The following is a 72,089-nucleotide window of genomic DNA, read 5'->3' as shown; positions in this document are numbered from 1 at the left end:
TTCTTCCAAAGCAGACACTTGAGACAGTTGTGTGTAGTGAAATTTTATTAAACAATCAGACTGAGAGTAAGAACTGATAACTTAGGGCAGAAAAATTACATCTTCATGTTCTTCAAAAATATTTCTGCCAAGCCTTCTTCAGGGAATTTTTCACTGGTCATACTTAAGTCTACTGCTTTCTTATCTCTTGCAAAATACAAGAAGGAGGCCACATTCAACTCAAAATTCTCCTCAGTCTTTTATGCAGAAAAGTCACAATTTCTTTTGTTCTAATCCCTCTCCTCCCTCTGTGAAGCAGAGAGTTCAAAATCAGGCCCATCCTTTCAAGAGTGTTTCTAAACATTTACCATATGGAGTAGAATTCTAGAGTAGTGAGTTTGGATTAACTCTTTCCCAGGTAAGCTACAGTGTGGAATGGAAGAAACACTGAACCCTTGCTCAGGAAGCCCTGACCCCTAGTCAGGAGGCCCAAGTTTGAATCCTGGCTCAGGTGTTTCCTAGTTTTTTGACTTTGAGCAAAATAACTTACTCTCTCTGGGTTCTTCTCTTCCTCTGAAACATACATCTAATGAATCTCTTTCAGGGTTCATATTAGGGCAAGTAACAGATTGAATATGGAAGTATGATTGGGATTCAGAAATGACTGATGTATGCCAGATAGCTTGGGTGACAGAAAATTAATATTTAACATCCTGAGCCTTGCACTCAGAAACTTACACTTCAATTGAAGAGAATAGGAGATGAAGATTGTATATGAGGAACCAAGAAGCCAGAGGAGGGGGAGATTGCTACGGACCGGGAAGTGGAGGGCAGGCTTCCTGGGGAGATGGGCTAGGGTCAAGATGAGCGTTGAAGGGCATGATGAGGGAACAGTAAGACCATTTCAAGTAAGGAGGAAGATGGGAAGGTGGGGACAAATTTCCATACATCAGAAGGTAAACTCAAGGCCTATGTAGGGTTCCTGAAAATAGATATTCAAGGAATTTCCTGAGCATCTAAGGAAACCTCCTGTACACAGAACATTTTGCACTCAATTTCAGGAGGCTCATCAACTCTCAGACTCTAGGAAAAATCTTTTGTCTTCAAAGATTTATTCTATTTGCAGTCTTGAATCTCATTTTTCCCTCTTTGGAGTGAAAACTTTTCAATCTTAAGATGTCTATATTGATTTTTCCTGGAGTCTTTCTATGCATAGCAACTATTGGAGTTTTAGGTAGCCCAAGATATAAGATCCTTGCTTCTTGCTCAAATTCAAAACAAATTAAAATAGCCAGGACATGGAAGCAACCTAGATGTCCATCAGCAGATGAATGGATAAGAAAGCTGTGGTACATATACACAATGGAGTATTACTCAGCCATTAAAAAGAATACATTTGAATCAGTTCTAATGAGGTGGATGAAACTGGAGCCTATTATACAGAGTGAAGTAAGCCAGAAGGAAAAACATAAATACAGTATACTAATGCATATATATGGAATTTAGAAAGATGGTAACAATAACCCGGTGTACGAGACAGCAAAAGAGACACTGATGTATAGAACAGTCTTATGGACTCTGTGGGAGAGGGAGAGGGTGGGAAGATTTGGGAGAATGACATTGAAACATGTAAAATATCATGTAAGAAACGAGTTGCCAGTCCAGGTTCGATGCACAATACTGGATGCTTGGGGCTAGTGCACTGGGACGACCCAGAGGGATGGTATGGGGAGGGAGGAGGGAGGAGGGTTCAGGATGGGGAACACATGTATACCTGTGGTGGATTCATTTCGATATTTGGCAAAACTAATACAATTATGTAAAGTTTAAAAATAAAATAAAATTAAAAAAATAAATAAAACCACAAAAAAAAAAAGAAAAAAAAAATTAAAAGAGGGAGAAAAAGGAGCCACATAGACAAAAATAAAAATGTTATCTTAATTTGTGTAAAAAATTATTTCAGGTAATATGGCTTAGAAATGTGATAACAATAAGCTTTCTGGCCTCAAGTTAGATCTTGGACTCATACACTGGTGAGAAATATTGAGAATACAGAGCAAGATGTGCTTAATCAGGATCACAACCATGCACTGTGCAAGAGAATGAGAGGGTAGATTCCATTTGCTTAGGATTTTTGATAAATTATCTCTACCAAATCTAGGCACATGTGCCAATCACCGACTCTCCTTAACCAACGAACTTACTTGGCTTCACTAAGGAGGAATAAGGCCTAGAGCAAGAGAAACAGACCATTTGGTGGAAATTCCTCCTATTAGAAAGGAAACTGGAGAACAAAAGCGTACAACCATTTTCCTGCTTTTAACCATTCAGTCATTCAATGTATACGCAGTGAGCTCATAACATTTTTCCAATTACTGTTCTAGACTCCAGGGATAAAATGGTGAAGAAGAGACATGGGCTCTGCCCTTCTGGAGATTTGCCTCTGGAGAAAGCTACGAGATGAGACAGATACTAAACAACTAATTCTGCCAAAAGTACATATAATTCACTGTAATGTGAGAGCCATGATTGAAGGGTATGTGGTGCTGTCAGGGTGTCTAACAGGTGGCTATCAGGGTAAGTCAGCAAGGACTTTCCCAGGAACACTTTAACAGGATGTTCTAGCTCTTTGCTTTTACTCCTCTTCTCCCTTATGTCATCACTTGGAATGGATCTATGGTCCTAGCATATGCTTTGGCACATCTGCAAGACACAACCTCTGAGACTGGCTCCAACTCAAAATAAATGACCATCTTAAATCGCAAAGACCATATCTGTCATGACCACCCTTCAGTGGGTAACTCTTCTCAGATGAGATGAGTGGTTTTCTTCAGTTCACCTCCCACACTTGGTTTCCCAGCAACTGTGTAGCACAGAGGTGGTGGAATTCTGGAGACAGCCAAGTTTTTTCTTGTCCTGAGTACAACTTCTTGGGTCACAGGAAAACTCAGACTATAAACACATGGAAGTAAAAATGAATTGATACTAAAAAATAACATTTTAATGAATAAAATGCATTCAGTTCAGTTCAGTTCAGTCGCTCAGTCATGTCCGACTCTTTGCGACCCCATGAATCGCAGCACACCAGGCCTCCCTGTCCATCACCAACTCCCGGAGTCCACTCAGACTCACATCCATCGAGTCAGTGATGCCATCCAGGCATCTCATCCTCTGTCGTACCCTTCTCCTCCTGCCCCCAATCCCTCCAAGCATCAGAGTCTTTTCCAATGAGTCAACTCTTTGCATCAGGTGGCCAAAGTACTGGAGTTTCAGCTTTAGCATCATTCCTTCCAAAGAAACCCCAGGGCAGATCTCCTTCAGAATGGTCTGGCTGGATCTCCTTGCAGTCCAAGGAACTCTCGAGAGTCTTCTCCAACACCACAGTTCAAAAGCATCAATTCTTCGGTGCTCAGCCTTCTTCACAGTCCAACTCTCACATCCATACATGACCACTGGAAAAACCATAGCCTTGACTAGACGGACCTTTGTTGGCAATGTCTTTGCTTTTGAATAAGCTATCTAGGTTGGTCATAACCTTCCTTCCAAGGAGTAAGCGTCTTTTAATTTCATGGCTGCAGTCACCATCTGCAGTGATTTTGGAGCCCAAAAAAATAAAGTCTGCCACTGTTTCCACTGTTTCCCCATCTATTTCCCATGAAGTGATGGGACCGGATGCCATAATCTTCGTTTTCTGAATGTTGAGCTTTAAGCCAACTCTTTCACTCTCCTCTTTCACTTTCATCAAGAGGCTTTTTAGTTTCTCTTCTCTTTCTGCCATAAGGGTGGTATCATCTGCATATCTGAGGTTATTGATATTTCTCTCAGCAATCTTGATTCCAGTTTGGGCTTCTTCCAGTCCAGTGTTTCTCATGATGTACTCTGCATATAAGTTAAATAAGCAGGGTGACAATATACAGCCTCGACGCCCTCCTTTTCCTATTTGGAACCAGTCTGTTGTTCCATGTCCAGTTCTAAATGTATTCAAATGAGCACAATAAACAGTTGCTGGCTAATGTGATTCTAAAGAACAATTCAACACCAAAAAGTTAGATAAAAATAATTTTATGCCAGAATATTAACAAAATATAGACTTGTGATTCAATAAATGATATAGATATGAGACAGAGAGTATGCATGGACGTGTCAGTTTACTTATGAAACCAGAACAGAGGTTAATTTTGAAAAAAGACGCTTCCAAGAAAATACAAAAGAGAGCCAGCCCAAAGCTTCCCCATGTCAACTCTGGACGCCAAAGTCAAAGGCAAACAGAAAACCAAAAACAAAGGAGTCACTTGATGTGGGCTTGACAGCGCTGACCATCCTGTGTCACCGAGTCTAGGCCAATGAAACAAATACAAAGGCAGTGGGCAGGCTGGATGGATGGGGAGTCTGGAGAGCCCTTTATGATGCAGGGGAGGCTCTTAGGATGTCACGGGGGAGGTGACATCATTCTACAAGAAAAATTCAAGAAGAAAGAGAATCCATGGAAGGGCCTGAGATTCAAGATGAGCAAAAGAAAGCTGGTCAAGCTTGGTATTAAATAGTCAATATTCAGATACAGTGTTCCTGTGTAGTTTCATTTGACAGTGTTTGTTTATATCAGTGCTCCTTTCAGAAACCCTCAGGCCCATTCCCACATTCCTGTAAGTGGGAATAATAATAACATCTGTAACAATAATAATAATAATAATAATCTGTAACAATAATAACAGTAATAATCTAAGTTCTGGAGCTTAACAGATACCATCTGATAAGATTCTGGGACTAGACACTCCACCTTGTCAAACAAGAAGAGTGCAGATGGAAACAGAACTTGGGATGCAATGTAAAAGAAGATTCAGAAAAATGGAATTTCTTGAAAGCATTCCATTAGCCACAATTGTAAGCAAAGCAACATGAACACCACTTTTCTGTTTGTATCTAAATAGGGAAACTATGGACCAAATCCATATATAGGAGGTGGTAGAGGAGATGACAGTGGGCAGGGAGTAGAAATGAAATCTATTGGTCAAAACACAAAGAATAAGTTGAAAAATGATTTTTTGCTTCTAGGTCAATGAGTTATAGAATTTTGAATCACATACTTTTTGCCACTAATTTTTAAAGTCTTTAAAATCTCCAGTCTTATTTCTTACTGCCCCAATGTCTCACCTAAATATCCTGTGTAAATTCTTTATGTGTATTTGATAAGTACTTACTTCTGGGGCAAGTAAAGAGAATGTGGTTTACAGCATCTCAATACTACCAGGTCAGTCATTATTCAGAAGCAACAACTGGGCTATATTCTTCTCTTGAGACATAAGGGGTTTTGAAAACACAGTAACATTCAATGACCAAACAGCAGGGATGTTTTATAACTAGGGAATAAAAATATTTATCACTTCCCTCTAAGAGACCCAGGAGCTGTCTATATTGCCATATATTGTTAGTATTATGACTTGAAACTCTTCACTGACTCAAAGTTCCAAAGAACTCCGGGATATATATCATAGAAACAAAAACTACTTAAGTTCCATTTGGCTCCTGCAGTTCAGAAGGCAAAGTAATGAACTTATACGTGCAGACTTTGGTAAGCCCATAAAATTTAAGATTGTTCCAAAATTTCTAAAAGAAATGCAATACATTTTAGTATTTGACATTTGCATTTTGTTTCAGGGAGAAAAAGGAATGGACACAGAACATTAATTTTCTCCAGTTCATATTAAACCATCTAAGTATATACTCTCAGACACCCTTCAATTTATTGCACCAAATTTGCATTTAAACCAAGACAATTTTCCTTGAAATGCCTTTGTTCAAGTTTATTTTGATATTAAAAGCTGTTCTTAAATGCTGACAGATCAGATCAGGTCAGTCGCTCAGTCGTGTCCGACTCTTTGCAACCCCATGAATCGCAGCACACCAGGCCTCCCTGTACATCACCAACTCCCGGAGTTCACTCAGACTCACGTCCATTGAGTCAGTGATGCCATCCAGGCATCTCATCCTCTGTCATACCCTTCTCCTCCTGCACCCAATCCCTCCAAGCATCAGAGTCTTTTGCAATGAGTCAACTCTTCTCATGAGGTGGCCAAAGTACTGGAGTTTCAGCTTTAGCAGCATTCCTTCAAAGAAATCCCAGGGCGGATCTCCTTCAGAATGGACTGGTTGGATCTCCTTGCAGTCCAAGGGACTCTCAAGAGTCTTCTCCAACACCACAGTTCAAAAGCATCAATTTTTCGGCACTCAGCCTTCTTCACAGTCCAACTCTCACATCCACACATGACCACAGGAAAAACCATAGCCTTGACTAGACGAACCTTTGTTGGCAAAGTAATATCTCTGCTTTTCAATATGCTATCTAGGTTGGTCATAACTTTCCTTCCAAGGAGTAAGCGTCTTTTAATTTCATGGCTGCAGTCACCATCTGTAGTGATTTTGGAGCCCAGAAAAATAAAGTCTGACACTGTTTCCCCTGTTTCCCCATCTATTTCCCATGAAGTGGTGGGACCGGATGCCATGGTCTTTGTTTTCTGAATGTTGAGCTTTAAGCCAACTTTTTCACTCTCCACTTTCACTTTCATCAAGAGGCTTTTGAGTTCCTCTTCGCTTTCTGCCATAAGGGTGGTGTCATCTGACAAGGACATGGTAAAACTAGCACTTTTGCACACAGCTGGCAGAGGTTCAGATCTGGCACACCCTTTTTCTTGTCATGAGACTGTTAGGTTTGTCTTCCTAATCTTTTAAGTTTAGGAACTTCTCTTGACTTGGATAGCCTCTAGTTTGGGAATTACATATGCATTGTTCCTCCAAATCATGTAAGATAAATCCTCAAAATGTCATTTTAAGACCCACTGTTACACTAGAAGAAAGAAGACTGGGGACCAGATAAAAGCAAACATGAAACATCCAGGTAAAGAGAGATGGTCACAGAGGAAAACAAGCAAGGAAAGTGAAGAAAACAAAACTCAAAAACATTAAAAGCCATAACAAACTCGTAAACAAATGGAAGAAACCTAACGGTATGAAGCCGCCACAATCACCAAATTGAAACTGGATTTACTCCAGGTGACATTAAGTTTGTGGGATAGTCCCCAAGTAATAGGCCTCCCCAGTGGCTCAGTGGTAAAGAATCCACCTGCCAATGCAGGAAACGTGGGGTCTATCTCTGGGTTGGGAATATTCCCTGGAGAAGGAAATGGCAACCCACTCCAGGATTCTTGCCTTGGAAAATCCCATGGACAGAGGAGCCTGGTGGGGCTACGATCCATGGGGTCCCAACTAGAGCTGGACTTTCTATCAGAGTTGCACATGACTTAGCAACTAAACAACAGCACCAGCCCCCAAGTATTAAGATGCATGGATCTAATGCGTCTGGATACAATTAGTGCATCTGAACGCACCAATGTGTTTGTTATCAAAAGTTTGTCCTTCTCTCTAGAAAGGAGAGGAAGAGAGGAGTGAGACAGGAGATGTGGAGGAAGAGCAAGAAAGAAGGAGGAGAGAGAAAAGTCAGGGGAAAATATAGCACAGCCACAACCGTGTTTACCTTGAAAGCAGGTAGTCGTGTCCGACACTAACCCGGTTGAATGCTTTTACACCTTTCCAAAGAGACGAGCCCAGGTGCCCTATTTTCATCGCCACTCCTGCCGCCCCCATCCCCATCCTCCCTAACACTGATGGTCGGGTGACAATAGCTGCTCTGACCTTGCTACCAGGCGGATGGTGCATGGCGCATGAGGAGTTGGCACTGGAGGGGCAGAGCTGGTGCAGTCCCCATCTGGGTAGGGGGAGCAGGAAGGTGGCCCCCAGCGGGCAGAGGTGCGGGGTAGGGGCACTTTCTGGAATATAAATGTCTGAGATTTATAATTGTAACAGCAAGCATATGTTCTGAAATTATTGCTACCGCATGTTATTATTTCATTGCATACACAGGACTTTGCATTCAAGGGGAAACATTCCTCCAAGAAGCTCATGGCATTCTATAAAATCTAATTCCAATCAGCCACTATAGTAGGTACAATAAATCATTGTTAAAAAAGAGTATTACCAGTGGGCAGGTAGAAATTTGTTTAAAACTCTGGCAAAAGCTGCATACTTCTCTTTCCTTTATTTCTCCAAGGCCCCCTTTAAAATATAACTATTAGGAAAAACATTTCTTCAGGAATCTGTGTGAGTTTTTTTAAAGAGGAAAGAGAGGTCCTGTTTGCACACCCAGCCCATTTCCATCCTCTTCATCCGGCTCTGTGCTCAGCAGGCCAACCTCTATGGATGCATCTGTACAACCCCTGGCCTCTGGCTTCCTGTTGGGCTCAGCCATGGGGCAGGGTCACCAGCAGGCTGTCAGAGGTGAGAACAGAGAGAGGTGGGTCTTTATTTCCCTCCTCCATCCCTGCTGGCCACAGTTCGAGTGGGGCTGCCCTCAGCTCCTGTCAGGTGGTTCCATGAGTGGTTTTCGCTCTTGCTGTTACAGTAGCCTGTCTCTCACACTGTCAGATGAAGGTGGTAATGGCTTCCCACTGTCACCAGCCCCTCAGCGTCACCATCCATTAGTAGCATCCTTAACGCTGCCCACATGTGTGTGTACTCAGTCATGTCCAGCTCTTTGCAAGCCCCCAGAGTGTAGCCTGCCATTCTCCTCTGTCCACAGGATTCCCCAGGCAAGAATACAGGAGCGAGTTGCCATTTCCTTCTCCAAGGGATCTTCCCATCCCAGGGATTGAACTCGCGTCTCCTACATTGGCAGGTGGATTCTTTAGGCCCCCTGGGAAGCCTTAACACTGCCTACTCTTCTATAAATAGACCCTGGAGGAACTGAGAGCTGATTCATCCCATATCACTGGAGACAATGAGGGGATCACCTAAGCAGAGAGTGCTAAGTGCTCAGTCGCTTTAGTTGTGTCCAACTCTTTGTAACACTATGGGCCATAGCCCTCCAGGCTCCTCTGTCCATGGGATTCTCCAGGCAAGAATACTGGAATGGTTTGCCATGGGGGTGCATCTTATTGACCCAAGGATCAAATCAGTGTCTCTTGCATCTCCTGCATTTGTAGGTGGATTCTTTACCACTAGTGCCACCTGGGAAGCCCCAGAAGACAGAAGAGAGGGTAAAACAAGTGCAGTGAGCTTCTCTTGGCTACAAAACAAATATTGATAATAATTCCTTAGAGATGAGAAAAAATAAACTTGAATTCAACTCAACTTTATACAGTTCACTTAGAGATGAAATGTCAGACATTCATAATTAGTAAAATAATTTCAATGTTCAACAAATCTAGCTATAATGTGATCTGTAGAATTCTGAGAGAGCCTTTCTCAAGCAGTGTGATTGGTCTTAATGGCTCCCTTTTTAGAACCCAGGGAAGCTGTCTTGTTATATATGAAAATATCTGATGCCAAGTGAATCTGGTCAAGCATCTATTTATTTAGTAGGTGCCCAAGTGGGAAGAGACAATGCCCAGCCCACTTGGCAGAAAGAAGTCAGGGATACAGAATTGATCTCTGAATACGAACAGTTTCAGGAAAAGGAAAGTGAATAGCACAGGGAATTGAAAAAATGTAAAGCAGGAGGTAGCCATGAATAACTTATTGCCAAATTCCTTCACTCACGGTTTTTCCTCAGACAGAGAAACTATGATCTGATTCACTCCTACAAGGCCAGTACTGGAATCCGGGTCTCTGAATTCCCAGAATGCTCCTGTCCAGAGGATAAGTAGCCAGGATCACATCTACTTCTCTGGTGGTCCAGTGGTTAAGACTCTGTGCTTTCAGTGCCGGAGGCATGGGTTTAACCCCTGGTCAGGGAACTAAGATCCCACTAGCATTGCAGCCATAAATAAAATTTTTTAATTTTTTTTAATTAAAAGAAATCTGGATAGTTGGCAGATTTTGGGGCTCTTGCAATTATAGAGAGTCCTGAGACACGGGAGGATGTCCACGTTTCTTCAGTTTACACTGCTGTGTGGGCCCATAATTAACATCTCTTGAGAGAGAAACAAGAGGTATACTTTTTTTTTTTCCACCAGGAAAAATCACAGGTTGAATGCAAAGTCATTGACAGATCTTCCTTTGCACATGGAAAAATACCATTGTCTAGGCTGAAACCTGGCCCCTTCTGGAGGTTACTTAGTTGAGTAACTTGCTTGTAAGCAGTTTGGCTAGTGGACAAGATGACATTTAATGGAAGGTGTTTTTGTTTCATGGAAACAAGTTCCAAAATAGCCTTCCACAGAAGGGAAGAGATTCTCACTGGAATATTTACAAATCAATTTCCCCACAATCACTCCACTGGACCTCCCTTGCCATCTGTGGCACCTCCATGCAGACTCCCTTGTCCCTGAGACTGAGAAAAGAAGGCATTTGCTCCATGCTTTCTGTCTGCATGCTGCAACAGCAGGAGACAACAGATGGATTAAGCTCTTCATGTTGGACATAATGGACTCAAACCAATAACATGGATGATGGAAATTCTTGGGTTTCCACAAATGGGAAGTGCCATCTTAGAGGGAGATACAGCTCTTCATACTTGACAACTAAGCAGAAAATCTAATGTTTGTAAATACCACTGGGTGTGCTGCCAACAATTGGGTGCATGAGCCAGGTGCCTATCCAGACCACAAGTGTGGGTAAGAGTAGTGGGAGGACAGGTCATACCTGAAGACTCTAAAATCAAATATCCATCAAAGGGAAGGAAATCCAAAAGACAGGGCATGTATGTATATGTATAACTGATTTGCCTTTCTGTACAGGAGAAACTAACACAAGGTTGTAAAGCAACTCTACTCTAATAAAAATTAATAAAAATAAAATATCCAGGTAGACCCTTAGGACTGGATAAAGGTTAGAGATTTGACTGAAGACTGAGGCCATGTAGCAGAGGAACAAGTTCAGAGGTGGATCCAAAATGCAGAAATAAGCCCAGAGGAAGAAAGGAAGATGGATTTTTAATGTAGGTCACAAAAATCCCAGATTAACAATCCAAGATGTATTCTGTCTCCCTAAGGGATCATGGCCAGGGATGACTGAAAGCATGAGAGGGTTATGGGTAACTTTATAGAATGATGGCAGCAAATGGAAGAAAATCAGTCATGGGAAAGCTTTAGACTTTGTTCTTTCTGAGAAGGAAAGAGGGACACTAGTCCCCCTCTACTTTACACTTCCTTTGGATCCTCTGTGGGTCTAAGACTGTTTAGACATGCCATTTACCTAATCCATAGATTAGGGCACCAAAACCAGTGAGGCAAAGTGATTCACTTAGGGCTAGCTAAGGAATGGCTCCTCTTGAACCTGAGTCAAAATCTCCTAATAGCAATGAGGCAAAAAGTGCACCAGATAAGAAGTTTAAAAAAAAAAAAAATTGATCCTGATTCTATTGCTTTGGTTAACCCCTTCATCCCCCTAATTTCTCCAGCTATAAAATGGAGTGAATCATGACTACTTCACGAGATTGCTGTATGAGTTAAACCATTTAAAATAATGTACATATAAGCTATACATACATTATACATGTTATACAACATGTTATACAAATATAATATGTGATTAGGTCTACCTCATTGCTGCGTCTTTCAGAAAACTTTAAGGACAAAACTAAGTGGTTTCATCCCATCATAAAAACATTCAGATAGCAGATTGTACAATGAATTCCCACACATGGCATCCATTTCAAATCAATTTCTTTTCTTCCACTCAAAAGAAAACTACATCAACCAATAAAAACATATTGACCACTTGTTATGTGTAGCCCCACCACGTGCTGCACAAACTCAGGCATCTGACCAAAGTCATAAATTATTTCCTTCTTTTTATGAACAACCAGAATATGGCTACTATAGAAAACTGAATGACATCAAAGCAGCATTTAATCTCAACATAACTTTGACCCTAAAAGTCTCTGAACAGTTCTTAGAGTCCTGGGAATCAGCCTTTTCAGACATTCCCAGGCTTAGATTAGTGATTCCCATGAATTTTCATCAGACAGATCTATGACATGACCCCGATATACTGCAGAGGGTATCTATGAAGTTGCTGAAGTCTTAAACAAGGGGTCTTAGTACTTCATACATATAAAGCTTAACAGGTTTATTTTTTATATTTTCTTCAAGCCATATCATCACCACCATCACCATTAACCACAGGCACTGTACTGAGATGTGCTTTCTTTTATATGGGGAATGTACACATTTCTAGTTATCAGGGAGCAGAAAAGCAGAGAGTGGCTCTGGTACATATACCAATTTGTCTAGCAAAAGGACTTTGTTACCAGCTTAAGGATCCAAAGGCTGGCATGTCCAAATCCTCCAACCTCTCCTCATGGCTTAGTATAACTGAGTAATCTTAACAACAGTCACTTTAAAAGAAAATGTGAAGGGTCAGAGCAATAACTGGATACCATGTACAGAAGAGGAAAAACAGAAATGATACTAGCTGCCTGTTTTCTTGTTTTCCTCTCCTGGGTAGTAGGTTGGAGAACCCATTGAGGCCTGAGTAATTTTTCCCCTGATGTGTTGAACATGGAGGTGATGTTTATGACACCTGAGCTGTGAATTGATGGCTGCTGTGCACCCCTCCCCCATATTTTAGGCTGCTGATTCCCCACATTGAGGTCTTCCCTGGTGGCTCAGACAGTATAAAATCTGCCTGCAGTGCAAGAGACCTGGGTTCGATCCCTGGGTAGGGAAGATCCCTGGAGGAGGAAATAGCAACCCACTCCTGTATTCCTGCCTGGAAAATCACGTGGACAGAGGAGCCTGGCCGGCTACAGTCCACAGGGTCACAAAGAGTCAGACGCAAATGAGCAACTAACACTTTCTTTCCCCACGTGGAGTCATGAGGGGCCCACTGATGCCCACCATTGTCACATAAATAAGAGGAACCCTGACTCCTCTCTCATCTTGTTCCTGCCCCCTACCCTCTGCTCCTTCTTCCTTGTCTCTCACTAGATTATTTTCTTTTGTGTCTTAGTCAAAAGAGTAGTATTTAATCAGTACTGGCTCAACTGCTTTTTCATGCCTCAGGAGACAGTTTGCTTCTAGTCATACTACAGAGGAAAACATTCCTCTGGTCGGATTTAGGAACCGCTGTAAAACTATCTCTAATTTATTGTGCATTTTAAACCAAAACAGACCTGGAGTCAAACCCTAAGCATAAGCTGCATAACTTTTAATTATCTTCCAAGGGAATGTAATCCTAACAACAGTCTGTAGAGCTTTTCCCTACCCCAACTGGCAAGTGTTTTCCTTCTTCCTAACAATCCCCATCCTGTGAGATAATAGCAAATGGAATTTTATAAAACCCTCTAAGCAGAAGAAAAAATGTCAGTCATCACTCCTGCCCTAGCCAAAAGCAAAACCAAACCAAAAAAAAAAAAAAATCATTGAATTAATGCCAAATTCTTAGCCCTTTGTTGTAGGCTTATGTACACCAGAGCATGACAGCAAATGCCTAAGCCTTACAGAGAGGAAGTGCTCAGGCCATGACAAAGAGGGAGTAGACCTGGGCTGGAAGGAGGGCTTTCTCAGCTACCGCTCTGATAGGCATTTCTCAACTGGAAATAAAGCCAGAGGCCACACAGCTGCTGCAGTGCCTCAGACTACCCTTGGCAAGGATGCTCACCCAAGGGGAGAGGCTAAAATCAAGACCAGGAGCTGTTCACCTAAAGCCCAGAAAAATGATGTCTTCTTAAATGCACATCCATTTGGAAAACCTTGTGTCCATAGGGCCACTAGGCTGTTCTCATTTAGGACCAGACAGTACATCCCCTGCCAAGATGAGAGGCTCTCCTTATGCATGTCCCTACTCAGTTCAGCCACCTCCTCTGAACTGTCCTTCCTGTAGGAGGAGAAGAGAAGGAAGGAGAAGGAGAGGGGGGCTTCAGGAAGCGGGAGGCAGAGGGGGGTTGGGAGGGGATGAGAGGGAAGGATAGAGTGGGAAGCATTTTTGTTTCAAATTAATAGGAACCGGGTCCAAATGCCTGCAGCCCCCATGGCTGGTTTCCCGGAACGTCTCATCTTGACCTTTGGCAAACCAAATGTCAATGTTGAATCTGTCTCCAGCCAGAAGCCAAAAGGAGTGCAGCTGCTCTGCCTGGCCATGTCCAAGCCCAGCAGACCAGCTCCCTGCTCCTTACCCGACTGCCTCTGCCCCAGCCCCACACACATGCACAGTCCTGCTGCTTTCATGGCTGCTGAGCCAATGGGAAACTCAGCTAGGCTCGTGAGAAAGTTCTATCAAGAGGGGCAGGAAAAGTCCTCTGATGGGTGCAGTACTCTGCCCTGTCTACAGGAGGCATTTGTAAGCCTTTACTGGCCTGTCTTTCAGGGAGTGATATAAAATGTGAATCTGGTTGTTTGGTCCATAAACAAGTAGGAGAATCAGAAACTGGAGGTCTCTGGGAAACAAAATAGAGGGACTGTGAGAGTAGGTCAGAGATCTGGGAGGAGAGGGGAGTGTGATCAGGTCTCTGACATGGGGTGGTCCTAAGTGATGCTAGGGAATGTGTGGTGGAGAAAAAGAGGGAGATACAGCCACCAAGTGGAGGAGGTAGAAGACCCATAAGGCCAAAGTACAGGTTGTCACTCATATGGGTCGTGAAGTCACTGAAGATGTTGAGAGGGTTCGAAATGGAGAGAAAGCTATGACACAGATGTTAGACCTAAAAAAGCTGTGTCTCCCCACAGTGAGGGAACAGTGGTCTCCAAGTGGGTGCAAGAGGGATTTAGAGATTTCCAGTACCCCTTCTCCAAAGCCTTCCATTCTCAGGTCCTGTGTCCAGGAACCACACACAGGCTTCACACCATACATTCCACAGAGCACTTTTCCTCTGCAATTGGACTCCCCAGTTCTCAACTCTTCCTTAGGCAGAGGTTATAGACAGCAGCTTCTTTTCCCCCTTCAGAAGCTGTCACCATCTACTGCAGCCTTTGAAATTCTGCTTCCCCAAACACAGCTATGGAAGATTGTGTTCTCACACCATGCCAGGCCAACACAGACGTGTTCTTATGCAATTCAAGAATCATGTTGAAACCCTGTATCCCAAGCACTCATGGAGCAAAATGGGAGAAGCGTGGGAACAAGGGAATGTGCTGTGAGGGGCTGCTCTACCCTAAAATAGTCAGATAAATAGTTGGCAACAATGAGAGATGTCAAAAGGGGGGCTATGGGAATGAGAGTGGGAGCCCGCATCAGTGACCACTCGAAAGCAGGCCAAGATCCTTCACTTTGTCACAGGAATAAACAGAGCTCATTTTTGGAGGCCAACAATTTGACTGAAATTTGGCAAATCCTGCCTAAAACGTCATCCCTTTTCAACTAAACTGATAACACTGGGATAAAATATAATGCTGGGAAAATGTACTCAAAGTTTCTGGACCATTTTAGTCCTAGGGCCTCCCTTCCCCCATCTTTGCTATCTCTTTAATGTATAGATTCTCACTTAACTTGGCCTGAATGGTTTACGGCAGCTCCTGGCTTTTATAGACGGAACTAATACCCAGAGGGTAACCATGTTAATGGGCTTCCCCAGTGCCTCAGTGGTAAAGAAACCACCTGCTAATGCAGAAAACGTGTGTTCCATCCCTGGGTTGAGAAGATCCCCTGGAGAAGGAAATGGCAACTCACTCCAATATTCTTGCCTGGAAAATCCCATGGATAGAGGGGACTTGCAGGCTATAGTCTATAGGGTTGCAAAACATTTAGACACAACTTAATGTCTAAATAGCACTACTTAGAGGGGAAGTGATTTTCTCAAGATCACAGAGCATATGACTAGTTGAATCTGAACTAGAACCTTGATCTCCAGGGCACTAATTCATTCCTCTTTTTACTATGATGTGATTTCACTGGAAGGGAATAAAGGATTCAATTCTGCCCAAGTGGATTTTCTCCCAAGTAATTTAACAGCAATAATGTTTTCTGTTACTACTAGACATAAATACTGTTCAGATAGCTCTTTTAGTTTATTATCTTTTCCCTGTAAACTTATTCATGCTATTACATTCCAGAGCACATGCTGATATAGCAAAATGCTTTGGTACAAACTGGACTGTATTTTTATTCTGACATGTTTTGTAGAGGGCAGTTTACATACTTACCACAGCCAAATGGTCTCCATTTTCTGGGACAGACTTATCTCCAGTATTCAAACACCAGGTCCCTGTGTTTTATATCTATTTCCATGTAACTATTTTCTGACCATAGTAATGACTTGTCAACACAATAGCTAAGTGGGTTTAAATTTATATCTTCACAAAGCTTTTCAAGCTAACCAAATCACAAATCAGGAAAGTGATCTTTTGCTAGACAATGAGTTCGAATTTCTGATTTGGGGGAAAGACCAATATAACATGATTTTGTTTTCTCCTCCACCTACAACTTAAATGTAAGTCTTCCCTTTAGAAATTAATAACTGTGCTCCAAAAATCTGATAAAGAGGAAAATGCTGTGAAGATGGAAGTTGCCAAAGAAATAGTGGTAGTAGTGTGTAGTTTAGCTTCTGAAATCATTTAGTGTATGTTCTCTCATCACAATTAGAAAATTTAGGTGTAAATCAATAACAAAATATAGACAAAACACGTAAATTTTTGAAACTAAGTGATATACTTCTAATAATCCATGAGTCAAAAAATAAATCAGAAAAAGATTATAAAACTATTTTGAATTATATGATAATAAAGACCACAAAATAAAAAAAAAACTTTTGGAAATTTAAAAATTTATTGCCTGAATTATATATATTAAAAAGGACACAAAAGTAAAAATCAATGATGTAAGTATCCCTCTCCAAAAGTTAGAAAAAGGACAAAAAACTAAATCTAAAGATAACAGAAAAGAAAAATAATACAGATAATAGCAGAATTAATAAAATATAAAACAAAAGAATAATAGAACAAAGCTAAAAGTGTTTTCTAAAAGACTATTGAAAAATAGACAAACTCTTGGGAAGACTGGTCAAGAAAAAGAGAAGACACAAATTACTGATATGGGAATGAAAAAGGGCGAAGGTGGAGGTGGTCTTGGCTTCTACCAGACAAAATATGTGGCTTTAGAGGGTGAATTTGAGGCTGGTTCATACAATGTTCCAATGAATTCATGACTGCACCCCTCTAGGGAGGGCCCTGGGAGCTTGGCAATCCCTAAAAATCCCAGAAATCATGAAACACCTTTGAGGTCATGTTGCTCACCCTTTCAGAGGGGAGAGCTGAGCCCACGAGAGGAAAAGGAACTTAGCGAGACTCCTAAGCCCATCGCTGATACTGCAGTACAGTTGTCTTCTTCTCTTGACCTATTTTCCATTTGGAATGAGCTGAAGTCATTATGTAGTTGAAGAAAAATACAGCAATGTATTCAGCTTACATCTGTGGTTAAAAGAAACAGACTATTTGATGTTTTATGTTTCAATTTTCTCTGCACTAAAAATGCTCATAACTGCAGAGGACCTCTACATTGCTATATATGCACATGATGTATAGATTTACAGTCTGTAAGGAAAATATCAAGATTCCCTGTTGAAAAAAAAAAAAAAACAGAAATTATAACAGCATACTCCCAACTTTGTTGGCCAACCAAGCAGAAATTGAGAGATTTGTTAATACTCTTTTCTAATTTCTTAATCCAAAGCACTGGGAATACATGTATGAAAGCTTGTGCCATTCCACGTCCTGTTCTCACAGCATTCATAGTGTTTTCCAGCGACATGAAATTATGTAAGCAAATTTTCACTCTGATGCTCCTGCACCTGGAAGTTTTCCATGCTAGCCCCAGTCCTGGTGAAACTTAGCACAGGCATACATTGCAAATATAGCAGGTTCAGTTCCAGACCACTGCAATAAAGCAAATATTGAGATAGTGAGTCACATGAATATTTTGGTTTCCTGGCTCATAAAAAGTTATGTTGATACTATACAGTCATCTATTAAGTGTGCATTAGTGTCTGGAAAAATGATGTACATAACTTATGTACTATGTACATACCTTAACTAAAAAAGCATTTCAATGCTACAGATTGCTAACCATCATCTGAGCCTTCAGCAAGTTGTAATTTTTGACAAGAGTAACATCACATATCACTGATCACAGGTCACCATCACAAAGATAATAATAGTAAAAAAGCTTGAAATATTATGAGAATTACCAAAATGAGCATAGAGACACAACGTGAGCAATGGCTACTGGAAAGATGGTGCCCAAAGACTTGTCTGATGGCAGGGTTGCTGAAACCTTCAATTTGTCAAAAAAAGAAAGAAAGAAAAAGAAAAAATGCAATATCTGCAAAGTGCAATAGAACAAAACCCAAGAAAATAAGTTCTGGGGCTTCCCTGATGGCTCAGTGGTAAAGAATCCACCTGTCAATGCAGGAGACACAGGTCTGATTCCTAGTCTGGGAAAAGCCCACATGCCTCAGAGCAACTAAGCCCACAACTACTAAGCCTGTGCCCTAGAGACCAGGAGCCACAACTACTGAAGCCTCACGCCTTAGAGCCCATGCTCTGCAACAAGAAAAGCCCAAGAACTGCAACTAGAGAGTAGCCCCTGCTCAATGAAACTAGAGAAACGCTCACACAGCAACAAACACCCAGCACAGCCAGAAATAAATAAATAAAATGTATAGTTTTTTTTTAAGTGAGGTCTGCCTGTAGGCTGTTGCTGACAGAGTGAAGAGAGGGAGCCAGGTTTCATTCTACTTCTAAGTCAGCAGAGGGTTTCTTGACCTCAGCACTGTTGACGAGATGATAGACCAGATAAGTTTTTGCTCCAAAGCCTGTCCTTGCGGAGGATATTCAGCAGCATCTCTGACCTCTACCCACTAACTGCCAGTAAGTCTCCATCCCCAGTGTGACAACCAAAAATGTCTCCAGACATTTCCAACACCCCTTGGGGTGGAAAACCACCCTGGGTTGAGATCCCCAGTCTACATATAAGCATGTAATTAAGGTTTGACTTTCATTCATAAAGTACCCAGTAACAATGACAGATACAGTGATGAAATAAACATTAAGAGATACATTTGTTAGCTTACCAGGTGACATTAGTGGTAAAGAACCCACCTGCCAGTGCAGGAGACTTAAGAGACATGGGTTCACTGGGTCTGGAAGACAGTACATGGCAATCCATTCCAGTATTCTTGCCTGGAGAATCTCATGGACAGAGAAGCCTTGCGGGCAACAGTCCATAGAGTCTCAAAGAGTCCGACACGACTGAAGTGAGTTAGCATTTCCACACCGTGGCTTAGTGTCTACTGTGTAAAAAGCCCTGTGTGAGGAACTTTATACACATCATCTCATTTTACCCCCATGACACCCTGAGAGGTCATAGATCAGTCAACACTCTGAGTTGCTAAAAGAGTGCATTCTAGGAGGTTTAAACCAGGAAATTTAATATTAGGTATTAAATTTAGGTAGCTCACTGAATCACCAGGCATGTCAGAAGTTAAGCTGGAGCTTGGCAGCTAGAACCACACCCAAGCCATACTTCAGGAATTCTCCAGCAGTGATTCCACACAGACTCCCTGGGCACAGACACATCAGTTCAGTTCAGTCGCTCAGTCATGTCCAACCCTTTGCAACCCCATGGACTGCAGCACGCTAGGCTTCCCTGTCCATCACCAACTCCCAGTCACTAGCACATAACACACCACAATTCACATACCCCTGATATGGGGGTAGGACAAAAACAATGCAGCCTCAAAGAGCCAAAGCCACTGCCACCACAATCCAGAAAATTACTTTCTCCTGTTGCCCTTTTTTACACGAGTGCACTTTGAATTCAGCATCTCTCACCCACCGTTTGATTGATCTATAGCACATGCTTGCCCCAGACCTGCAAAGGAAGCTGAGATAACGAGTTTCTTAGAGAATTGGAGACATTCCCCAGATATGGGAAATATGATCAAAAGTACCTGAGTGGGATTTCCCTGGCAGTCCAGTGAGAGAAAAAAAAAGCACCTAAGTGACCACACTACAGGTAGATGCCCATTTTACAGATGAGGAAACAGACTTAGAGAGTTTACCTAACCTGCTTAAAGTCCCTGTTATGGAAATTCAAGTACAAGTTCTATTCTTTATGCAATATTCTTCTCTGTACAATATCAGTAGCCCAAGAAAATGTGTATCTCCTTACTTCTTCTACCCCTGGCCTTGAATACAACTTCCTAGGAAGGTCCCAGACTAAGATGCTGTGAGATTTTGCTCAATCTAGGTTTTTGACAGCAGTGGCAGAACCATCACTAGTTAGTACCTTCCTAAGCGTCCCACAGGGACTGTGACACAGTATGTAAACTGTGGTACAGGTGCTGGTTCCCAGACAGATAAGGATGGGCTCCATAGACTTCCTTAGCCTTTGGCCTTCAGAGAAGTCCTCTCTTCTGTTATATGGATGGAAAAGATGCCAGTGTGGCTGCCCGACTGCAGTAGGCAACCTCTGCCTCCTCCTAGTATTTGTTTCAGGAAGTGTGGGCTCAACCTAGTGACTCACTTCTAAAGAATCAATGCCGCAAGGTAAAGGGATGTCACTCCCAAGATTAGGGTACAAAAAAACTGTGATTTCTTTCTTGATCATACTTTCTCTCCCCTTCTCTCCTTGGCTCTCTCACTCTGTCTTACTCTGGGGGGATCCAGCTGCTGTATTATCAGTGAGCTTCTGGAGAAGCCCACATAGGAAAGAACCTCCAGCCAACAGCCAGCATTGCACTGAGGCCCTCTCTTCCTCCCCCTCCTCTTCCTCTGAGGTCTGTGGCACCCACAGGTTTCTACCTGACTGTTCTCTGATTCATGTGCTAGATTGGAAGCTCCTTGAGGACGTGTCTAAATGTGTACCCCTCATGTCTCCCCACAAGTACTTGGCACAATATTGGGTACATGGAACCTTAGAAAATACCTTTTGAGCAAATGAATGTCATTGGGTCTTACAACAAATACTCTTGCATGCATGCATACTAAGTTGCTTCAGTCGTATCCAACTCTTGGCAACCCAAAGGACTCTAACCCCCCAGGCTTCTCTGTCTATAGGATTCTCCAGTCAAGAACACTGGAGTGGGTTGCCATATTCTCCTCCAGGGGATCTTCCCTACCCAGGGACTGAATCCACATCTCTTATCTCTCTTGCATGGCAGGCAGGTTCTTTACCACTAGCACCATCTAGGAAGTCTTCAACAAATACTCTTGGTCAAATTCAAATTCTTTCTCTCTTTCTCCCTTCTGTCCTTCCTTCTCTTGCTTTCTTTCTATCTTTCTGAAAGCATTTACTCAGTGAATACATGCACTTATTCTACAGAGAATCAGGAATAGAAAGATGAATTAATTAGACATAGTTTCTGCTTCCCCATTGCATTAATTTTCAATGGTGTTGCAACAAATTGCTACCAACTTAGTAGCTTAAAGTGAAAGTCACTCAGTCATGTCAGACTCTTTGGGACCCCATGAACTCTACAGTCCATGGAAGTGAAGCTTGTGGCTCAGCTGGTAAAGAATTCGCCTGCAATGCAGGAGACCTGGGTTGGGAAGATCACCTGGAGAAGGGAAAGGCTACTCACTCCAGTATTCTGGCCTGGAGAATTCCACAGACTGTATTGTCCATGGGGTTGCAAAGATACGGACACAATTGAACGTCTTTCACTTGTCACATAGTAGCTTAAGCCATACAAAGTGACTTTATAATTTCTGTAGTTCAGAATTCTGAGATGGTGTTAATGGGCTAAAATCAAGGGTTTGACAGGGAAACTTTCTAGAAGTTTCCTTGCCTTTTCCAGCTTCTAAAGGCTGCCTGCATTCCTTGGCTTCCTCATCTAAGCCAGAAATTGTAGGTTGACTCCTTCTCACACTGCCATCTCTCTGATTCTCTGAAATCTGAAGAGGTTCCTCAATTTTAATGTGATTAGATTAGGTACATCCAGATAATCCAGGATACTCTTCCTCTCTCTGGCTCTTTAAGCCTTAAGGATGTTTGCAGTCCCTTTTGCCGTGTAGAGAAACATATTCACAGGTTCCAGGGATTATGGCATGACCATCTTCAGGAGACATTGCTCTGCCTTCCACACCTTTTCCTTGTCTCTCACTCCACCAGTCAACCAGCTCGTGAGTGGGAGTCCCCTATGCTTGATCATTCTGCCATGTGACCAGCAGGTGATGTGCTGGGATCTACCAAAGGGCTTGACATTGAGGGGAGGCAGAAGAAAAATAATTTAGCTTAAAACAAAAGCCATGAAGGAGGCAGAGTTGAAGTTGGCTCTCCTTCTAATGCAAGCTGGAATTTCTCTGATTCCTCCAGGGCTGCTGGATTTTGTTTTGTCTGTCTTGGTAAGAGTGGAGATTTGATACCTCCTCTGTGGCACTAGTCATCCCTGCCACAATCACTCTTTTATTACATTACATTTTCATATCTTTTGTCAGGCGGTTTGAATGTTCTGTAGGAATCTACTTAAAGATAAACCCCTGAGCTTCAATCTGAGGCAGAATCTTGTAGATGAGTGCCCAGAGCATCCCCCAAACTGGACCCATGCTGGACGACCCTGGGGAGGTCTGTGGAGTGCAATGCTTCTGCTGCAGGCCAGCATGGTTCTAGCCCACCCCACCCCAACTGGCACCACTGCTGTTCAGTACCCGGAGCCCTCCTGAGCCTCAAAGGGACTGCCAAGCTTCATTTCTTGCCTCCTGCTCTAGTAGTGTGTCAGCTCCCCCAGAAAAAAAGGGAAAAGGCACTTCTCATATGTGCTAAGAAAAAAAAAAGTAAGATTCCAGAAACTATTTTCAACCTTCCTGCACCCTAGAAAAGTTACCTTCACTTCACTAATTCTTCTCATTTTAATTTTAGCCCACTTACTCACATTTGGTCTCTTTCCATTGTACCTGAACTCATGCCTCTTCTTTCTAGACAAAGTATCTGAAAATCTTTATTCCAGAGTCAATGTTAGTTGTCCGTGGTACTCTCCTCCCTCCCACTGCACTCCCACCCCAAGTTCTACTCCACGTTGTCTTGCTGCTGCTGCTGCTGCTAAGTCACTTCAGTTTTGTCTGACTCTGGGTTGCCATTTCCTTTCCCAATGCATGAAAGTGAAAAGTGAAAGTGTGTCCGATTCTTCGCGATCCCATGGACTGGAGCCTACCAGGCTCCTCTGTCCATGGGATTTTCCAGGCAAGAGTACTGGAGTGGGGTGCCATTGCCACATTGTCTTAGGTACTCATTAGACCTCATTGTCTTTTTAATTAAAATTTAGTATATTGGTGAAGATCTGTAGGATTTAGAATCTCAGAATGCCAGAATCTGAAAGCTTCTTTGATGACATCTTTTTTTAATCCCTTCAAGGGATTACACAAGGGAATCCCACAAGGGCTTTCCTTGTGGCTCAGCTGGTAAAGAATCCTCCTGCAATGTGGGAGACCTGGGTTCGATCCCTGGGTTGGGAAGATCCAGTATTCCACTATTAACTTCCCTGGTGGCTCAGGCTGTAAAGCATCTGCCTACAATGTGGGAGACCAGGGTTTGATCCCTGGGTTGGGAAGATCCTCTGGAGAAGGAAATGGCAACTCCCTCCAGTACTCTTGCCTGGAAAATCCCATGAACGGAGAAGCATGGTAGGCTACAGTCCATGGGGTCACAAAGAGTCAGACTGACTGACTTCACTTTCACTTGAAGAATGCTCCAGGCATTTTATCCTGGTAGTTGCCCAGTTTCAAAGATCTGATCTTTTCAAGTTCACTAGGACTACAGCATCTACACTTACGCCACCCCAAACTGCTCATATGTTACAAAATGTTCCTAATTTCTAGACATCCCAGGAATTAACCCCATATCAGGCTTCTAAGTACACAGACTTCCTGCACATGCTTAGACCATTTTGATTCAACCAGTAAAGAAAAAGCAACCTAGAGGGCCTTGTGTTAGGCTAACCTCCCCTCTGTTAATCTCTCTCTCTCATATTCAATCGAAAGCTATTTTGATGCAGCCGAAAGAGCCAGACGTTCATATTCACAGTTTGGGTCTCACCTCTGCCACCCACTAGCGATATGATTTAGCACAGCTTCCCATCTTGTAAGATGAGGTTAGAAATACTCATCTCACACCGTTAACTGAGATGGTTAAAGTAAATCATGGGTAGAAAGAGCAACTACAGCACAGTTGCACAGTGAGCATCCTCTAAATGACAGTTATTATCAATAATGATGGCTTTGCTTATGTGGTGCTGGGGATAATGGCAAATGAAGGGGCCTGACCACTCAGTGCTCAGTACATCTAGTAGGGGATGTGACAGGGCCTCCAAAAGAATATCAAGGACTCTAGATATCATTTTCCAAAAGCCTAAAAGAATTTGAAGCGAGGCATAACCTAGAAAAAAAAGCATGATAAGGAGCACAGATCTCTGTGTTCACCACTCTGCCCCACCAACAAATAGGAGATGCCCTCCTAGTCCAAACAGTGGGGTAGACATGAAAGTTGGAGAATACGGTGGAAAAAAGGGCAGGGAAGTCAATGAGGTCCAGAGAAGGTGAGACCAGAAGGGACCAAATGGGCAGGAACAAAGATCATGGAAGCCATGTGAAATGAGGGGCAAGAGTCATCTGAGTGAAAGCCATCTTACTCAAGATAAGCAGACTCGTGTGAGCTGCTTGGTGCAACGGAGACATCCTGGACACTTGAAGACATCCTGGACACTGCCAGCAGTGGCAGCAGATGCCCTAAATATTCCCAGTTAATGTTTCCAAAGATTTCTTGACCCATAAAATGTTTTCATGGGGACAAAGAGAAATGCATAGCAGCATCTCCTACATATACACAGAGCTGTGCAGCTGGTGGGCCGGGCTGTGGATGTCCTAAGGAGATTCAATTGTAAGAAAAATCATATCTCAGTTGTGATAGCTTTTTCCACTCCACAACTGGCCAGAAAAAAACTAGGATTAGCCAAATTTATAACTGAAAAATTGAAAAATGAAATTAAAAAGATTTTATTTTCTCAAACCCCAGTCTGCCTGAGTCTTACCTATGAGCTTAGAAAAGGAATGTAACCTCCATGGGTCTTAATTTTTGCATGTGAAAATGGAGAGTTTGGAATAAGTGACCCCCCTCTATCTCTCAGATAATAATGCTAATAATAGTCATAATCATTACATTTCTTGGGTCTCTTTGTATTATCTTAAGGTCTTCCTACAGCCACATTTCCACATTAAAAAATGAAGGATACACAGTGTTATATTTGAAATGGATAACCAACAAGGTCTTACGGTATACATAAGTATCTGCTCAATATGATGTGGCAGACCAAAGAGAAGGAGTTTGGGGGAGAATGGATACATGTATGTCTGAGTCTGTTTGGTGTTCACCTGAAACTATCACAACACTATTTGTTAATTAGCTATACCCCAATACAAAAATAAAAAGTAAAAAAAAAAAAAAACAGAAGGATCAAGTAAGGTAAGAAACTAGCCCAAGGTCATTCAGCTGGAAAATGGCAGAACTAGAACTTGAAAGAGATCTGCCCATCTGATTGCAAAGCTCCTGGTCTTCTCCACTCCAATGGCCCCTGGGATCCTGTGTTCTTTCACACCCAGGAAGGGGCTGACACAGAGGGAAGCTAGCCCCCTCCCAGAGGGAGTGTGGTACCCTCAGGGCATATGCCCCTGTGCTTTCAGTTCAGTTCAGTAGCTCAGTCATGTCCGACTCTTTGCAACTCCATGGACTGCAGCACACCAGGCTTCCCTGTCCATCACCAACACCCAGAGCTTACTCAGACTCATGTCCATTGAGTCAGTGAGGCCAGCCAACCATCTCATCCTCTGTCATCCCCTTCTCCTCCTGCCTTCAATCTTTCCCAGCATCAGGGTCTTTTCCAATGAGTCAGTTCTTCGCATTAGGTGGGCAAAGTATTGGAGCTTCAGCGTCAGTCCTTCCAATGAATATTCAGGACTGATTTACTCTCACTCAAGATAAGTAGTCTCCTCTGAGCTACTTGATGCAATCAAGACACCCCAGGCACCTGAGGAGTCATCAGCAGTGGTAAGAGAGACTTGTGACATCCAGGGCTTGTGGCTTCCTAGTTTGAATCAAGGCAGAATGATTCTTTAGGTGTCCCTGTCAGACCTCTCTTTTGCATCCAGATTATAGTTTTAAACAAGACTGCCAAGCTATGGCTTGTGAAGACCTCTCATAGAACAAGTGTTAGGGGTCCAAAATCGAGTGAATGGTTCCAGTGCTTGCTCTCCTACCCTACCAACCACCCAATGCCAAGAGGAGGCTCTTGTACTCTGATACTTGGTGCCAGACTGGAGCCTTCCTGTTAAGGCTCTGAAGTCCATGTACTGAACAACTTGGGCTTTCCTGTCAATAAACCTCAGATACTCTCTTGATGGTGACTTTCATTAGGAATGACTGAGACAATGAAGCTTTGGGCTCCTTAGAAATGAAGCTGAAGAGAAGAAAAGAAAAGTCGTTGCTAGTGAGAAAACAGAGATGAGACGAGGTGGGCATCAGAGATAAACAAACCTAGTGTCAGAAGAGGGACAGTGTCTTTCACAGTGTTCACACTCAGAGTCCCGCACCTTCAATCTGAGCCACACAGACAAAGTCACAGGAGATGCTAGGGGCACCTGATCAAGGTCACATGACTGTATTCCGACTCCCAGTTCTGAACTCATGCATACAAATCACACGACCTTCTTTAGCATCCCTCTCTTATACACCTTCCAAATGCCACATGTTACTGAAGGGGCCTGAGGAAGAACTCTTTAAAGACAAGGAATGTGGGACTTCCCTGCTGGTCCAGTGGTTAAGACTTCACTTTTCAATGCAAGGGGTATGGGTTTGATCCCTAGGTGGGGAGCTAAGATCCCACATGCCTCATGGCCAAAAGATCAAACCATAAAACCTAGAAGGGTGGCATAGGGAGGGAGGTTCAAAAGGGAGGGGATATATGTATGCCTGTGGCTGATTCATGTTGAGGTGTGACAGAAAACAGCAAAATTCTATAAAGCAATTATCCTTCGATAAAAAATAAATAAAATTTAAAAATAGAAATAAATAAGGCAATATTATAACAAATTCAATAAAGACTTTTAAAATGGTCCATATCCAAAATAAAAGGACAAGGAAAGGGACCAACATCTGCTGAGTGTCAATTTTGACCACCCACCATGTCCGCACTTTAAATTATCTTCCCTGGTCTTCACAACAGCTCTCCCAAAGGTGCATTTGTCCCAATCCCTTTCAGAGTGGGAGAAACTGAAGCTCAAAGAAGACGGATGATGCATTCAAATTTATCCAGCTAGCGGGTGGTGGAGCTGACATATGGCTTCACCTGTAGCCCTCTCAAGCACATACACTTCCAGACAGCGCCTCCTTGCCCTGTTGTAAAAGCTCACTAATAAGCAGCTCAGGCTCCACCACCTTCCCGGTCCTTCCCCACTTTCACTTTTCAAAGCCAGAAGACAGAGCTGTGTCCAGCCTCACCCTTACAAGCTGTGAGCAAAGCCATTCCAACCCTCCACTTAAGGAACAGTCACGACTATGAACAGCCGGGCCTTATGAACACTAAGTAAGATAACACTGCCAAGTGTCTGGCACCACAGGAGCTCAGCAGATAGAAACTATCACTCATGAGGCTGTTTCCTGAGCCTTAGGACCCTGCCTAGCATCTTGTCTCCCCAGGGATTAGCATGAAATTGCATTTTCTAGAACTGAACAGAACTCTCTAGGCACCAGCCATGGATGGCGGACTTAGCGTCACCCCCATAGGCACTGAAGCCAGAGAGCCCAGCACAGCCCAGTTAGCCAGGACTGGGCTGGCTAACTTTATGGGGGGCTACCCTCCCTCATAAATCCATTCTCAGGCATCTCTTCTTTCATCTCCTGAATCCATCCTCACCCAGCAAAAACAACCAGGCCGTAGGGCATATGTAACCTTTCTCTAGAAATGCACAGAGAGCCATCAGGGCGGGCCTCCAGTTCTCCATTTGCAAACAGCCTTCCCTTTGAGTGTCTACCCTCCACTCTGTTCCTCAGTTCTAGCTGTGCTGGGTTCTCTTGTATCTCCCCAACTTCCTGGTGGACTCATGCTGCTTGGCCTGTCCTGGGTGTCACAGAACTGCTCAGCAACCACCCGGCCCCTGGCCTGGCAGGGAACAGACTTCCTGTGTAGCCACCAGTCCCACGAGGTGTGGCAAGACTGTCTCCAGCCCGGGTCCACTGTTTCTCTTCTTCAGTCCACGATATGTAATCAAAAGTCAATAAAACAATTATCTTGTTCATTAATTAAACACAGAGCCTAAAGTAAACACAGTTATATGAAAGCATATTGTTTCCAAATCCTTCCCTTGTGCTTAGATGAAATTTTGCCTTTAGAGAACAAATTTGTGAGATTCAAAAGTCAAATATTTCCCAGTAATAGCTCTATTTCTTCAGACTAAGGGAAGTCAAAACCCAGGAATGGATGCTAACAGTGCATATTTTAAACCCCAAATGCCTCATTGCACACACCATAAATCTAAGATCCATTTTTTTCTTTAACAAAGTTATCTTGAAATTTATTATGTGAAAGATTCCTTCTTCAGTAGAGTCTCTGTCTCATGTAACATATAGGAAAAGCACTGAGCAATTTTTCAGGGGTTGCACTTAACCTCTGTGAGATGCTGGTCCGTGGGATTGTCTGTCTAATGGAAAGAAAAGTATTTTACTTATTTTTTAGAAAACAATTTCCAGTGGATCTCTCTACTGCCCATTTTGGTCTCTCATTCGCACTCTCTTCAGCAGAGTGTCAGAGTGCAATGCAGACAAAACTACCCTGCCCAGCTCTCATACAGCCAAGCCCCAGAGGACAGACCCCAAGCCACAGGGAAAGATAGCGGCTACTGAGCCGCCCATGGACAAGAGATGCTCTCATCATGAGCTTGACCACAGGTCTCTCTCCAGAAATCCCAGACTGATGCATCTCCAGCCAGACATGGGGCCCAGTGGAACACAGATTACCTGGCATATTTATCACCAGTGAAAAAAGGGTAATCTCAGACAAGCTGAAAAATTCAAGCTACACCCACATAGATATAAGCTTTTGAACCCAAATTACCTTTAATTTGGGGCCACTTAATGCCTTTCATCAATTCCTGTTGTCTTAGTTTAACAAATGGAATCATAAATTATGCAATCGAAAGCAATTGCACTTATTTGCAATTAGAATTCATTTGTCAGTCTCTGCCCATGAATAATTAATATTAGGATAACCTTGATTGTTCAAATGCACTTTGGTGGGGGTGTACTGAACATTTAGGAAGTCTCCATCTATGATCTCCGTTTTGCGTTGAAATGATCAGCCAGTAAATCACTCCAAATAGCATTCAACCCAGCAAGCCTACAGTGTTATGATCTGGAAACAAGAACCAAGGCACAAATAATCCCAAGGGTTGTTTGTAGCTGGAAGCAGAGTAAATAGAAATAGATACTCTTGTAAATGTCCACTGAACAAAACTCTGTGTGATTCTGGACCGGTTTGGGGGACCTGTCTTCGAGATCACATTTTCCCCTCAGTAAAGTGAGCGTGTTGGAGGAGGGAAATGGTAACCCACTTAGTATTCTTGCCTGGAAAATTCTATGGACAGAGGAGCCTGATGGGCTGCAGTTCATGGGGTACCAAAGAGCTGGACATGACTAAGCAACCGAGCACGCACAGAGAGTGTAGACATGTCTGTGACTCTTAAGACCCATTTTGGATTTTACATTTTTAAGACAATTTCAAAACCTTTAAGCTGCAGTGCATGAGTCCCAAAAGGATCTAGAGTTAGGACTGCATTTCAGTATAATTTTTCTTGGTCAGTCTAATATTTTTTAGCTTAAAAACATCTCTGAAAAGATCCATCTTCTCCAACAATATTTAAGAGATTCATGGCACAAAAAAAGATTTGAATTCCAGATATAATAACACATAGGCATATGTACCAAACACATAAAAGGTAATCTTGATCCAAAGAGGATTCTCTGGTGGCTCAGCTGGCCTGCAATGGAGGGGACCGTGGTTTGATCACTGGGTCCGGAAGACCCCCTGAAGAAGGGAATGGTTATCCACTCCAGTATTCTTGCCTTTAGAATTTCATGGACAGAGGAGCCTGGAGGGCTACAGTCCATGGGGTCACAAAAGACTCGGAGACAACTGAGCAACTAACAAACAAGGAGAAAATATGGGATAAAAACAGTGGCTCCTCCAAATGGCAGTGGTGGTAGAACCCTTTTCAACTACTACCCCAGCCTCCCAACCCCGTCATTTCTAGAGCAGGGACTCCTCCACAGCTTGCCTGCCAGGTTCACAGGCAACACCTTGTAAGATCTCCGTCTAACATCCTATAAGTCGATCTATCACTATGCTGATTCTCTGAATGAAACTGAACCTTGGAAAGAGTGAAGGATTTGCCCAAACTCATGGATTCAGAGTCAAAGTCCCCAGATCTCAAACCCTTACTGTATCACTTTGCCATGTTAGTCATCAGCCTTGGATACGATGTAAAATGAAACTTTAGCAACAAAATCCAGAAACATGATTTATAAGAGTAGAAAAGTTAAACTCAATCTAGACATCCTATAGTGGAGGAGAGGATGAATGTTCCCCTTCATGGGAAAACAGCACAAAATGATTCATTTACCAGAAAGACGATAGAAATTCGCAAAGCCACCCTCGGGACTCCATCTGAGACAGGAACATACACTCACAGAGCCTGGGGCCACCAGAACAGAAGGCAGTGCCATAGCTGAGTCATTATCTTCTCTGGATGTGAAAGAAATGCTTTGATTTCTGTGTTTCTGTGATGTGTTTCCAAAATAAACCCTCAGTCAGAACTTTTAACTTATGAGATAATAAATGTTAAGCTTTCATTTCTTACTGGAATCATAGCCTGTGATACGGTTCCTGAGAACTGAGGGGATCTTATTATTCACAGAATATTCCAACTCAAAGCACAGAAGGAGAATTCAGTTCAGCAATCCAGTGGCCGCCTAATCCTGAACAGCAAATGTGTGCCCAGCACTGAATGCAACACCTGAAAGGTGGTGAATAAGATATAAACTTGGGCCAGGAGAGAGAAAAACACACATCAAATGATAATAATAATAATAATTGCAATACAAGACAGAACTTGCCAGGCAATGCAAGAACACACCAAGAAAATGGATATATGCACTTTGAATGACAAAATATACCAAGGCTTTATGGAGGAGATGAATTTGGAACCTGGGAAATATATTTCAAATATATCCCCTTCTCTCCTCCATCACAAGGTAAAATAGAGGAAGGGCATATGGAGAGAAGGAAGCATTCCAAAAAAAGGAATGGCAGCACCCATGTGAAAATAAATAAATGAAAAGATGCACCGTCCATGTTCCAGGACGATGGATGGGGAGGAAGGGAGGAGTGTTTCACTGGGTCTAAAGAGATCAAGTAGGGGCTTTCCTGGTGGCCCAATAGTTAAGACTTAGCCTTCCAATGAAGGGGTTGTAAGTTTGATTCCTGGCAGTGGAGCTAAGATCTCACATGCTTCACTGCCAGAAAACCAAAACATAAAAGAAAAGCAATACTGTATTAATAACAAATTCAAAAAAGACTTAAAAAAAAACACAACATTAAACTGAAAGGCCAAAAGTCTTTTTTTTTTTTTCCTTCTTTTTTAAAAATAAGAGATCATGAAGGAATTTGAGCAGCATCAAAAGGAGTGTTAACAATCCCTCACTGTTGACAAGGAACCAACTGACATTTTAAATAGAAGGCTCACAAAATCTGATCATTTTTTTTTAATAGGAAAATCACTCCTGAGGCTGGGGTTTGTGGCAGGGGGCGGAGGGGGCGGTGCCTGAAGAATTAGAAGCTTGGAGACCAGTTAAGGGTCTGTGAAACATTCTGGACCATCTGATGCTCAGCAGAAGCAGGGAGACTGTTACAGAATCTCATCTTCAGTCCGGAGCTGCTGCTTAATCACTTTAATTAAGGTATTTCTCAGAAATCTCACTCAATTTCTGCAAAAGAGAAAAGCTGATGTATTGTTGGGTTATCTGATACTCCTTAGAAATGCCCTTATTACAGAAGAATAATGCAAATAATCCCTGCAATGCAGGAGACCCTGGTTTGATTCTTGGGTTGGGAAGATCCACTGGAGAAGGGATAGGCTACCCACTCCAGTATTCTTGGGCTTCCCTTGTGGCTCAGCTGGTAAAGAATCTGCCTGCAATGTGGAAGACCTGGGTTCTATTCCTGGCTTGGGAAGATCCCCTGGAGAAGGGAAAGGCTACCCACTCCAGTATTCTGGCCTGGAGAATTCCATGGACTGTATAATCCATGGGATTGCAGAGTCCAATATGACTAACCGACTTTCACTTGTCTAATGCAATAAGTAATTCTAAATAATGCATAAAGTACAGAATAAAGTCAATCATTAGAAAACTCCCAAATATTTTAACAATAATATGACTATTTCACATGGAAAGTGGATTGTTGACTAAGGTACACATGGTGTGTCTTTATCCTCAAGTGAGCCAGTCATTTTGTGGAAATAGCTAGCCATTAGCTATACCATTAGGGCTTCCCTTGTGGCTCAGCTAGTAAAGAGTCTGCCTGCAATGCAGGAGCCCTGAGTTCGATCTCTGGGTTGTAAAGATACCCTGGAGAAGGGAAAGGCTATCCACTCCATATACCATTCAAGATTGAATAAGTTCCCACTGAACCAAAAATTAATAATAATGATGATGATGATGATGAAAGGGAATGGGAGGGGGAATGGGAAAGGAGTAGGAGGAGAAAGTAGAGGAGGAAATGAAAAAGTAGAAAAAGAAAGAAGCCTGGAAGGAGACACACATAGAGAAAAGAGACAGAGAGTAAAGCTATAAAACAGAGAGAAAAGCTATCCCAGGAGGTTAATAGAATAACAGAAGTCATTAGAAGGATGAGGCAGATGGTGAGGATTTTTTGGAGCGGCTGGGGTGGATGAGGATGGGGAGAAAGGAATGGCCATCTGATCACTTATTCTGGTCACTTACAAGGCAGGAATTCCCCACTCATCTGGGTGCTTGAAGAAAGAAGAACTGATCTGGTGAGCTTGTTTCCCTTGTTGCTTGTTCTACTTGAGAGGATGCAAGTTTTGTACAGCAAGATATACTTACTCACGTGTTTTATATTTATTACTATATACAGTAAATTCTTCCATCTAGCCTCCTTTCCATTCATGCAGTGAGTGGCCTTCTGAGACACGTATTGTGTTCCAGGCATAGGAGCCCTCTCTGGAAATAAAAAGGAGTGAATGAACAAATGAATAAAATCACCTACCTTGGATGCTCAGTGTTTGCTTTGCTTTGGTTCCTCTGCCACATCAACAGAAATACAGTAAATCTCTGAAGAATCAGATTAAGTATGAATGAGCTGACTGATCTCTAGCTTCACGGCCTTATATAGATAAGTTACCTGATGTCTTAGAGATTCTATTTCCTCATCTGTGAACTAAAGATAAGAAAACTTTCCGGTTCACCTCCTAGTGTTGTTGGGAATACAAAATGAGATTCCTGTAAAGTAACCTCTAAAGAACAAGCATATGCTACTATTTACTCGGTGACCACTGAATGTAATTGAACTTAGAGGTTTAATGTTCACCTTATATTCTTTGAAGAAAGTGTCAATTGATTAAATTAACAATGTAAACAAGGTGAGAGAGGGGAAATAGGCATTTAAGCCATTTAATTGCTCCTACCACAATTAGTGTGCTAATTATGCATCTTATTTGGCTATTCTCCAAAGCAAGTTCCTTCAGGACAATGCTATTCAACTTGTTCTAGGTAGTTGGCATATTTGAAAGAAATAAAACTGAAATGTTCCACAAAATAGACAATAATTCAGATTTCTGTTATCCTAGACTGCCTCATTCACTCAAGGTTCCCCATCCCCCACTTCCACAAGGATGGATCAGTGGGGTTTGACAGGTGGGACTTTGGAAGACAGATGACTGGCAATGCATTGACTCTGCAAAGAAACTCCTGTGAGCATGAGAAGTTCAGTCAGGGATTCTGGGGCATAAACTCTGAGGCTGAACAAGAATCGCACTTGGGAGTAGGGCAAGATGGCAGGGGAAAGATGGAGTACTCCCTCTAGGGATACAGAAAGAGGAAAAAATTATATATATATATATATATATATATATATGAACTCAAGGACTTCCCTGGCTGTTCACTGGTTAAATGGGGCAACCGGAGGGGCTGCTGACCTTTCCACTGTCTCTTCCTAGACACACTTGCAAACTACATGTGAGTGGTACTTTACAGATTGTTAAGTACTGTCCCTAAAATATCTCTTTGATTCTTACCACAAGCCTGCTGCTGCTAAGTCACGTCAGTCGTGTCCGACTCTGTGCGACCCCATAGATGGCAGCCCACCAGGCTCCACCATCCCTGGGATTCTCCAGGCAAGAACACTGGAGTGGGTTACCACAAGCCTAATAGGTATTATTAGCCCCATTTTACAGAGGTATAAACAGGAAGCTCAAAAAAAATTTTAATTGGCTTGCCCCAATTCACACGGCTTTGAGTAGGACCATGTTTTGTTTTTTTCTTTCCCCCAGAGTCTGCCTTCATCAACTATGCTCTCTTTTATGAATCATTAGCCTCCCCTCTGTATGATCTCCTCCATCCTTTTACCCTACTTGTCGTTGCTGCTGTTATTTAGTTGCTAAGTCATGTCCATCTCTTATACTATCACATGGAATGTAGCCTCCAGGCTCCTCTGTCCATGGAATTTTCCAGGCAAGAATACTGGAGTGGGTTGTCATTTCCTTCTCCATCTCTTACCCTATAAATAGATTCAATTTTCTTTTATCTTTCTAATCTTTTTCAAATATATTAAATTATTATTTGACATATATTTCATATAGCATTTTATATTAATTTAAATCTCAATTCTTCTCTATTAAGGTTGAAAATGTCTTGCAACAAAGATGCCCAATAGCATTAATATGAAATGAATAAATTAGGATTGGAGCAAATATACTATCATAGGTTGTATTTCGGTCATGGCAGAACTGATGATGAAGATCAATTTAATCGAGCTTAAATGTTAGAAAAATAATCAGGAAGAGTTAAAAGTGTTTTACATGATATATGCACCCCAATGTTCATTGCAACACTGTTTATTAAATACAATAGCAAAGACATGGAAGCGACATAAGTGACAGATGAAGGGATAAAGAAGATGTGATATATATACACACACAAAGAAATATTACTCAGCCACAAAAAAATAGAATGAAATAATGCCATTTGCAGCAACATGGATGGACCTAGAGATTATCATATTAAGTGAAGTAAGTCAAAGATAAATATCATACAGTATCATTTATATGCAGAATCTAAGACAATGATATAAAGGACCTTATTTACAAAAGAGACATAAACTCACAAGCATAAAAAACAAACTATGACACAGAAAGGGGATAGCAGTGATGGGAGGGATAAATTAGGAGTTTGGAATTAACACAATACATGCTACAATAGAAAACGTGGAAAAACAACAAGGACCTACCGTCTAGCACAGGAAATTAATCTTGTATAGCCAGTAATGGAAAATAATCTGAAAAAGAATATTTATGTGCATTAGCATTAGTGTTTTAATAGCCCTTTTATTTACTCAAGTGCCGGGGTCCAGCCCCGGCTGATCCAGGGAATTCGAAGCGGGGACTGCGTCGGCGAGGATCAGGATACAATAGCTTCAATTAGATATTAATTAGAGATGTAAAGAGTAATAGAATGAGGATAGCTCAGCAGGAAAATTTAGTGGAGAAAAGAGGCTGAGTAGCTTGGTTTATGCGGGAAACGAATAAAACTTCAAGACAAGAAGCTTGCACCACTTACGTAGGCCGCAGAAGTCCTTCCGTTCTCCCGAAGGAGAGGAGACACTGAGGCCTCCCCGGTCGAATCTTAGAAGCCCAGGCATAATTAGTAAGCATGGCGGGCTCCGTGCTCCAGATGGAGACTCAGCCAGAGTTTGAGAGAGAGAGAGACATGGGGAGACCAGTCTTTCGAGGAACTGATCCCAATTCTTTATTTTCCATGGTCTACTTTTATACACTGAGATGTTATGCAAAAGTCACGTGGGGTCAGCAGTCCTGACTTTTATCAAAGTCAGGTGCTTCATACAAATGTATACAGAGGTCTTAGGCGTGTTACATCATCTTCTGGCCAAGGGGCCTCCTGACAATTTATGACCCTCTCCTTGTGACAGCAGTCAGTCAGCCAGGACACTTATTTCTCCAGGGGTGATTATTCTTAAAAAAGACTCCACCTTCTGAAGGTACCAGATAAAGTTACATTCCTATAGGGTGAGGGTGTAGTGGGTTTTAATTAAGGAAAGAATTTGCTTAGCCTAAAGTCTAACATGATTAATATTAAAGGTTAATACTTATTTCTTCTATATATTCACTAATGTGTGTAAGGGCAGGGGAAGTGGAGACTTAGCAACAAACATTGGCTCAACAAATGAAAAACCCTTCACCAATACAATTTCTAATCAGCCCTCTATACTTATACTAATGGTTTTCTAACTTCTCTAAAGAACCTGTTTTTAGAAGGTTTAAAGCATCTCGTGCCTCTCACGGTTGGGAGGCTGTGAGCAATCACATGTGGCCGGACAAGCCTGTCAGGCAGGCTAGAGAACCTTCAGAGGAGTTTGTAGGTTAAAACACTCTTGTCACGCCCAGGTGTTTTTATTAACTGGAGCTCTAAGTTAACTCCTTCTCCAAAAGAGGTGGTGGGGGACAGCCGCCCGTAAAGTTAGAGGTGTAGGTGAGAGCACAAAGTAGTAAAGTAAGCAGGCTCTGGTTATGGGGGTAGATGCTTGAGGATTTCCAGGGGGACTCCTGAGGCTCGATCTCGCCTTTGTGTATGCCGAGCCTCCTTCCTCATGACCTTTGCCACGGGTGGAGTGCCTCCCGCCAGCTCCCCGCACTCAAGTACTTTAATGTTTTTATTTAGGCAGAATTTGTTATTGAAAAAAGTTCATTTTAATCCTGGATATCAAATATAAAAATTTGTACATGTGTCTTTCTCCCTGGATGCAGACATTTGAACTTTGGTTATAATTGAGAAGAGGCATCTCAATTATCAGTGGTGAAAGATTCCTAGAGACCTTGTGTTCCTCAGTTTTCTTATGCAGGGAAAATCATTTTATGAGAGACAGGGTTGTAGTGTGGAAATGGTCAAGAACACAGAGTCGACTTGGGTTCCAGTGGAGTTAGCCAGTAGTTCCACTGGAGCCCTGTTTCTTATTCTTTGAAACATTAATAATAATTCATCACAGTGTTGGTCTAAGTATTAACTGAAATAATGAATACAAAGTGAGTTTAACTGTTCCTAACACAAACTAGATATTTAACAACTATGAATTTCTTTCTTCTTTCTGTTTATCTTCAGAAGTAAAGATCAAATAGTCATTCAACAAATATTTATTAAATGTTTGGTCTCTGTATATACTGTTCTTGGACTTAGGGATGTAGCAGTAAATAAGAGTGAATCCCTGTAGAAGCACCACATAAATATGTGTGGTGTTATTAGTAAGATTTCTAGAGCAACCAGTGCTACAAAGATTCTACCTGTCCCAAGAGCTGATTAAAGTTATGATCCAGAGAAAGAAAAATGGAGTTGGGGAATGGTCTTATGGAGTGAAAAGCTCTTCTACTGAATCACTTTGAAGTTATTTGCGGACCATCCCCTTTAGAATTCTCCTACACTATGGTAACTGCTAAAATTGCCGGACATGCTGAATATGTCAGGAAATTCTTTAAAAATATTACACATAAAAATTTTGTCTCTGTTTATGATGTAGAAAATCACATGAGCGTGTTGGTCTCACCCTAATGAATAAAACAAGCCAGAAAACCTATGACGTCTTTTTTCCAAACAGACGAGTCGAAGACACAAATAACCTAACTGAACTAAATTCCAAGAAAGGACAAGCTCTTTTTAAAAGAGAGATGAAATTCTCAGCTGTTTGCTTTCCTGGCAGAGTGATGAGGAAAAAATAGTTGGGGATAAGGAGAACCAGCTGAAATTTTAACAAAAATTTAAGGCTGTATGTGGGCTGGCACGACAGATTAATATTCTGAGAAACCCCAGGCACAGAGACCAAATTCACCGGCCAAATCTTTCTAATGGGTCTTTACTGAGTGGTCAGATGCAGTATGCCAAAGGCTTAGAGCAAGGCAGGAGAACTGAGAAAGATCACCCACAGAGCCTTCTACAAGCACAAAGAAGCCACTCTCCAAAGGCAAGAACTAGGACCAGAGAACTACAGGAAATTCACTGCAGGCACTACAGTTTCTCAGGCACCAGATGTTGAGAAAATGCAAGACACCTGAGAAAAACACATGGCATTCCAAAGCTTCATCGAGGGGAATAAGGCTGCCCTCAGGAGGCTTGAACAAACTAGCAGAGAAAAAAAAAATGTCTCTCTAAGCCACAAAACCACAGGGATTAATCTAGAGACCAAAAAGAAACCCCTAGCAATCCATAAATCTTACTGCCAGACTGTAAAGAGAGTTTTCACAAAGTTCAGAAAGCGGTTAAGTCAGTTGTAATCCATAAAAAGATCTCCAGAACTGTGGCAGGTGCAGGGCATAAATCTCGCTGAAGAGAAAGTCCCAGGTCACCCTCAAAACAACTCAAACTTGCAGCGAGCCAACTGATTCAAACTAAAGCCACTACACAGCCCTGGTGCGACCAGCGACAGATCAGAATGACTTAGGTTCTCACTCTAAAAGCCAGACAGAGGAGGATTTTGTTCTTTTCTTAAGTAAATATTGTTTGCATTAGCATGTTTTTAACAGCAAATGCCTGCATATGATAAAAAAAAAAAAAATAAGAATCAAGAAAATGTAACCTGTGAACAATAAGGAAAGAGTCAATGAAAGCAGAACCAGAGATAGTCTAGATGATGAAATGTCAGACTGACTCTTGAAAATTCCTAGGATAAAAATGCTAGAGGATCTAGCTGAAAAGGTATACAACATGCTTTCTGAGTGGAATGATTACAAAAGTGTGATCAAGATAGTGGAGTAGGAAGACACTGATCTCACCTCCTCCCTTGAGCACCCTAGACCTTTTGTGGTGATCATTTCAAAATGCACAGAAAAAAAACTCACTAGGTTGTATAACAGGAACTAACATAGTACAGACCAATTACACTTCAAAAACAAAGAAAAAAATGAAGCAAATTTCTGGTTACCAGAGACAGGGAGTAAAGGGAGGAGGAAATGAATGAAGACTGTCAAACAGTACTTAAATTTCCAGTTATAAAGTGCATATTAAAACTGTGATGACCTGGGACTTTCTCTTCAACAAAATATGTAAAATTAACACTGCTCTATATTAAATACAAAAGTTTTTAGGAGAGTAAATCTTGAGTCCTCACCACACACAAAGAAAATCCATTTCTTTGATTCCATAGCTATGTGAGATGATGGATGTTCATTCAAATTATTGTGATAACCATTTCATGATATATATGTCAAATCACTATGCTGAAACTATTACTATTATTATGGATAATATAGTATTGTATGTTGACTATATTTCAATATTAAAAAGCTGAGTAGAAAGAAAAGAAAGTATTTTTTAGCCCAAATGTAAATACTAAAACTAAGAACTACAATATGAGTAATGAAATATTTAATATAAGGCCTTAAGATCAAAATGGACTCAGCAGAGGTCAGGACCTATGAGCTTGATGATAGAACAAAACAAAGTAAACAAAATAAGACTAAAAAGCAAGGAAAAAACAGACTACTTGAAATCTATAGGATTGTGTAAAATTTTCTAACACATGTAATTGGAGTCCCAGAAGCTGAAGAAAGAATAGTGCAGAAAAAAATATTTTAAAATAAATGGCCAACAGTTTTCAAAACTGATGAGACATCAACCCACAGATTCAAAAAGCCAGTCTCAAGTAGGATAAAGAAAACTACACATAGATATAAACAAGGAAAATATATGAAATCAAAGATAAAGAGAAAATCTCAAATGGATCCAAAGCAAAAAAAGAACAGTGATATGAATAACAGCTTTTCTCAGCAAAAACAATGAAGACCAAAAAAAAAAAGAATAATTTTGAAGCGTTGGAAAGGAAAAAAGGCATCAATTTAGAATTTTACGCCCAAGAAAATATTCCTTAGTAATGATCACTGCCGGGGTCCAGCCCCGGTGGATCCAGGGAATTCGAAGGGGAGATGGCTTCGGCGATCAGGAAACAACAGCTTATTTAAATGTTAATTAAAGATATAAAGAGTGGCTAAATAAGGATAGCTCAGTGAGAAAATTCAGTGGAGAAAAGAGGCTGAATAATTCAGCCAGAAGGTGAGAAAAAGAATGACATGGGGAGACCAAGCTTCAGTGAACAAGGCCCGCACTTTATTTTCCAAAGTAGTTTTTATACCTTAAGTTATGCATAGAGGATAATGGGGGAAGGCGTAGAGTCATGCAGTAAGCCAGGCTTTCTTCCTGCAAACTTATCGTATGCAAAAGTTTAGGTGATTTGCATCATCTTCTGGCCCGGAGGCCTGTTAACATTTTAAGACCCTTTCTTCAGAAAACTTATTTTTCTCTAAAGGTGATTAGTCAAGCGCCACCCTCCAAAAGCATTAGATAAAGTTGCATTCCTACAGGGCAAAGGTGTTGTGGGCTATAACAAGAAAAAGAATTAACTCAAGGGTCCAAGGTTACAAACATTAAAGCTACTACTTACACCAATTATATTAATCAATACACTGCCAGGGACACAGCAGGTAAGGGATATGGAAACTTAGCAGCAAACATTGGCCCAACAAGTGAAAAACCCTTCACCAATACAATTTCTAATCAATCTTTTAACTGCTCAAAGGAATCTGTATTTAGACAGTTTAGAACATCTCATGCCTCTCACAGTTGGGAGGCTCTGAACAATCACATGTGGCCGAAAAAACCTATTCAGGCAGGCTACAGGACTTCCACAGGAGTTTGTAGGTTGAAACACTATCACACCCAGGAACTTTATTAACTGGAGCTGTAAGTTAACTCTTTTTTCAGAGAGAGGTAGTGGGGGACAGCCCCCCGTAAAGTCAGAGGTGTAGGTGGGAGCACAAAGCAGAAAGTAGACAGACTCTGGCTTTGGGGGTAGATGCTCGAGACTTTCCAGGGGGACTCCTGAGGCTCGATCCGCCTTTGCGTATGCCGAGCCTCCTTCCTCATGACCTTTGCCATGGGCGGAGTTCCTCACTCTGGCTCCTGGCAGATGACAAAATAATAGAGGTTTTTATTCATACAAAGTTAAAAATAATGAGTCTTGACCAAAAAGATGAAAAGTTTCCTCAGATTGATGAAAAATTAAAGCAGATGAAACTCCGGATTTATAGGGAAAAAGAGCACTGAAAAGGGTAAATAACTGAATAAATATAAAAGTCTTTTTTATTAGCATCTCAAAGCATCTTGAAATGGTGTATAGGCTATTAACAGCTTAGAATATAAATAATAACAAGATACTGTGGCACACCATATATGGAGAAAATATATAAGATAATAAGGATAAAGTGAGTAAAAGAGTGAATGGAAAACCTAGTCACAAGGTTCTCTAATGTTTATTAAGCAGTATAATTTTGCTTGAGGATTAACTTGATAACTTAAAACTCTATGTTGTAATATCCAAAGCAACTAGTGAAAAAGAGCCAAAAGATATGCACCCAAAAAAGTAATACAGACTTGTGCTTCTGGCCAAAAGGGATAGGATTCCCCTTTCCATCTGAAGCAACTTTTTTAAATGGACAAAGTATAAGAAACAATAATTTTCAGCAATGTGGGAGAGAGATACTTGAGATAGAGGAATTGTTGTTGTTGTTTAGTTGCTAAGTTGTGTCTAACTCTTTTGTGACCCCATGGGCTGTAGCTTGCCAGGCTCCTCTGCCCATGGTATTTCCCACCAAGAATATTGGGTAAAACCCTACAACTGCTCAGTTTAAGATCTGGAGAAAATGTCCATTGCTATGAAGGAGAGTGATCTCTGGAGGAGATAAACTATTTCTTAGAGAAGAAAATACAGAGGTGGGAGTCTGGAGAGTTCTTTATAGCTGGAGATTACAAGTCAGACCTCCAACGAGGTTTCATAATGATCAGAACAATATGTTGGCTTGAGAATAAACAAATAGATCAGTAGAACAGAATAGAGAATATAAAAATGAATCCACACATATATAGACAACTGATTTTGACAAAGGCAACTCAGCAAGGAAAGGCCACACTTTTCAACAAATGGTGCTACACACATTGGTTTTGCACAAACAGAAAAAAATCACCTTTAATCTGTACCTCATATATATGCAATGAGAAGGGGCAACCATGGAAGCCAGGACAGTCATCTAGATGTTTAGAATAACACTTTGACTGGACCTTGTACACAGTCTGCCCTCTTACAGGATATTTTCTTCTTCTTCTTCTTCTTCTTTTTTTTTTTTTTTTTTTTTGAGGTTATTTGCTCTATGTTTGGCTACCAAGGAGGAAATAAGCTGCAAAGTACCAGAGTAGGGATATGACGGAAACCATAATTGAGACTTGAAAGCTCAGCAGGAAAGAGACTGAGCACAGTAGCCCTTGTCTTTTTCTTTTTTCATACATCTTATTCAAGTATCAGTTCAGTTCAGTTCAGTCGCTCAGTCGTGTTCAACTCTTTGCAGCCCCATGAATCACAGCATGCTAGGCCTCCCTGTCCATCACCAACTCCCAGAGTTCACCCAAACTCATGTCCATTGAGTCTGTGATGCCATCTCATCCTCTGTCGTCCCTTTCTCCTCCTGCCCCAATCCCTCCCAGCATCAGAGTCTTTTCCAATGAGTCAACTCTTTGCACAAGGTGGCCAAAATATTGGAGTTTCAGCCTCAGCATCAGTCCTTCCAATGAACACCCAGGACTGGTCTCCTTGAGGATGGACTGGTTGGATCTCCTTGCAGTCCAAGGGACTCGCAAGAGTCTTCTCCAACACCACAGTTCAAAAGCATACGCTAAAAAAAGAGCACAGCTCTTTACTGTACTGCTCAAAGAATTTTCACAAATTGAACCCCATTATGTAAATAAGCATCTAAATCAAGGAGAAGAACTTTACTGCACATCTAAAGCCTCCTCATGCTTCCTTCTTACCTCATTCTCCCAAAGGTATTCACCCTCATGACTTCTCACAGAATAAATTAATTTGGCCTGCTTCTGAGCTTTACATAAATGGAATGATGGGAATTCCCTGGTGGTCCATTGGTTAGGACTCTGTGCCCTCACTGTCAAGGGCCCAGGTTAGATCCTTGGTCAGGGAATCCCACATGCTGCATGGCATGGCAAAAAGTAAAATAAAATAAATGGAAGGATTCGGTATGTATTATTCTGCCTCTGGCTTCTATTCAACAATGTTTGTATGAGACATCCGTAGTGTTCTTTGTAGATTATTTATTCCACAGTTTTTTTCACTGTTATTGTTTTATAGTATTTCATCATATGATTAAATCAAATTGAGATATTCATTCTATAGTCAGTGGACCACTTGGATGATTTCCAGTTTGGAGCTATTGCAAAGTGCACCTATAAACATTCTTGTATATATCTCTTTGGAGAAGGAAATGGCAACCCACTCCATTATTCTTGACTGGAGAACTCCATGGACAGAGGAGCCTAGTGAGCTACAGTCTATGGGGTCACAAAGAGTCAGACATGACTGAGCGACTAACACATATATCTCCTGATGAACATATGTAACCATTTCTGAGAGCAATCTACTTAGGGGTGGAAATTTTGGCTCATATACTATGCATTTGTTCTGTTTTTTATTTTTGAACAATTTTCCAAATTGGTTAAACCAATCCTGTTCTCTTTGCAATCAGTGCCCTGGAAACGGTCAACTTACCTGGAATATGATGAATTAATTTAATTTAGAGGCATATTGAATCTGAGATCCCTGTGGAAAAGTCAAGGGGAGTTTAGAGTAACTGTTGGCTCCAAGGGTGTGTGGCTCAGGAGAAAGATCTAGGCTGGATGTAGTCATCACGTAAAGGTGACAGGAGTTGCGGAGTCAGATGGAATCCCCCGAAGATAGCATGAGGCAGACAAACCAAGACAAACAGGAACAGGTCCTGGTGTGCAGGGGAAAAGGAGGAGCAGAGGGAGCCTAAGAAGAACTGTTCTCACTAACAGCTAGCAGGAGTCAGGTGGGAGAAATGGATTTACTCTGTGCTCTTTGGAAACCGAAAGGGTATTAAAGAGATTGGTTATTTTGCATTTCCTGAAATTTACTTTGAGCAAAATGATTCCACTGGGCACTTACTCTGCCTTCTTTTTTTTTTTTCCTCTCTGTTATTTTTTCTTTTTCACCTTCAGCATGGGAAAGGGCCACCCACAGAGATAAAATTGCTTCTGACACTTGTCCTCTTAAAAAATTTAAACACCTCTTTAGATCAGAGTTGACTTTAGATATGTTCACCACAACAGCTTGACTTGCTACATTGGGACTTAGCATCTTTATGACACAGGTAGCCCTGAAACCTATCCTAGACCAATATTTTGGGTTGGTTCCCTTCTAACTTTGGTGAATCTCTCTCTAATCTTGCTGATGGAATTGAATATTTCAGATACTTAAATACTATAAATTCTCCAATCTCAGAAGAAGGAGTGGTGGCTCACCTTGAAATTCCTGTCTTCCTGGAAAGCAGCAGTAAGCAGAGAAGGGGAAGGAAGCATGTACTGAATATAATTCACTGGATCTTCCTCTCAGGCAGCATCATAAAACTTAAGCCTTTTGAGGATTCAGATTAATGAAATCTGCTCCTTTCCCCCAAGGGACTGACAATTGACTGAAAGGGCAGGCAAACACATAATTAGCTCTAGTACAATGTAGAATGAAAAAAACACTAAAATAGAAGGAGCATGTGAAAAGTACCCACGAGAGCTAAAGGGTGCTTAGAGAAAGAATGCTTTCCTCCCTAATTCTGAGTGACAGGACAGTTCAGTTCATTTCAGTCACTCAGTCGTGTTTGACTCTTTGCAACCCCGTGAATTGCAGCACGCCAGGCCTCAGTGTCCATCACCAACTCCCGGAGTTCACCCAGAGTCATGTGCATCAAGTCGGTGATGCCATCCAGCCATCTCACCCTCTGACACTTGACAAAACAAGCGTCCTTAATAAGTGAAATTAACTTGAAAAGTGAATGGAGTTATACCAAGAGCAGAAGCCTGAGGGAAGAATGCCATGATGCAAAGTGTTACTGAAAGTGGGATCTGGCTGCTCACCCCTCGAAAGCCAATACTTGACAGGCAAGGTTCAGTTCAGTCAGTTCAGTTGCTCAGTCGTGTTCAACTCTTTGCTACCCCATGAATCACAGCAAGCCAGGCCTCCCTGTCCCTCACAAAGTCCCAGAGTTCACCCAAACTCATGTCCATCGAGTCGGTGATGCCATCCAGCCATCTCATCCTCTGTTGTCCCCTTCTACTCCTGCCCCCAATCCCTCCCAGCATCAGAGTCTTTTCCAATAAGTCAACTCTTCACATCAGGTGGCCAAAGTATTGGTGTTTCAGCTTCAGCATCATTCCTTCCAAAGAACACTCAGGACTGACCTCCTTTCAAATGGACTGGTTGGATCTCCTTGCAGTCCAAGGGACTCACAAGAGTCTTCTCCAACACCACAGTTCAAAAGCATCAATTCTTCGGCACTGAGCTTTCTTAACAGTCCAACTCTCACATCCATACATGACCACTGGATAAACCATAGCCTTGACTAGACGGACCTTTGCTGGCAAAGTAATGTCTCTGCTTTTCAATATGCTATCTAGGTTAGTCATAACTTTCCTTCCAAGGAGTAAGCGTCTTTTAATTTCATGGCTGCAATCACCATCTGCAGTGATTTTGGAGCCCAAAAAAATAAAGTCTGACACTGTTTCCACTGTTTCCCCATCTATTTCCCCATGAAGTGATGGGACCAGATGCCATGATCTTAGTTTTCTGAATGTTGAGCTTTAAGCCAACTTTTTCACTCTCCTCTTTCACTTTCATCAAGAGGCTCTTTAGTTCCTCTTCACTTTCTGCCATAAGGGTGGTGTCATCTGCATATCTGAGGTGATTGATATTTCTCCTGGCAATCTTGATTCCAGCTTGTGTTTCTTCCAGCCCAGCATTTCTCATGATGTACTCTGCATATAAGTTAAATAAGCAGGGTGACAATATACAGCCTTGATGAACTCCTTTTCCCATTTGGAACCAGTCTGTTGTTCCATGTCCAGTTCTAACTGTTGCTTCCTGACCTGCATAGAGGTTTCTCAAGAGGCAGGTCAGGTGTTTCCATCTCTTGAAGAATTTTCCAGTTTACTGTGATCCACACAGTCAAAGGCTTTGGCATAGTCAATAAAGCAGAAATAGATGCTTTTCTGGAACTCTCTTGCTTTTTCGATGATCCAGCACATGTTGGCAATTTGATCTCTGGTTCCTCTGCCTTTTCTAAAACCAGCTTGAACATCTGGAAGTTCACGGTTCACGTATTACTGAAGCCTGGATTGGAGAATTTTGAGCATTACTTTACTAGCATGTGAGATGAGTGCAAGTGTGTGGTAGTTTGAGCATTCTTTGGCATTGCCTTTCTTTGGGATTGGAATGAAAACTGACCTTTTCAAGTCCTGTGGCCACTGCTGAGTTTTCCAAATTTGCTGGCATATTGAGTGCAGCACTTTCACAGCATCATCTTTCAGGTTTTGAAATAGCTCAACTGGAATTTCATCACCTCCACTAGCTTTGTTCATAGTGATGCTTTCTAAGACCCACTTGACTTCACATTCCAGGATGTCTGGTTTTAGGTGAGTGATCACACCATCGTGATTATCTTGGTTGTGAAGATCTTTTTTATACAGTTCTTCTGTGTATTCTTGTCACCTCTTCTTAATATCTTCTGCTTCTGTTAGGGCCATACCATTTCTGTCCTTTATTGAGCCCATCTTTGCATGAAATGTTCCCTTGGTATCTCTAATTTTCTTGAAGAGATCTCTAGTCTTTCCCATTCTGTTGTTTTCCTCTATTTCTTTGCATTGATCACTGAGGAAGGCTTTCTTATCTCTTCTTGCTATTCTTTGGAACTCTGCATCCAGATGCTTATATCTTTCTTTTCTCCTTTGATTTTCACTTCTCTTCTTTTCACAGCTATTTGTACGGCCTCCTAAGACAGCCATTTTGCTTTTTTGCATTTCTTTTCCATGGGGATGGTCTTGATCCCTGTCTCCTGTACAATGTCACAAACCTCCACCCATAGTTCATCAGGCACTCTATCTATGAGATCTAGTCCCTTAAATCTATTTCTCACTTCCACTGTATAATCATAAGGGATTTGATTTAGGTCATACCTGAATGGTCTAGTGGTTTTCCCTACTTTCTTCAATTTCAGTCTGAATTTGGCAATAAGGAGTTCATGGTCTGAGCCACAGTCAGCTCCTGGTCTTGTTTTTGCTGACTGTATAGAGCTTCCCCATCTTTGGCTGCAGAGAATATAATCAATCTGATTTCAATGTTGACCATCTGGTGATGTCCATGTGTAGAGTCTTCTCTTGCGTTGTTTGAAGAGGGTGTTTTCTATGACCAGTGCATTCTCTTGGCAAAACTCTATTAGACTTTTTCCTGCTTCATTCCATATTCCAAGGCCAAATTTGTCTGTTACCCCAGGTGTTTCTTGACTTCCTACTTTTGCATTCCAGTCACCTATAATGAAAATGACATCTTTTTTGGGTGTTAGTTCTAAAAGGTCTTGTGGGTCTTCATAGAGCCATTCAACTTCAGCTTCTTCAGCGTTACTGGTTGGGGCATAGACTTGGATTACTGTGATACTGAATGGTTTGCCTTGGAAACGAACAGAGATCATCCTGTCATTTTTTGAGATTGCATCCAAGTACTGCATTTAGGACTCTTTTGTTGACCATGATGGCTACTCCATTTCTTCTGAGGGATTCCTGCCCACAGTAGTAGATATAATAGTCATCTGAGTTAAATACACCCATTCCCGTCCATTTTAGTTCATTGATTCCTAGAATGTTGACGTTCACTCTTGCCATCTCCTGTTTGACTACTTCCAATTTGCCTTGATTCATGGACCTGACATTCCAGGTTCCTATGCAATGTTGCTCTTTACAGCATCGGACCTTGCTTCTATCACCAGTCACATCCGCAATTGGGTATTCTTTTTGCTTTGGTTCCATCACTTCATTCTTTCTGGAGTTATTTCTCCACTGATCTCCAGTAGCATATTGGGCACCTACCGACCTGGGGAGTTCCTCTTTCAGTATCCTATCATTTTGCCTTTTCATACTGTTCATGGGGTTCTCAAGGCATGAATACTTATGTGGTTTGCCATTCCCTTCTCCAGTGGACCACATTCTGTCAGACCTCTCCAGCATGACCCGCCTGTCTTGGGTGGCCCCACACGGCATGGCTTAGTTTCATTGACTTAGACAAGGCTGTGGTCCATGTGATTAGACTGACTAGTTTTCTGTGATTATGGTTTCTGTGTCTGCCCTCTGGTGCCTCTCACAACACCTACCATCTTACTTGTGTTTCTCTTAGCTTGGATGTGGGGTATCTCTTCACGGCTGCTCCAGCAAAGTGCAGCCGCTGCTCCTTACCTTGAATGAGGGGTATCTCCCCACAGCCACCCCTCCTGACCTTGAATGTGGAGTAGCTCCTCTAAGGTTAGTGGAAAAAAAAGTTTGCTTTATCCCAGAGACTGGCAACTGAGGGGGAACAGACAAACTCATGTTCAAAGGCCAATTCTTCCCGCTAACAATCAGTGGGCAAGAGCTTTTGTAGGCAGAGAGAGGGGTTTACATGCAGAAACAGCACAGTCAGCTCTGACAGTCATCTTGAAACTGGTCATCAGTGGTCTGATCAGCTTCATCTTGAATATTTTAAGTACAGTTAATCTTCAGTTCCAAGACTTGTTTGTTTCCATGTCTTTGAGGTCATTTCTTGGAATTTTGGCAACTTATGTCATGGCTACAGTCTGGTCACCATGTAGTTAACTTTTTCCACCTGCTGGGTGTTTCAGTATCTACAAAACAGCTCAAAAGACATGGCTCAGAATACTATCTTATAGCCCCTAAGGAGGCTCTAAATGTTCTTGACTTTATTTAATGACTTACTTTATCCTATTTGATTATTTTCCTTTGCTTCTGCATTTTCTCACTTCTCTGATGAAACTTACTCTTTGGCTAAAGTTTTTCTACAGGCAAAAGGTGGGCTGCAGACATGGGTCTCAGGGGAAGGCCCATAGAGTCCTGCTCAATTTCAAAAGTACTTATCTGATATATCCCCAAAAGGACCAGTGTTTTGTGTGGTCAAACAATGGTTCTTAAAGTGTGCTCCCCATACAAGCAGCATCAGAATCACCTGGAAATTTGTTAGAAATGCACAATTTCAAGACCTCACTCCAGACTTACCGAATCAGAAACACTGAGCATGAGGCCCAGAAACATGCATTTTAAGAAGTCCTCCAGGTGAATCTGAAGCACATTTAGGTTTGAGAACCACTGGGATAGAGGTTCTGTGCATGGAGTGATATGATAGGAGATGAACATGGAAAGGCATGCTGGGTCTGGATCAGGGAGAGCTTAGAGCACAAGCTCAGGGGTGGGGATTTTATTCTGCAAGCAATGGGGAGTCATTGTAGAATTTTGCTCAAGGGCATGTTTTGACCCAAATTGTGCTTTAGAAAGAAAACTGACAACAGGTGGATGATGCAATGACAAAAGGAGTAATTGGGTGTAAAGAGAAAACACAAGCCTATAATTGGAAATCCTTGTGAGAGAGAACACATACTTCAGTCCAATGAGAGGAATGTAAAAGTCACCATTATCTTCATGAAAGAATAACTCTAAGGGAATATATATTCACAGTTTGCCTCTATAATAGAAGATCCCAGATCACTGTGCTTTTATACTAGAAAGAAAAGAAACTGACACTCTAGAACTTACTCAGTATCAAGTTTTACTTTAAGTATCTTATATGTTTTATCTCATAAAATGAACACATTAACCTCAATCAGAAACTGTTAGAAACTGACCAGTGTCACAAAGATAGGAGATAACAGAGGGAGACCTCAATGAGCTGATAACTGAGTGAGATGTAAAAGCAACAGAACTTCAGGACTATCACAAAAGTTATTTTTCTTACACCATAAAGCTGACATTCAGCCTGGCTTTAGTCTCTCTGCACATTTGACTGCAGCCCATCCCTGTAGTGGTACAGCAATGTTGAGAAATATGCCCAGTCCTTACCTGTAATTTTCTCAGACCCCTCCCACACACCTTCCACCCAATTTTCTACACCCTCACCAAAAAGAATTATGAACTTTCTCTATCCATTATGTCAGCCACGTCAGCAGTTGCCTCAACCTATTCTCATATTCAACCTTAGAGGACTGAACTTCCACACTGAAACTGCTGACACATTTCTCATGTTTTAGTTGACTGGTGGCATCTTAATGACAGAGAAGTATGGGACCTTGGGGATCATGTAGTTCAATCTCATCTCCCCATTTTATATACATAGAAATGAGAGTCCAGAGGGGGCAAGAAATTACTCAGGCCATTCACAGAACTATAACCAGATTTTCTTATTCAGAGCCCTTTCTATCTCACCGTAAGCTATTTTGTGAAATCTCATATCCTCATTCAGCTTCTAAAACAGTGGCTGATACACAGCAGATACATAAGAAATATTTCCCAATTGAATGAAGTCCTCACCAACGAGTTCCCCTCAGCACTCTATAGCAAACTACCTCAACCATACTCAACTCTGCTCCTTCTGTTGTCTTCAGAGCTTGACTGGTCCTTCCTCCTTGCAGCTCACAAAGACATAATCATATTGCCTGCTCTTTAACTGATGTCACATTGAATCATTCCATTCTTTGAACTAAAACTGCACTTTTTTTCACACATGCACTTTTTTTCTTATTAAGAAAACTATCTCTACTCTGAATAACCATGGGGAATGGGCAAGGATTTCTATTATTTTTCAAAGGAAAGCAACTTTATTATTTACAAGTGCCTATAGCAAACATGCGGTGATAAACAAGTGCCCTGGGATTGGGCTTGTACACTGAGAAATACTGTTTGCCAACTTGATTACTTGCAAAGAGATGTTTCTAAAGGGCCGAAACACTACATTTCCTTCAGGGAGATTAAAAATCTTTGCTGGCAGCAGTTTAAACACTTTTTCATGCAACTACATTATTTGACCTAACAACATTCATTACATTAACCCATTAATGGGAATGTTTAAAAAAATACTCTCATTCATTGTATTTTCTGGGGAAATCAAAGTCCTTCTCTGACTATAGGTCTCTTCTACTTAGAAAGCCTGGAAGTGGGTTTAGATAGCTCAGAGTGATTTGTTGTTCAGTCACTAAGTTGTGTCTGACTCTTTGCAACCCCATGGACTGCAGCATGTCAGGTTCCTCTGTCCTTCACTATCTCCTGCAGTTTGCTCAGATTCATGTCCATTGAGTCTGTGATGCTATCTAACCATCTCAACTTCTGCTGCTCTCTTCTCCTTTTGCCTTCAATCTTTCCTAGCATCAGAGTCTTTTTCCAATGAATCAGATTTTTGCATCAAGTGGCCAAAGTATTGGAGCTTCAGTTCAGTTTTAGCCCTTACAATGAATATTCAAGATTGATTTCCTTTATGATTGACTGGTTTGATTTCCTTGCAGTCCAAGGGACTCTTAAGAATCTTCCCAGCATCACAATTCCAAAGAATCTATTCTTCAGTGTTCGTGATTTCTTTATGGTCCAATTCTCATATCTATATAGGACGACTGGAAAAACCATAGCTTTGACTATATGGACCTTTGTCAGCAAAGTGATTTCTTTGGTTTTTAATACAGAGTCTAGGTTTGGCATAGCTTTTCTTCCAAGGAGAAAGCACCTTTTAATTTCACGGCTGCAGTCACCATCCACAGCAATTTTGGAGCCCACATAAATAAAATCTGTCACTGCTTCCATTTTTGCCCCTACTACTTGCCATGAAGTGATGGGACTGGATGCCATGATCTTAGTTTTTTGAGTGTTGAGTTTCAGGCCAGCTTTTTCATTCTCCTCTTTCACCTTCATCAAGAGGCTCTTTAGTTATTCTTCACTTTTTGCCATTAGAATGGTATTTGCATATCTGAGGTATTTGGTGTTTTGCCATTAGAATGGTATCTGCATATCTGAGGTATTATTTGATGTTTCTCCCCACAATCTTGATTCCAGCTTATGATTCATCTAGTCCAGCATTTCACATGATGTACTCTGCATAGAAGTTAAATGAGCAGGGTGACAATACACAGCTTTGTTGTACTCCTTTCTCAATTTTGAACCAGTCAGTTGTTCCCTGTTAAGTTCTAACTGTTGCTTCTTGACCCACATACAGTTTTCTTAAGAGCCAGGTAAGGTGGTCTGATAGTCCCATCTCTTTAAGAATTTTCAGCTTGTTGTGATCCACACAGTCAAAGGCTTTGGTGTAGTCACTGAAGCATAAGTAGGTGTTTTTCTAGAACTCCTTTGCTTTCTTCACGATCCAGTGAATGTTGGCAACTTGATCTCTGATTCCTCTTCCTCTTCAAAACCAGAATCTAACAAACAATAAATCTCATGAGATTTTTCGTTCATGATTCATGACTTTGTAGGGCCTCTATATCCTCCTTCTGACTATTGTTTGACTTTTTACTTTTTTGTTCCCTTATTTCATTCAATCAAACAATATTTCTGAGCAGTTATTATTTGCCAAACCCTACAGGCTTGCAGAAACAGCTGAGTCTTCCTCCACCCCTTCCACTCCCACACACATTGATTCAGTTCCAGATGGAGGGACTGTCCATCTAGAAGACGTAGGAAGTCACTGTCCTGATCGCATCCCAAGCTGAAACCAACAGGAAAGCAGAACGCTGGGATGCCCACTAATTGAAGCACGTTCAATAAGATCAGCTCAACACACATTCCTGAGGATCTGTTAGGGCCAGATAACAGGATAAACCCTGGAGGCTAAACTTTTCCTCAAGGGTTTGGTGGAGGAAACAGAATAGAAATAGATGTTTAATCTTTGAGATTAATATGCAGAGAGGCTATGAGGACCCAAGGAAAGTCACCTGATCTAGACTGGAGTAGTGTGGGGTCCAGAGACTTCTAGTGTGGTAGAAGTTTTCCTAGCTGGAGTGCCAGGGATAAGCAGGAGCCTGATAGCTGAAAAGGGAGGCATTTAGACACAGCAAACTGTATGAACAGAGACCTGCAGTTTACAAAGATAATTCTACTTGCTATCAGAAAGTGATGATAAGGTCAGAGATTTCAGTAATGAAGCCAAGTATTCCCAGCAAAGGAGACTTTGTTGCAATCATAGACTTGTTACCTGACAGCAAGGGGTAGGAGGAAGGCACCCTCTCCAAGATACCAACAGCAATCAGGTTATTTTTTACTTCTTGAAATACATACAGCAGGGGCTTCTCTGGTGGCTCAGTGGTAAAGAATCCACCTGTAATGCAGGAAACATGGAAGTCGCAGATTCGATCCCTGGGTCAGGAAGATCCTTAGAGTAGGAAATGGCAATGGACATGACTGAGTACACACACACACACACACACACACACGCATACCTATAGCTGCTACCACAGCAGGGACTTTTTTCTTCTTTTATGGATTCTCTAATGCAGACTTTTTCAAAGGGTAGTCTAAGCCCCACATACATCAGAATCCACATGGGCTATTAAAAAAAAAAAAATTCCCATGTCAACAGACTATTGTATTTACTGGTTGAATCAAAATCTCTAGGAGTGGGTGCACGACTTTGCATTTTTCAACAAGCATCCAGATGACTGTTTACAACAAGAGTTTGGGAATCCCTTTCAATAAGTTAGAGAAAGGATTCTCAATCTTAGGTAAACATTGAAATCACCCTGTGGAGGTATTAAAGCAATGCCCAGGACCCATCCCCAGATTTCCTGACTCATACGGTCTTGGGGTATACATGGGGTATATACATCAGCAATTTTTCAGAGCTCCACAGGCAATTCTAGTGTTTGGCTACAGGCACTCAGGTGACTATTTTGAGAGTAAAAATGAAGACACAACAGATCAAAATTGGGGAAACATACTGAACACAGTGCTTTCAGGGAAATGTATGGCATTAAATGCACGTGCTAGAAAATGAAAAAGGTCTCAAATCAGAGATCTAAGATTTTACCTAAGGAAACTAGAAAAGAAAGCAAAAATATCCAAGCAAACAGAAGAGGGAAGTAAGAGCAGAAATTAGTGATATTGAGAACATATAAGTAGACAAAAACAATGAAACCAATAGTTAGTAGTTTGATGAAATCAATAAAAAGGCTGTGGGAGAGAAAGAAGACAAAAATTTCCTTTAGAAATGAAAGAGGAAACATTATTACAGATGTTACAAACATTAGCGATTACAACATAGTAAAAGAATAATATGGACAAATAGTCTTTGCCCATAATCACAACAGTTTTGATATTGTGAACAAATTTTTTGAAAGATGAAAATTGCCAAAGCTCCCACAAAAGGGAAAAACAGCAAGAAGACCTAATCAGTACTATGCTTCTTAAAGAAATTGAGTTCATGATTTTTTTAAAAAAGAAAAGGAAAACAAACCTCCTGGCCCAGGTGGTTTCACTTATGAATTCTACTAAATACTTAAGGAAGAAATAATACCAATTCTATACACAATTGTATCTACACAACACCAATTCTACCAATTCTAGAAGTTCTCTTCTAGAACTGTTAAAGGGGACAATACCCAACACATTTTACTCACCACACATTAACTTGATACCAAAACCAGACAAAGATATTGCAAAAGAATAAAATTACAGACAAAATATCCCTCATGGACATGACATAAATATCCTCAACAAACTTCCAGAAAATTCAATCTAAAAATACATAGAAAAATATTTCATAATCAAAGTATTCAACATGGCTTAACTTTTAAAAAATCAATCAGTATTCACCACAGGAATAGACCAACTGTAAAACAACTGTGTATTAACATGGGGAAATGTTTGTGTTACAAAGTAAATGGAAGAACAGAACATGTGGTATGCTCTCAACTCCTGAAAAGTACTCAGGCTTAGAAAAAGGGGTGAAAAATTTAGCACATTATGAACAATTATCTTTGTGTATGGGAATACAGATATCTTTCTTTCTTTTAATTAACATTCTATGATATAACTTTACAGCAATAGAAGCATATTTATTTAAAGGAAAAGTATAAAGTTATACATAAATGTGAAGGACCTTTTTAAATGGCTGCCTGTGTGTCCTATAGCTCCCTGTGTCTGTTTCATCTGTGTGCCCCAGGGCTTCTGCATGGTGTACAGCATAAAGCAGATGTGCATAAAAGCCCTTTGAACACAGTTTCACTCAGGGATGCCCAACAGTTGAAAAATTTCTTCAATGGGCATAAAGTGGTGTTGTTCCCTTTTATTCTATTCCTGACCTTCAGTGATCTTCCCTCTGCTAACGGGACACATGTTCGTCTTCATTTTAACTGATGACGTCCAGCTGTCTCATGGTTGTGACCACAAGCCTGGGGCAGTAGATGTTAGAATCTGATGTCCTCTATCACAGCTCAGTAAATCATGGAAAGCTAGCCCAAGCTTCACATCTCACTTGCAGACATTAGTGGAGCATGAATTTGCATTTCTTCCTCTGGGATTAGTATTTAATGGTATATTTTAGTATCTGACCTTGAGATGATCCACATATATCTGTTAAATGGAAGCGAAAGAACATCCATTTATTCCTATCACCGCGAACAAGGTTCAGGCTGTGAACTTCTGGATACGTCTATGAATTTCTCTGATACAACACTCCCAAGGGCACTTTCTGCTCTGCTCCATTTCTTCCTTTTTCATCACCAGCAAATACTAATTGGGCAGCTACTGTTGGAAGAAGTGGTATTTGGCCCTAAAGAGGCTGTAGGATGAGCCATAGAGAACCCACAGTCTAATAGAAATATAGACATAGTCACACACACACACACATAATCAGCAACAATATCTGATGCATAGATGAGAACAACCAATGGATAAGTACAAGAGAAATATCGAAGGGTATCAATCCCAAACTTGCACACTCAGAGTAAGCCCAGTAACTAAGGTAGGTTAAGGCAGGACAGAATGGATTTTAAAGAGTCTTTTTGTGTTTGTTTGCTTGGGGATTGGGGAGGTGGTAAGGGGGGGTGTTGTTTAGATTTTAAAGAGTCTTGATACCAAACTATTAAATTCTGTCTTATTTTTTGACTATGGAAAGGCCCTGAACTTTTTCCTCAGGCTCATGAGCAAAGCTATAATTTTGGGAACATTATTCCAGTAACCTGGGCTGAACGGACAGGGTGAACAGTGGAAATGAAAATTTCAAGAAAACGATTGGAAGATGAAATTGCAGAAATCACTCAAAGTAAAATAAAATATAAAGTAGGAGACTGAGGTCCAACCATGCAGTGAAACTGCAATAGTAAAAGTTAAAAATAAGTCTGCCATTTGTACAGAACCGCACACATTCCATTATGACTAGAGATCAAGAAAACATGCAGAGAATACACAGGATATAATGCCTGCTAGGTATTTGGATGCTGATTATAAATGGATTTAAATGTCATAAAAAGAAGTTTGAACTGTTCAGTGGGTATGCGGGAGCCATTAGAGTCTTTGGAGCTGAGATGGGCATTGGGTATAAATGAACTTTGTTATTGTTGTCCTTCAGTCTTTGCGACCCCTATGGACTGCAACACACCAGTCTTCCCTGTCCTTCACTATCTCCTAGAGTTTTCTCAAACTCACGTCCACTGAGTCAGTGATGCTATCCAACCATCTCATCCTCTGTTGTCCCCTTCACCTCCCATCCTCAATCTTTCCCAGTATCAAGGTCTTTTCCAATGAATCAATTCTTCATATCAGGTAGCTAAAGTATTAGAGCTTCAGCTTTAGCAACAGTCCTGTCAATGAATTTTCAGGGTTGATTTCCTTTAGGATTGACTGGCTTGATCTCCTTGCAAATCAACTGAACTTTAGGAAGATCCAGTTCTGAGCAGATGCAAGATAAATAGGAACATGACTGTGAACTTCCCACAGTCTGGTAGGTATTGTCATTGCCCTGAGAAGGATGCTTCCATGTCTGCATTTTTAGTTGAGCCTTAAGACTTTCAGCTTTCTGTGCTGAATTGCTTCAGTTGTGTCAGATTCTTTGTGACCCTATGGACCATAACCCACCAGGCTCCTTTTCCCGTGGGATTCTTCAGGCAAGACTACTACTAGAATGGGTTGCCATGCCTTCCTCTGTGCTTTCCGTAGCTGCCTACAAATTACACCTGGCTTGTGGGGCCAGTCCTCATCCCATGAGCACACAGTTTGGCTCTGTTGGAGGAGTGAATTTTCTCTGAGAACCTGCAGGCTGTTGGGAACTCAGGGACACCAAAAAGCCTAGGCCCTAGTCAGTGTGACCAAATCCATACTTGCTCTCCCAGATGCTGGGTCTGCCTGACACAGACTCCTGGATTTAAAGAATACAAGTTTTTTGGTTTGGGGTTTTTTTACCTACAAGTAAACCCAAGCAAACACCATCAATGAGTAAGCTGAATGGAACATAGGAGTAAATGCAAAGAAACACCATCAATGAGTAAAGTGAATGAAACACAGGCATCTTTTATTCCCTGTAGTCTTTGTGTTTGTTTATGGATGCAAATTCTCTAAATTACAGCAGACTTTCCATTATCAATAATGTTTTTGAGTACCTACTCTGTGATGTATTTTTTCCAATACAGATTTTGGGGGTACTTAACCAGCTCCAAGTAAATATAATATGCCTAGCCGCTGTTAATGGAGAAGGCAATGGCACCCCACTCTAGTACTCTTGCCTGGAAAATCCCATGGACGGAGGGCCTGGTGGGCTGCAGTCCATGGGGTCTCGAAGAGTCGGACACGACTGAGCGACTTCACTTTCACTTTCACTAAGAAGCCTTTCATTAAATTCATCTGGAAAATAAAGAATCCCCTCCCAATTTATGCTTCCTAAATTTGAGTTTTTTGCTTGTCAGGTTTTTTATTTAAGTGATAAAAGATGTGTAAGACCTGTATACTGTTAACTACAAAATATTACTGAAAGAATGAAAAATGGCCTAAATGAACAGAGAGATAGAACACATTTCTGGATCAGAAAACCCAATATTGTAATGATGTCAATTCTCCCCAGATTAAACCATGGATTAAATACAATTCAAATCAAAATATCAAGGAGATTTCATTTGCAGAAATTGATAAGTTGGTTTTAATATAGAGTAATATAAAGGGTATGCATGGCCAAGTCAACTTTGAGAAGAATAAAGTTGTGGTTCTTACACTACCTTATTTTAAGACTTATTGTAAAGCTGAAGTTAGTAAGATAGTGTGATATTGGCATAAAAATAGAATAAAGATCAATATAACAATGAAGAGTATAAAAATATAATGGTGACAAAGTTAAGTAAGTTATAGCTTCTGACTTTAATGGGGTCAGAATGTATGTGGAGATTTTGAGCAGATTAAACATTACAATTCAGTGTAATAAATGCTGCCAGAACCAGATACAGAGTGTCGAAGTCAACTGAGGGGATCTAGAAATTTTCCCTAGGTGAGATGAAGTCTGGGTTGAATCCTGAAAGATTCAAGAGTTTGCCAGATGAAAAGTAAGTGAGTAGCATTCTGGGTAGCAACATACAGGAATAAGCAGAGGCACACATGGATTTAAAACAATCCTCTATGACCCACCTCCCAGAATATTGGAAATAAAAGCAAAAAATAAACAAATGGGACCTAATTAACCTTAAAAGCTTCTGCACATCAAAGGAAACTATCAGCAAGGTGAAAAGACAGCCTTCAGAATGGGAGAAAATAATAGCAAATGAAGCAACTGACAAACGACTAATCTCAAAAATATACAAGCAACTCCTACAGCTCAACTCCAGAAAAATAAATGACCCAATCAAAAAATGGGCCAAAGAACTAAATAGACATTTCTCCAAAGAAGACATACAGATGGCTAACAAACACATGAAAAGATGCTCAACATCACTCATTATCAGAGAAATGCAAATCAAGACCACTATGAGGTACCATTTCACACCAGTCAGAATGGCTGCGATCCAAAAGTCTACAAATAATAAATGTTGGAGAGGGTGTGGAGGAAAGGGAACCCTCTTACACTGTTGGTGGGAATGCAAACTAGTACAGCCACTATGGAGAACAGTGTGGAGATTCCTTAAAAAACTGGAAATAGAACTGCCTTATGATCCAGCAATCCAACTGCTGGGCATACACACTGAGGAAACCAGAAGGGAAAGAGACACGTGTACCCCAATGTTCATCGCAGCACTGTTTATAATAGCCAGGACATGGAAGCAACCTAGATGTCCATCAGCAGATGAATGGATAAGAAAGCAGTAGTACATATACACAATGGAGTATTACTCAGCCATTAAAAAGAATACATTTGAATCAGTTCTAATGAGGTGGATGAAACTGGAGCCTATTATACAGAGCGAAATAAGCCAGAAGGAAAAACATCAATACAGTATACTAACGCATATGTATGGAATTTAGAAAGATGGTAACAATAACCTTGTGTACGAGACAGCAAAAGTGACGCTGATGTATGGAACAGTCTTATGGACTCTGTGGGAGAGGGAGAGGGTGGGAAGATTTGGGAGAATGGCATTGAAACATGTAAAATATCATGTATGAAACGAGATGCCAGTCCAGGTTCAATGCACGATACTGGATGCTTGGGGCTGGTGCACTGGGACGACCTGGAGGGATGGTATGGGGAGGGAGGAGGGACGAGGGTTCAGGAGGGGGAGCACATGTATACCTGTGATGGATTCATTTTGATGTTTGGCAAAACTAATACAATTATGTAAAGTTTAAAAATAAAAAAAAAAAAAAAAAAAAAAAATCTGGTACCTGCCAGTTACTCCCCACATGTTGGGAGTATAGAGAGATGATAGTAGAGGAAAACAGCAGCTACACTGTGACAAGCATTATGCACTAAAACAGGCAGGATAGAAATGTATGCCATAGATAATCAGAAGCCATTGAAAATTTTACACGTCTTACGGTTATATTTGAGCTTTAATGTGTTACTCTGTCTTATTAGCAAGACCAGTTAGGATGCTATTCTAGAATGGACATAGTGGAGGCTTAACCTAAGGCAAAGGCAATCATGTATTGAGTATGAAGCAGAATCATCAGAAGGCACAATCATGAGTATTTGATAACTGATGAGATGTGGAGCTGAGTAGTGTTGGAGAAAGAGTCAGACACGACTTAACAACTGAACATGATCCAAGCTTCCAATTTTCCCTTTCCTAGTAAAGCTGTGAGGCCCTTACTGGCCTACAAATAATTTATCTCCCTATAATCCTGCCAAACTTTGGCCCAGCTCTATCCAGACACTAGACTATAAATGGCTGGAGAAATAACAGGAAAGGAGCAGAGTTGAAAGGCCACTGGGCAACTGTTTTTCTTTAGCTCTGTCTGAACTGAATAATCAGCCAACTGGGGGTCAGGCCAGCCACTTCCACCCCACCTTTTATTACTCAGTGTGACAACTCATGGGACCTAACCTCAGAACAGTCACTGGATCTGCCAAAGTTCTGAAAAGCCTAAATCCCCACTGCATATATTCCCTAGACCCACCAATGGTACTGTTTATGTCTAGCTAAGCCACAAAGAACATTCCACTGTGAAAGTCAGTTTACTGTAATTTTTTTCATTTTTTTTTAGGAAGAAAAAATAAAGATGAAAACCTCAGTGATCTCTCTTTTGCCTAATTCCATTCTGACAGAGATCTTTGTTACTTCCCAAAGCCTGTGTACTTGCTGAAATTTCCAATGTCCTTGCAGTTGGAGAAGGACATATAACTAGTTTTGGACAACTGGCACTGAGCAGAAGTGATGTGTGTCATTTCCAAGCTAAAGCATTTAAGAGAGGATGAACAGCCCTTTAGCTCACTCTTCCTATGCCAGCTGACCTGGAAGCCATGTTTTTCAGGTGGCACAGCTGCAATACAAGAAACTGAGGTCTTTAAGTCACTGTTTAAAAAGGAATTGTCAGGATCTCCCTGGGGGTCCAATGGTTAAGACTTTGCCTTCTAGTGCAGGGGACGTGGGGTCGGTCCCTAGTCAGGGAGTTAAGAACCCATGTGCCTCACGCTCAAAAAATCAAAACATAAAACAAAAACAATATTGTAACAAATTCAATGAAAGCTTTAAAAATGGTCCACATCAAAAAAAATATATATTTTTAAAAGAATTGTCCTAGAGAGCTGTCAGATTCATGAGTGAGAAATGAATCTTTATGTATGAAACCACTGAGATCTGGGCCCCTATTTGTGACTGCCCCAGAGCCTAGATTAGTCTAAGAAATAATGAGCAAGAAATCAAGGCATAGACTGAGACCTCGGGTTATTACAAAGTAACTTCAATTGCTGAATCAAGACAGAGCACAAACCCAGCAATAATCCACACCAGGTCAGAGCTAATCTCAAGCCTCTGGTCCTTCACCTTACCACCACCTTAGGGCTTGGCTCCTCCCAGACCCTCAGACAAGTAGGAGCTAGGGATGGGGCTGACTAGTCTCTAGGACAGATAGCCTGGCAGAATTAGAACAGATGGGGAAACCCATATCACACCAAGTTTCAGAAGAAGCTTTTCTGTGTTGCTAGGAAGTTAAAACATAAGCACTTTGACCTTTACCATCATTACACAGCCTACATTCTCTGGGCACTAGGCGCTGTTCAAGGTCCTATAGGGATGTAACAGTGGCTAAGACAGAGCCCTATTTTGCACTGAGCTTACATCCCAGATCCAGTGCAGTAGAAACTGCACTCCACTGAAGGCGAGGATCCCTGTGCTGTAGTCACAGCATTACTCTAATTGTGACTGTGGGCAAGATCCCTCCCCGAGCTGTGTTTCTTTTCTCTGATTTTAAAATGGGATGTTCTGACTTGATGATATTTTATGGGCTTCCCAGGTGTGGCTAGTGGTAAAGAATCCACTTGCCAATGAAGGAGAGGTAAGAGACACAGGTTCAATCCCTGGGTAGGAAAGATCCCCTGGAGGAGGGCAGGGCAACCCACTCCAGTATTCTTGCCTGGAGAACCCTATGGACAGTGGAGTCTGGCAGGCTACAGTCCATAAGCTCAAAAAGCCGGACACAACTGTGGAGACTTAGCATGCATGCACACAAAATATAGTGTAGACTATCTCTGAAGGGCTATTTGAGGGCATAAGAAGAAATTACAAGCTTCCTGGACAGAGTTTTGCACAAGAAAGGATATATAGAACATTCTGAACAGTTAAATAGGAAAGCTTCTGAAAACGTTGGCCATATTTCTTTGCCGAGTTTTATAAAGCCCAAGAACACCGCTTTAAATGTGCCATATTCAAAATATTCTCCTCCTTTTCCTCCTTGGATAAATGGAGAGATTCCCCTTGGTACACTAGCTAACTTTAAAAACAATCATTCCTAAAACATACTCAAAGAAAGACACCTTGAGAAGGCATGAGCTATTCTCTTATTATATCAGATAATTGGCTTCAGATAATGCTTACCTGAGCTGAATGAGAATTATGTCCTCAAGAGTTTCTATACCGATCTACTGTTAAGCTTGTCTTCAGAGATTTTTAACTGCAAAATGCATTGCCTCTATAAACTATTATGCTAGTATTGATTTTTTTCTCTGTATATAAAAGTTCCCCATTTCCCTGTCACTTGCTGATCAACCTGGTCTTTTTTATATAGCTAACATCAGCTTAGCTCAAAACCCTCGCAGTGAGTTTTGTTTATGTTCCTCAAAAGGAACATTCTGCCTTTTATTAAAGAGTATCGCCTATGAAAATATAGCAAGGATGGCTCTTATAAATCATCTACTACCCAAATTCAATTCACATTCTGCCTGGTATCTTATCTCTTCTTAAAATCATTATACGGTGCAGGACAGTGAAAAGAACACAGGTTTTGTTGTCAGACAAACCTAATATTTAATTTTCAGTTCAGAAATTCATTGTGTGTGTGAACCGCAGCATGATCCTTAAGCTCTCTGAGCCTCAGGCAAGGTGGCAAACCAGTATCTTGCACCATTTTTATCAACATCATGTGACTACCATCTCTTTGCTTGTTCAAAATGGGATCTATTATTAGAGATTGTTAGAACTGAAATTGTCTCACTTAATCTGACTTCTCATCTAACGGAGAAGGAAACGGGACTCTAGAGAAAAGAAGCTCGTGTACATCTCTTGATGGTTTCAGAATTCCTTACAGTTCTGCTACAGTGTCTTCTCTGCCCCCCACCAGTGCTCTGGTCTGGATTTCACCAAAGACATCCTGATTAGCGGGTCCAGCAGAAGCATTTTCACTGAGATTTAACTGGTCCTCCCTGCTGTTTTAGTTGGCTCAGAACATATAAAAGCACTCTGGGCTCCCAGCATCTCTCACTCCCCTGAAGGTCAGATCTGTCTCAGGAGATCTTCTTTGTCTCCTTTACTTTAATGTCCTTCATGGTTTCATCCTGAACCACTGCCTTTCTCACTTTGCAGAGTTACACTCCCATTTTCTGTACCTCCTATGATAACGACACCCAAATGTGAACTTCCGCCTCAGAACTCTTTCCCCAAGATCCAGGCAGTCGTCTCCAGCTGGTCTTTCAATATATCTGCCTGGTGTTCCCTGTCCATTTCACTGTCCACAGCACTGGAAGTTAATTCATTAAACTCCCCACAAAGTCCATGATTATCTTTTCTTCAGTTGATGGTTATACCCAGACACTTGATCAAAAAATTTAGGACCCATTTTTTTTTATTATTTCTCTCACTGTCCCCACTACACCCTGATCTTATACTAAATATATCTGAAACCACTGCTCTAATTTAGGAGCTTCATCATCTCGCTCCAGAATTATTTCCCCATGCTTCCCTGGTGTCTCAGATGGTAAATAATCTGCCTGCAACGTAGGAGACAAGGGTTCGATCCCTGGGTCAGGAAGATCCCCTGAAGAAGGAAATGGCAACCCACTCCAGTATCCTTGCCTGGAGAATTTCAAGGACAGAGGAGGCTGGCAGGCTACAGTGGATGGGATCCCAAAGAGTCAGATGTGACTAACAATTAAGTCATCTCCCTGGACACCCTTCACATCCATTTTTCAGAGAAAACAGAATAATTTGTCCAAAACAGGCCCACTCCAAGAGTGGTCCTCATAAAAGGAAACAGTCTCCTGGACATGACAAAAACAAGAAGTTTGTGCTGGAATGCGAACCAGCCACATCGCTAAGCTTGCTATTTGGTTCAGCTGACTTTTTTTCCCCAAATAGCAACACATTCCCTGTGAAAGAAGCAGAGTGTTGATACACATTCTGCCTCAAACTTCGTACATCATTGCAGATCAGCACTTTGAATGGTACTGATCTCAGAAAGTCCAGGGGACCAGGGGCATATGGAAGATGCTCTAAGTTTCAGTATCTGCTTCCTTTCCAGCCCCATGTGTCACCACGCTTGACCTCATCCTTTCTGCTCTTGCAACATTGATCTGCCTTTCATTCTCTGCTTCTCTCAACCTACAACCACCCTCCCCAACCACGCCCACAATTGTGGGATAAAAATACACAGTGGTTTTCATTCAGAAAGTCTTTCTATCACAATCATCATCCCCATCCTACTCCACATGCTACTTCCACTGTATGTTATACCTCTCATTTGCTAGACTGATCACTTGTTTTATAATTTACACACTTCTCCCAACCAAAATGTTAACTCCTTGAAGACAAATTCTTTATCTTACTCATCTCTATTAGTCAGAGACTATATTAGAGTTGCCACTGTATTATCAGTTCAGTTCAGTCGCTCAGTCATGTCTGACTCTTTGGGACTCTATGGACCACAGCACACAGGCTTCCCTGTCCATCACCAACTCCCGGAGTTTATTCAAACTCATGTCCATCAAGTCGGTGATGCCATCCAACCATCTCTTCCTCTGTCGTCCCCTTCTCCTCCTGCCTTCAATTTTTCCCAGGATCGGGGTCTTTTCAAATGAGTCAGCTCTTTGCATCAGGTGGCCAAAGTATCGGAGTTTCAGCTTCAGCATCAGTCCTTCCAATGAATATTCAGGACTGATTTCCTTGAGGATTGACTGGTTGGATCTCCTTGCAGTCCAAGAGACTCTCAAGAGTCTTCTCTAACACCACAGTTCAAAAGCATCATTTCTTCAGTGCTCAGCTTTCTTTATATTCCAACTCTCACACCCATGCATGACTACTGAAAAAACCATAGCTTTGACTAGACAGACACTTGTTAGCAAAGTAATGTCTCTGCTTTTTAATATGCTGTCTAGGTTGGTCATAGTTTTTCTTTCAAGGAGCAAGTGTCTTCTAATTTCATGGCTGCAGTCACCATCTGCAGTGATTTTGGAGCCCAAAAAAGTAATAAAGCCTCTCACTGTTTCCATTGTTGCCCCATCTATTTGCCATGAAATGATTTGCCACTATATTATGCCACTATTTGCCACTGTATTATGTAATTGTATTATACTTGAAAGAGTTAAAGCTTAGGCAGTCCAGGCCCCTTTAAGGAGGAGGTGAACATTCTCCCTCATGCTTCCCTTAAGCCTTGTGCAACAATGTATCTTGCCTGAGAACTGGCCCTTCTTTAGGAGCTAATGATCACACAGCACAATGTCTTACTTATGAAAATACTTTTCTTAGGCTCTATGTTGATGATAATAATTGTAATAAGCCTTGCCTGGGAACCTGTTCCTCAAGACTTGAGAGTATATCTCGTCCAGTAACAGTGTCCTGAACCCGTTCTCCCTGGCTAATCTTGTGTAAAAGTCATCTCAGTATGTATGCTGTGGGAAAATTCTGATGGAACTCTTACAGCCTTGAGGTATTCTTTTTATCTGTTCTCAGCAGCTGATTGAGAAGTATATAAGGCCTTGCTTAAACTAGTGAGGGTGGGTACTCTTTCTACCCACTTCTGATGTCTATATCAGAAGCTTTCTCTGTCCTGTCACTTTAAATAAAATTTTGCTGCACAAAGCTGAGTGATTGAGCCCCATAATAGGTCCTGGAGTGAAATCTTCTCCTTTGGAGACCATAAATCCAGTGGCACCATTCACCATAAGCTATCATACTAGTGTGTAATTATTATACTACCCTATTGATACTATATTAACTAAATCCCGAAGTTTCAGTAGCTTAATAAAATTAATGTTCATTTCTTAATCACAAGTTCAATGCATGACATTTCTAGGCAAACAGATATCCCAGGTGGCCCTCCTCTACCTGGTGATTCAGGCATCCAGGCTTTGTGATTTTGGGGTCCTTTCCTGGATCTTCTTCATTCAGCTAAAGATAGTAAAAGGGGGAGAGAGAATAACATCATGAAAGATATTTTAGGAGCCAGGCCTGGAAGTGGCTCCCATTACTTCTCCTGAAATCCATTAGCCATAATCTAGTCACGTGGTGTCTCTTGACGGCAAGTGAACTAAATAATACCTGTGGACCCAGGAGGAAAAGGCAACTGTTCTATGACCACCCCAATGTGCCCAAACCACACGATCCCTGAACTTCCAGCATTTATTACAGCGCTAGGCATAACATTACAGGTTCTCAAAAAAAGAAGTTTCTTAGCAAGTGTTAGGCAGTTAGAGTAGGGAGAAACAGGTATGAAATGGTGGGTAGAGGAAGTGACAACTAGACGACCCCATATACAATGAACTATAAAAAAAAAAAAAGTAAAATAAAAAGCACTGACCCAAATGAAGACTTCCAGTGGGACAACGTGCCCAACGTGCTCCTTTCCCTGATAGGTCTTGAGTATACAATGTATTTGCATCCCCTTCCCTGATTGGTCGCAGGAATAATGCCCTATTTGCATAGGCCCCAGTGACCACTCAAGGGAGAGAACAAGGAATATAAAAGAGGGAAGCCAAAATGGAACAAGGCAACTCCTGTGCCTGTTGGTCTGCCCTCACCCCTGGAGAACATACTGCTTGCCCAATAAATCTTGCCTGCTTAAGTTGTACTGGTCTGTAGTTTCAATTCTTTGCTACAAGGTAAGAACCAAGCAAGAAGAACCAGCCTGACATAAGTAAATGACTGACGGTCTTCTCACTCTTAGGCAAGTCCTTTTTTTTTGGAACAGAGAGGGGTTTATTGTAGGGTCAAGCAAGAAGAATGTATGGCTCATACTCAAAACCCTAAATTCTCAGATGGATTTTAGGGAAGAGTTTTTAAAGCAGATTCTGAGATGAAGACTGGAAGCTGTGTGCCTTACTTATATTACTAGATAAGTCTTCGTTGCATAATATAACAGCAATAGAATGGAAGATGGAATTTGATTGATTGAATGAGTAAAGGGTACTGCCTCCAGCTTGGAAGAATGGAAGCTGCTAGAGGCAGAGGTGGGTATAAAAGCAGAGATGGCAAATGAGCTGTCTTGGGGGTGGGCTTCAGAAAGCTATGTTCAGGGTTCTTGGGCAGACAGGTCTGGTTGAGGTTTCTTCAAGAGGCATCTGCTCTATCTCCCTTGCCATTTCAGGCAACAACTTGACTGCTTGATGAAGAACTTTCAAAATCTTTTCCTCAGTTATCTTTCTATTTACATTTTTCATTTCTAGGAGCTTACAGAGAAAAGTAAAGAGTCTTACATTCCATTCATAATGTCATCACGTTTTTTTTCCCTGTGTGTTTCAGTTCCCTGGGAGAATCTTTAAAGGTTACATTTGGACTCAAGTAACTTTCTCATTTTTAAACTTAAACCATCCACCCCCCCAAAAATCTCTTGATCTTAACCTTAAATGGTACTCTTTAAACAAAACATAAATTCAGGGCTCAAATAGACTCACAAATGTCCCTTTAAAGGAATAGTATTTACTGTTAAGAGCTAGGGGCTTCCCTGGTGGCTCACTAATAAAGAACCCACCTGCCAATGTAGGTGATGCAGGTTCAATCCCTCAGTCCAGAAGATTCCCTGGAGAAGGAAATGGCAACCCACTTGAGTATTCTTGCCTGATATAATCCCATGGACAAAGGAACCTGGCAGGCTACAGTCCATGGAGTCACAAAAGATTCAGACATGACTTAACAATTAAACAACAACAACATTAAATAATCAATCCAAAGTTCAGAATGTTATTAATAGAAGATGATGTGAGATGGGGCAAAAACACATCACACTCCTGGGGTAAGAGACAACCCATTTGAAACACTCCCATAGGAATACTTGTCCTCAGAAGCTGGATCAAAGAGTTCCATTTAGTCTGTTCCCTAGTTGAAAAAAATTATGACTTTAATCTACTTGTAACCTGATGATGTAACAAAATGAACACCCATTCAAAAAAACTCCATTAGATAGTTTGAAGAAGCAGAGAAACTTTGGTTATAAGACCCCAATTTTGTAGAAATACGGATTTTTTAAACTATGGGGTAAAGAAGTTTTCTCTCATATTTGCAAAGGACATTTGAGTTCAGTTAATCCATCTACAAATCCCTAATCCATCTCTTACCACTTTCATACACTGGATTCATCTTCATAAGGCAGATCCTCATCTTTAACTACATCTTGACTGCCTTTAAAACTCAGCAGACGTTTTATGAAACAAAAAAGCAAGTGAACCAAACAATCTGCTTTCAGTTCACCAGCTGATCTCACATGAGAAGCTGGGAGTAAGTATCCTCTGACACCACTGGTCTGCCTGCTGGCCAGAAGCCAATATATAAATAGTCATTTGTACACATGTTTCTTAAGTAGAGTTTGAGGCTGATTATGTGCAGGGTACTAAACTAGCATCTATGAAGACTGATAAAAGCAGAAAAGATATTTTATGAAGCTTATGATAAGAAAAAGACATTGATGCCTTTTGAATTAAAATTCAAAACTATTTCCTGGACACCTGCTAATGCCAAGTACTGTGTTGAACCCTGAGGAGTAAAGATCCAGTTCCAGTTCAGTCACTCAGTCATGTCTGACTCTTTGGGACCCCATGGACCACAGCACACAGGCTGCCCTTCCATCACCAACTCCTAGAGCTTACTCAAACTCATGCCCATCAAGTCGGTGATGCCATCCAACCATCTCTTCCTCTGTCGTCCCCTTCTCCTCTTGCCTTCAATCTTTCCCAGCATCAGGGTCTTTTCAAATGAGTCAGTTCTTTGCATCAGGTGGCCAAAGTACTGGAATTTCAGCTTCAGCTTCAGTCCTTCCAATGAATAATCAGGACTGGTTTCCTTTAGGATGGACTGGTTGGATCTCCTTGCAGTTCAAGGGACTCTCAAAATTCTTCTCCAACACCACAGTTCAAAAGCATCAATTCTTCTCCAACTCTCACATCCATACTGGAAAAACCATAGCTTTGACTAGATGGACCTTTGTTAGCAAAGTGATGTCTCTGCTTTTTAATATGTTGTCATAGCTTTTCTTCCAAGGAGCAAGTGTCTTTTAATTTCATGGCTGCAGTCACCATCTGCAGTGATTTTGGAGCCCAAAAACATAATAAATGAGATTCAGATAAACTGACATCAATAGTAATAATCATATGAATAAAACTGGTGTGAATAAAAGCACAAAGGAGGTATATATATGATGATAATGGTAGTGGGAGTAATAAATAATAATAAAAACAATTAACACATTAAGTTATTATGTGATTCTAGGAAACTTTCTAAAAGCCTTATCCTCACTTTAATTTTATAAGGAATAGTATTATTATTGTTATTATCCCCATGATACGGTTGAGGGATTTGAAGCACAGAGAGATTAAGCAACTTGTCCAAGGTCACACAACATTAAGTGGAGAAGACATGAGCCAAACTCAGTATTTCCACTTCCAGAACAACATCACAGATGAGGGGACAATTACTTCTTCTTGGGATATGACTGGGAATGGAATCAGAGAGCTCCCCATGGGAGCGATAACTTGCTAATTCTGGAAGATGAGTATGGGAAGGTGGAGAAGGAAGAAAATTTGACTTCTCAGGGAAGGTAAAGAATACCTATAAAGGCACAGAGGCATGAAAGAGTATGTCATAGTCAGGGACTGGCTGTTTTTGTTGCCTGGGGCATGGAGATAGGATACATGCAAGGGACAACATAGGAAGATGGAGTGGATGAGGTAAGCTGGGCTCCAAGTCTGTACCAGCTACGTTTAGGAGCACAGGCTTATCTTGCAGGTGATGAGAACCTATGTTTGTTATGAGGCCCAGGAAGGATCTCTATCAAAAGCCCTGGCCTCCTCTCCAAGCCAGGCCCTCCCTGTCTCAATTCTGCCCAGCTGCTGATAACATTAGTTTTAGTATTTGACCAGTTCCTTTCTCTGTAGCATATGAATCAACATTTGTTCTTTAAGGCTTTGCTGGAAACAAATATATCAGTAGCAAATACCTGCCCCCTTTTAAGCAAGCTGAGAGGTTTTAATTTAAATCAAAATTCATCAGGGTTTACAGTAAGTGAAACAGTGACACACTCACACAAACTTTATAAAGCGCTTTTAATGTATAACAAATTCAGGACATCAACAATTCAACAGAGCCCTCTTGAAAGGAATCGCATTCAATGTCTGTTGTTGTTGTTTGCTGCTAAGTCATGTCTGACTCTTTTGGGACCTCATGAACTATAGACTGTCAGGTTCCTCTGTCCATGGAATATATCAGTCAAGAATACTGGATTGGGTTGCTATTTCCCTCTCCAGGGGATCTTCCTGATCCAGGGATCAAACCTGCATCTCCTGTGTCTCCTGCACCGGCAGGTGGATTCTTTACTGCTGAGCCACCAGGGAAGCCTGTTTAATGTCTGTTTTTGTTGTTCATTCTCTCAGTTGTGTCCAACTCTTTGCAATCCCACGGACTGCAGCACCTCAGGCTCCCCTGTCCTTCACTCTCTCCTGGGACTTGCTCAAATTCATGTCCACTGAGTTAGTGATACTATCTAACCATCCTCTACCACCCTCTTCTCTTTTGATCTTTAATCTTCCACAGAATCAGGATCTTTTCCAATGAGTCAGCTCTTCACATCAGGTGACCAAAGTACTGGAGCTTCAACTTCAGCATCAGTTCTTCCCATGAATATTTAGGATTGATTTCCTTTAGGATTGATTGGTTTGATCTCCTTAATATCTATAAGTATTTATAAAACAATCCCAAGCTGAGAAATTGAATATAGATATGCCAGCCATAGTTAATGACCAACTCCACCTATACAGTCACAGTGCTTCTTTTTCTGTCATGATGTCTTGCCTTTCTGGAGCCACCACCCCATCTCCAAAATCCAAGGCATGGAATTGCCCCTCTAGTCTCACTCTGCATGGACCTAAAATGTCTGACCTTCAAATGACGGTTTCCTCAATCCTGGGAGATGCTGCTCCAATGGTCTCCAGTGCTTCCGCATCAGTCAACAGAAGTCTGTGAAACACTCACTCTTCATGCTCTAGCAAAAGAAAAAGGAGGGGGTGTCATGGTCCTCTGGTGAACAAGGAAATGGGGAGAGGGGGCAGTTTGCCTCAGGGCAGCAGCCTGCAAAGGCAGTAAGAGGGTTCTTTGTAGTAGAGAATTTTAAAAACAATAATAAAGCCAAGTGGTATCCTATACTGGAAATTTCAAACAATGGCCATGATGAAACAGGGCTCTGGAACAGGGCAGACACTCCCATCGCACGCCCACTCCTTGGTATGACACTGGTGCTTTCAGCTGAAGGCTGGATCTCACGAGGAGTGTGGCTGCTGTCTTTGTCGCTTTGGGTGGCATCACTCATGGGCTTGGGCAGAGATTACCAGGGCATCCAGGAGGACATCCCTGCTCTCATCTCCAGCTGAGGCATCTTCATCTTAACCTCCTGAGAATCAGTGTTAGACCACCTACGCAGAGAGGGTGGGGTGCTGTCTGGAGCAGGCATGGAGCAAAGGGCTCACGGATTTGTGTTTGTATCTGCAGGTCCAACTTGACTTACAAGGGATGGGTTGTCCATACCATTAGGGAGGGTTTGAAACAAAGAACTGACATAATCACATTTGTGTCCCACAAAAATTATTCTGATGAATGATAGTGAAGGATAAA

The 72,089-nt window shown here is 41.4% G+C and overlaps 1 long non-coding RNA gene across 3 annotated transcripts; it reads right to left on the bottom strand.

Moving 5' to 3' along the window:
* Nucleotides 1-16,652: 16,652 nt before the first annotated feature.
* On the bottom strand, nucleotides 16,653-66,391 carry LOC147362765 (uncharacterized). 3 transcript variants are annotated; one of them, XR_015135809.1, is made up of 4 exons: nucleotides 66,324-66,391; nucleotides 35,468-35,515; nucleotides 33,071-33,183; nucleotides 16,653-17,777 (listed from the first exon to the last, which is right to left on the bottom strand). It is a non-coding gene; the product is annotated as an uncharacterized LOC147362765 (long non-coding RNA). The 3 variants fall into 3 exon arrangements; XR_015135807.1 differs by lacking the exon at nucleotides 16,653-17,777 and adding an exon at nucleotides 31,690-31,926; XR_015135808.1 differs by lacking the exons at nucleotides 16,653-17,777; nucleotides 66,324-66,391 and adding exons at nucleotides 31,690-31,926; nucleotides 35,797-35,921.
* Nucleotides 66,392-72,089: the final 5,698 nt, after the last annotated feature.

The sequence above is a fragment of the Bos grunniens genome, chromosome 11, assembly GCF_055505025.1.
Source record: "Bos grunniens cultivar Pamir isolate PY7600 chromosome 11, Bosgru_T2T1.0, whole genome shotgun sequence".
Taxonomy (NCBI): domain Eukaryota; kingdom Metazoa; phylum Chordata; class Mammalia; order Artiodactyla; family Bovidae; genus Bos; species Bos grunniens.
The sequence above is the reverse complement of the archived record's forward strand: the minus strand, read 5'-3'. Positions and strand labels throughout refer to the sequence as shown.